Source organism: Pleurotus ostreatus (assembly GCF_014466165.1).
Source record: "Pleurotus ostreatus strain PC9 chromosome Unknown scaffold_14, whole genome shotgun sequence".
In the NCBI taxonomy this organism is placed as follows: domain Eukaryota; kingdom Fungi; phylum Basidiomycota; class Agaricomycetes; order Agaricales; family Pleurotaceae; genus Pleurotus; species Pleurotus ostreatus.
In genome coordinates this window covers 1-62,249 of record NW_023503168.1, presented here as the reverse complement: position 1 = coordinate 62,249, position 62,249 = coordinate 1, and the positions used below count along the sequence as shown (strand labels likewise).

The 62,249-nt window shown below is 51.8% G+C and overlaps 14 protein-coding genes across 14 annotated transcripts; 6 read left to right on the top strand and 8 right to left on the bottom strand.

The window, feature by feature from the left end:
• Window positions 1–4,008: 4,008 nt before the first annotated feature.
• On the top strand, window positions 4,009–4,511 carry PC9H_002787 (uncharacterized protein; the record flags this gene model as incomplete). Its single annotated transcript, XM_036772399.1, has 3 exons — window positions 4,009–4,172; window positions 4,221–4,391; window positions 4,478–4,511. 3 exons carry the CDS (start codon window positions 4,009–4,011, stop codon window positions 4,509–4,511), a joined length of 369 nt encoding a protein of 122 aa, XP_036625591.1.
• A 782-nt stretch (window positions 4,512–5,293) lies between these two features.
• PC9H_002786 (uncharacterized protein) lies at window positions 5,294–6,831 on the bottom strand (the record flags this gene model as incomplete). The annotated part of the gene is made up of 6 exons (XM_036772398.1): window positions 5,294–5,493; window positions 5,542–5,971; window positions 6,031–6,366; window positions 6,413–6,471; window positions 6,535–6,699; window positions 6,756–6,831. The coding sequence occupies 6 exons, from the start codon at window positions 6,829–6,831 to the stop codon at window positions 5,294–5,296; spliced, it is 1,266 nt and encodes a 421-aa protein (XP_036625590.1).
• A 4,011-nt stretch (window positions 6,832–10,842) lies between these two features.
• PC9H_002785 (uncharacterized protein) lies at window positions 10,843–11,095 on the top strand (the record flags this gene model as incomplete). The annotated part of the gene is made up of 2 exons (XM_036772397.1): window positions 10,843–10,945; window positions 10,998–11,095. The coding sequence occupies 2 exons, from the start codon at window positions 10,843–10,845 to the stop codon at window positions 11,093–11,095; spliced, it is 201 nt and encodes a 66-aa protein (XP_036625589.1).
• A 1,236-nt stretch (window positions 11,096–12,331) lies between these two features.
• On the bottom strand, window positions 12,332–13,632 carry PC9H_002784 (uncharacterized protein; the record flags this gene model as incomplete). Its single annotated transcript, XM_036772396.1, has 2 exons — window positions 12,332–12,688; window positions 13,504–13,632. 2 exons carry the CDS (start codon window positions 13,630–13,632, stop codon window positions 12,332–12,334), a joined length of 486 nt encoding a protein of 161 aa, XP_036625588.1.
• Window positions 13,633–14,396: 764 nt separating this feature from the next.
• PC9H_002783 (uncharacterized protein) lies at window positions 14,397–14,998 on the bottom strand (the record flags this gene model as incomplete). Its single annotated transcript, XM_036772395.1, has 2 exons — window positions 14,397–14,857; window positions 14,950–14,998. The coding sequence occupies 2 exons, from the start codon at window positions 14,996–14,998 to the stop codon at window positions 14,397–14,399; spliced, it is 510 nt and encodes a 169-aa protein (XP_036625587.1).
• A 702-nt stretch (window positions 14,999–15,700) lies between these two features.
• Window positions 15,701–16,990, bottom strand: PC9H_002782 (uncharacterized protein; the record flags this gene model as incomplete). Its single annotated transcript, XM_036772394.1, has 4 exons — window positions 15,701–15,788; window positions 15,839–15,887; window positions 16,288–16,550; window positions 16,608–16,990. The coding sequence occupies 4 exons, from the start codon at window positions 16,988–16,990 to the stop codon at window positions 15,701–15,703; spliced, it is 783 nt and encodes a 260-aa protein (XP_036625586.1).
• Window positions 16,991–18,345: 1,355 nt separating this feature from the next.
• Window positions 18,346–18,995, bottom strand: PC9H_002781 (uncharacterized protein; the record flags this gene model as incomplete). Its single annotated transcript, XM_036772393.1, has 3 exons — window positions 18,346–18,698; window positions 18,758–18,815; window positions 18,873–18,995. 3 exons carry the CDS (start codon window positions 18,993–18,995, stop codon window positions 18,346–18,348), a joined length of 534 nt encoding a protein of 177 aa, XP_036625585.1.
• Window positions 18,996–39,702: 20,707 nt separating this feature from the next.
• On the top strand, window positions 39,703–42,612 carry PC9H_002780 (uncharacterized protein; the record flags this gene model as incomplete). The annotated part of the gene is made up of 8 exons (XM_036772392.1): window positions 39,703–39,882; window positions 39,939–40,345; window positions 40,398–40,523; window positions 40,578–40,684; window positions 40,732–40,887; window positions 40,937–41,448; window positions 41,500–41,888; window positions 41,946–42,612. 8 exons carry the CDS (start codon window positions 39,703–39,705, stop codon window positions 42,610–42,612), a joined length of 2,544 nt encoding a protein of 847 aa, XP_036625584.1.
• A 721-nt stretch (window positions 42,613–43,333) lies between these two features.
• Window positions 43,334–45,568, bottom strand: PC9H_002779 (uncharacterized protein; the record flags this gene model as incomplete). Its single annotated transcript, XM_036772391.1, has 9 exons — window positions 43,334–43,338; window positions 43,380–43,746; window positions 43,803–43,933; window positions 43,993–44,068; window positions 44,121–44,365; window positions 44,439–45,018; window positions 45,069–45,199; window positions 45,260–45,335; window positions 45,395–45,568. 9 exons carry the CDS (start codon window positions 45,566–45,568, stop codon window positions 43,334–43,336), a joined length of 1,785 nt encoding a protein of 594 aa, XP_036625583.1.
• A 1,806-nt stretch (window positions 45,569–47,374) lies between these two features.
• On the bottom strand, window positions 47,375–49,076 carry PC9H_002778 (uncharacterized protein; the record flags this gene model as incomplete). The annotated part of the gene is made up of 5 exons (XM_036772390.1): window positions 47,375–47,682; window positions 48,408–48,444; window positions 48,505–48,849; window positions 48,902–48,970; window positions 49,065–49,076. 5 exons carry the CDS (start codon window positions 49,074–49,076, stop codon window positions 47,375–47,377), a joined length of 771 nt encoding a protein of 256 aa, XP_036625582.1.
• A 5,398-nt stretch (window positions 49,077–54,474) lies between these two features.
• PC9H_002777 (uncharacterized protein) lies at window positions 54,475–55,827 on the top strand (the record flags this gene model as incomplete). Its single annotated transcript, XM_036772389.1, is given in 7 exon segments — window positions 54,475–54,707; window positions 55,017–55,109; window positions 55,163–55,248; window positions 55,290–55,419; window positions 55,435–55,487; window positions 55,540–55,576; window positions 55,593–55,827. 7 exon segments carry the CDS (start codon window positions 54,475–54,477, stop codon window positions 55,825–55,827), a joined length of 867 nt encoding a protein of 288 aa, XP_036625581.1.
• Window positions 55,828–57,191: 1,364 nt separating this feature from the next.
• On the bottom strand, window positions 57,192–57,906 carry PC9H_002776 (uncharacterized protein; the record flags this gene model as incomplete). The annotated part of the gene is made up of 2 exons (XM_036772388.1): window positions 57,192–57,677; window positions 57,733–57,906. The coding sequence occupies 2 exons, from the start codon at window positions 57,904–57,906 to the stop codon at window positions 57,192–57,194; spliced, it is 660 nt and encodes a 219-aa protein (XP_036625580.1).
• A 403-nt stretch (window positions 57,907–58,309) lies between these two features.
• On the top strand, window positions 58,310–59,064 carry PC9H_002775 (uncharacterized protein; the record flags this gene model as incomplete). The annotated part of the gene is made up of 3 exons (XM_036772387.1): window positions 58,310–58,643; window positions 58,699–58,769; window positions 58,798–59,064. The coding sequence occupies 3 exons, from the start codon at window positions 58,310–58,312 to the stop codon at window positions 59,062–59,064; spliced, it is 672 nt and encodes a 223-aa protein (XP_036625579.1).
• Window positions 59,065–59,838: 774 nt separating this feature from the next.
• Window positions 59,839–60,094, top strand: PC9H_002774 (uncharacterized protein; the record flags this gene model as incomplete). The annotated part of the gene is made up of 1 exon (XM_036772386.1): window positions 59,839–60,094. A coding segment is annotated over one exon (256 nt), but the record flags the coding sequence as incomplete, so codon positions are not given.
• Between the last annotated feature and the right edge of the window lie 2,155 nt (window positions 60,095–62,249).

Sequence of the window (62,249 nt, the reverse complement as noted above, 5' to 3'; positions counted from 1 at the left end):
CCTAACCCTAACCCTAACCCTAACCCTAACCCTAACCCTAACCCTAACCCTAACCCTAACCCTAACCCTAACCCTAACCCTAACCCTAACCCTAACCCTAACCCTAACCCTAACCCTAACCCTAACCCTAACCCTAACCCTTTCAATACCGAACCTTACATTTAATTCTACGCGTTCACTCTGCTTCTACATCGACCGGATCGGGTTCTAGCCACGTATGATACAATCAGACCGGGTTTCAACACTCCACTACCTCCACGGATCGGGTTGCAGCCATATACAGTGTCCATGGACTGGGTTCCATCCATATATGGAATCTATCACTACCACTACCTTCAATATCTTGCTACTTTCGCATTTTGGACTCTTTACTGACTGTGACAATGTAGCTACTCATCACTTGCACTTCTATTCTATTACAAATTCCAGTTAGAGCGGATTTTGTAGTCTTGTTACACCACCATTGACTGTGAGAATCTGCTTCTGAATTACTTGTAATACACCCCCTTCATCTCGAAGTTTTCACTAGTACAGCCATCAATACTTGAATTATACTCATAATTATGTTCTAGTCATATGTATTCAACTTCTCTGATCAACTCTTGTTCAGACAGCTAAGCTTTCTAGTCATTGGTTCACTTTGTATAATTTGTAGTCACTATTTCGCATTTTTGTAACTGTGTGAATATCTTATGTAGTAGCCTACTAGCTCCGGAGTTGGGGGCTGAGCCAGGGGCTTGAGTGGTAAGTCTGTTGTGTAACTTCGCATTTTTTCTCCTTTGATGAGCCTGGAAGTGCTGGCAATTACTTCGGACCATTTCATCCTTATGTTTTTTGCTATTCTGAACAACTTTCTCCACTCAAGCAAACTATGAAAATCACTTCCTGGCCTTCTACTGCCTTGCCTCCTCCTCAGTTTTCGCTTTTTTGCTTTGTGGGGAGTCAAATAAATTTGTAATTCGCTTCGGATCAGTTCTAACTTATGTTTTTCATCATTCTGAACAAGTTTCACACTGACACTTAAGCTCCATTCTGACATCCTGAGCCTGTACCATCATCAAGATCCATTTTGAGCGGATTTTGTAGTCTTTATAACATGGTACTGACTGTGGGACATCTGAGTCTAAAGTAATGTAATGCTTCGCACTTTTGTGACTGTGAGAAAGACTTCTATAATAGTCCAGGGGCTCAAGGGGTCACATTCTGGTGTTAATTCGCATTTTTGCTCCATTGCTGAGCCTGAATGTACTGAGAATCATTTCGGGCCAATTCATCGTTATGTTATTTGGCATTCTGAACAACTTTCTTCACTCAAGCAAGTCATGAAAATCACTTTCTGGCCTTCTATAGCCATGTCTCCTGCTCAGTTTTCGCTTTTTGGCCCTGTACAGAGTGTAATAATTTTTTTGATAGCTTCGGACCAATCCTCCCTTATGTTTTTGGCTATTCTGAGCAACTCTTACACTCACACCTAAGCTCCATGAGCACAGCTTGACCCTCTACCATCAAAAAACTCCGTTTTGAGGTGATTTTGTAGTCTTTATTAGTTCTTACTGACTGTGGGACATCTGAGTTTGAACGAATGTGATGGTTCGCACTTTTGTAACTGTGGGAAATGCTTCCCAAGTGGGCCAGGGGGCTCAAGGGGTCACATTCTGGTATAAATTCGCATTTCTGCTTCATTGCTGAGCCTGGACTCAGTGGAAATCATTTCAGACCAATTCATCGTTATGTTATTTTCCATTCCGAACAACTTTCCCCACTCAAGCAAGTCATGAAACTCGCTTCCTGGCCTCCTATGGCCATATCTCTTGCTGCATTTTCGCATTCTTGACTTGTACAGAGTGCAATAAATTTTTACATAGCTTCGGACCAGCTTAGCCTCATTTTTTCCATCATTCTGCACAACCTTCACACTCACAACTAAGCTCCATGATCACATCCTGATCCTCTACCAGCAGAAAAAGCGGATTTTGTGATGTTTATTACATGGAACTGACTGTGGGATATCTGAGTTCACATTAATGTAATGGTTCGCACTTTTGTAACTGTGGGAAAAGCGTCCTAAGTGGGCCAGGGGACTCAAGGGGTTACATCCAGGTGCAAGTTCGCATTTTTGCTACTTTGTTGATGCTGCAACAGTGTAACTAATCTCGGACCAATTCAGATTTATGTTTTTCCACATTTGGAGCAACTTCCTTCACTCAAGCAAGTCCTGAGAATCAATTCCTGAGCCAGTATTGCATGATTTCTTGCTAAACTTCGCATTTTTGCCTGTCTAACTTAGCAACAAAGACTGCTAGTGATGTTGGCTCAGTTGTAGCCTATGTAATTTCTCATTCTGAACACTTCTTGTCACTCAAGCAAATGATGAAAATCAATCCTTGGCTCAGTATTCCTGTAGTGAATGGTAAACTTCGCATTTTTGCACCTTTTCCCACTTCAAATTGTCCCCAATAGCTCCGGAGTTTCTGTATTTTATGTATTTTCTCATTCTCAGCAACTTTACTCCATATACCTAAGTAATTGGGACAAGTCCTGCCCTTGTATTCACCAAAAAAAGGCCCTCAGAGCGAATTTTGTTGTTCTTTGCCTGTGGGAATATCCCCTAGCTCTCCTGGGTCATGTGCTTACAGAAAACCTCTGAAGTATTCTGTAAGCACATGACCCAGGGGGCCTAGGAGTCACCTTCTGGCTGTACTTCGCATTTTTGCTCAATTTAAATGGCAATACCTGCTGCTACAAAATGCTCTCCACATTGTACTTATGTTTTTTCATATTCTGAACAACTTTGTCCACTCAAGCAAGTCATGAAAACAACATCCTGAGGAAGTACAGCTCATTCTTCCTGCTAACTTCGCATTTTTGAGCCTGTAGCTTGTCCTTAAAATATGCCAGCTATATACTGTCAACTGTATCCCATGTAATTTCGCATTCTGAACACTTTTCTCCACTCAAGCAAGTCATGAAAATCAAATCCTAAGTCACTAGTCCTGTATTTGCTGTTTAACTTCGCATTTTTGCACCTTTTCACTGCCTTAAAATGGCCCTAACTACTCCGGAGTTTTTGCTTCTTATGTTTTTAATTATTCTGAACAACTTTCCACTATATACCTAAGCAATTGGAGCAGGTTCTGACCATGTTTCATTACAAAAAGTGCCACTAGAGCGGAATTTGAAGTCCCTAATGTGAGCTACTGACTGTGAGAAACTAATTTTGTAATGAGGTCGGAGTTGTGATGTATTGTAACTGTGAGAAAATGCGAAAACTCAGCTTCCTGAATAGGAAGGTCAGGGGAAAAGGGGAACAGGGGCGCATTAAATAAAACACAAAGATAATTCTACAGGTCAGGCCCAAGTGGGCCCAAGTGGACACAACAGGTGCCCAATCCTGAGGGATATATATGGGGAGGTCTGGGAGGTTGTTGTGTCCGCTTGGGCCCATTTGCCATATCCTTGTAGCCAGTATAGTGGTTTTGCAGGTAGTAATCCAGTTGCTGAATGATGAGGAAGTGGCCCAAGCGGACACAACAGGGCTTCCCATATAGCCTTTGGGTATATCTAGAGATGGTAAGTTGTTGTGTCCGCTTGGGCCCACTTTCTGAGACTTGGGCCCCCCTTCTCCTCGTCCCAAAACGGTATTTGGGCTATAGCACAAGGAGGAGGGCAGCTATCTCCGTAGAAACTAGATCAGTATACTCTCCTAACATGCCCGGACATATTTCGTCACCTAACCCTGGCCTGGGGAGCAACGGTTGCTTCGCTACGCTCAGCGACATTCTCGACGAAGAAGGGGGTGTGGAGGGACAACGGGACAAGAAAAGCCGGACACAACAAGCTGATTACCCATCAGTAGACCCTAACGGAGGTGTGTGAAGTTGTTGTGTCCCAAACGGAGGAGGTCGACCGATTACACCCTGTAATCCGTCGGATAATATAGATAGGTGCGATATTTACGCAGACTCGCCAACAAACCAACACTACCAACACTACCATTTGAACACCAGCATGACACGTCTTTCTATGGTCAAATCGCTGCTTTCGAATCAACGAGACGTCCAGCGACAAACGATCAAAGTGACATTGAACTTTCTAACTCGCGATCAAACAAAGCAAGAGATGAGCGAGCGTCTGGGGTATAATGTTGAGCAATTGAGCACATGGGTGATAATGTACGTAGCTTACCTGATGAGAATATTAACTGATTTGAGCATTTGCAGCAATGGACGCCATCAAAGCACGGACGGCGCACACATCACAATCCGGGGATTTCAGGGGAAATGGGCGGCCATCACGGTCCACATCTACGTGGATGAGTGGTACCGTTACGAAGATTACACTGCCTGGTTGAACGGAAAAAAGTTACGGCAAAAGACAACACAACTTCGAAAGTAAGTACAGAAACACGTACGGTATGAATTCGACGCTCATTTTCGCATTTACACGCTAGCCAAATCTATTGATATTCTTTTGATAGAAAGGGACAACATGGTCTTGATTCACGGCTGTAATGTAGTAGTAGTACTTGTGTAAATCAGCAGCAAAAGTATGGGTAGATCTTGGGTAAAGCTACATAGCAATAATAAGTAGATAGATGAACTTGTAGTAATGACTTAGAGAATAACAATGATAATGATTGTCTTTCTTAATATACAACGATGTGCATACTGGTCGTGAGCTCAGGCATGTGGAGTGTCAATTTAATCGTCATTCTCTGATGTCTATTATTTTGGACAGTATGTATTGTTTGCTACATGTGCGTTATGTATATATTCATTATATTCATAGTATCTACAGGAAAGGTGTATGTGGTGGTAAGAAGGAAAGAAGGAAAAAACGGATCACGGAGTCCGCGACGTGACTTGGGGGGCGATCGGGTGCGGAAGATGCCGATGATTCAAGTCACATGAGGTACAGATAAAAAATTGCCTGATATAGATACCTCGGATATTCTAAATACCATCGCCGAGGGTAGCCCGAAGATAAGATAAAAGAAAATTAGAATTCCATCAGGATACCCTCGCCGAGGATGGTAAGATGGCAATTTGATTATCTTCTGCCAATCATCTTGCGTGGTAATCAGAAGATATCCTGATTTCCCTCGACGAGGGAATTCAGAACATAGCCGGATGATATTTAGATTATCTTTCTCGATAACTTCCGGTTGCTATCTCAGGAGGTTTTCTGATTATCTTCCCCGATGGAAGTGTGAATTTATTTTATATGTTAATTACATTTACTTCTCATTTCCGCCGCAGATGTAAATGGGAATTTATTTAATGTAATCACTAAGCTAACATCTCAATTCCCTCTGTGAGGTTATCGGCTTATCCCCGCAGTGGCTGGGGTGCAGGGCTTTCCCTCTTTGTACCGACCAGGCAAACCCGCACTGTCTGCATATGCGTTGACTCTGAGCATTCGTCGGCGGAAACGAAGGTGGGGGAGGGGCCGACTGTACGCCGTTTACGTCGCCCTGGCTTTGGGAGCCATTCGCTGCGAAGGGGTGAGTATTCGATTCTGTCGTCTGAAGAAACTATGCACCTGTTAGATTGCCCGAACTTCCACTGGCGCCGAACTTGCTCTTCTTCACCGGAGCGCCCGTCACCACCGGCGCGAAGACGTGCGTCTGATACGTTTGGACCTGGCCTGGTTGGGGTAAAGGGCCTGGCTCCACCTGCGATTGTCGTCCCGATCGGGTAGCACGGTACTCCATTGGAGGAGGGATAGGCTGAGGTGGTGGTGAATACCGCCTAGACGGCATGGCGACGTTTGAGGGAGGGGGCGGTTGCCTCCATTTTCGGGCTGTAGGGTCGAGATGGATGATGTGGCTGATATGGGGGCACGTTAGGACGATAAGGGATAGTGGGTGGTACGATTGCTTGTCGATGCCGTCGAGCCGGTAGAATTGTTTCGGTGTGGGCCCTTGGTAGACGGAGGCCCTATCGTAGACGAAGATGAGAATAGTGAGCGACTAGCAGCAGGTAAAGCGTTGAGATCCGCCAATACCAACGGCGCACCACCGTCTGCTACGATCCGGGCGAACCCCGCTCTGGCGTCTGAGGCATGGAACTCAAGACCTTGGAGATATCGCTCCAGTTGCTGCCAGTTATCCACCACCATCCTTCTTCGAGCCTCTGCCTCATCTCGTGCCTGCTCCGCTTCGGCGACTCTCTCTTCATACTCAAGAATGAGGGCTCGCGCCGCGTCGGGGTTGTGGACGGCCGCCGATGGTGTCACGTTAGGCGAAGAACCAGCGGTCGAGGAGTTTGAACCTTGACCTGAGACGGCCGACAGCGCGTTTTCGAGTCGACGACAGCTCACAACGAAGATGCTCTGCTTCTTTGCAGGCATCGGCGAGGATGGAGGCTAATTGGGAATGCGTTTGTGAAGTGAGAGTGTCGGGAGAAGGAACATTAGACATGGGCGGGGGAACAAGACGTCGGTCATCGTTACCGTAGTCGTCGTCGTCGGCTGTCACGGTGAATCTTGAGGCGACGACATGGTGGGAAAAAAGAAAGGAGATGTAGGACAAACTAATATGAAAATCGGGGAATCGCACCCATTTATTTGCAATCCTCATCCCAGTGCGGCCAAATCTACTCCACTGCTGTTGCTGTTGCCAACGCTCGTGGTCGCCGTTTGAGGTCGGTATGTGAGGCTGGGAAAGGCGGGCAAGGGTGACATGTGTCTGAGTCGGCGCTGGCAGTGTGCGCAGATGAGTTCAAAACGAATTCAGTGGCAGCGTTGATACTCACCTCTATGGTCACTCTCTCCTTGTATGTCCAGCGCACAAAGTATCGTGTGCTCGCAGAATCCCCACGTCAGAGTCATTAGACGCAGCTAGGGTGGCCTCCCTGCCGTACTTTGAGGGGAGATGGTCATTGGCGGGAGCATCCTGGACTTTGTAGCCACTACGCTAAACTTGGATCTACGCAGGTCAGTAAATTCGCAAGCTCGGAGCTGAAAGGAGCTCACCTCTTCATGCATCAAAGCGCTTTGCCCCGCCATCCCGTTGTCGCCGGTCCCTCTGCGCGACACTGCGCATCACCCTCTCGGTTGCCCCTCCGTTACACCATTCCTCACCATAGTGATCCTGGCGCGTGGTCGCCTCATTTACGCTGAATGCGCAATCCGCTTCTTCGTCTCGCTTGTGCATAGTGTCTGCGATGCCGCGGATGGTGAGTAAGTTACTCTTGCATCGTGACGATCCAACCCACCACTCCGTTCGACGGCTTTCGCGACGCCTCTCAACCGTTCAGCCCGCTCTCGATTCGTGGGGTAGTCCCTGGGTTCTGGGGCTAGCCACTGGGCCCGCGGTTGGAGTCGGTGGGAGGAGAGGGTACCGTAGAAGGCTGGAGCGTCGTAGGCGGTTGAGCGCGTCTAAGAGGGACGTAGGAGGGTCTTGCGAGCGCTTGATGGTGTCACGTTCGAGGAGAGAGAGAGCAGCATGGGTTTGTGGTTGGTCCCGCCCCGTTGTATGATGTACGGTACGTCCCAGGGCCGGGATATACACGGTACACTATACATCAGGGCGGGGCTTTGTGGCTTCCATGGTACCCGGCGTCGATCACCATGGTCACTGGCGGACGGGCGGTATCCTCGTAGGAGGGTCCCGAATCAGTATTGCGGCGGTGATGGGGAGGGAGGCACAGGCGATGAGCCTCATGGCTGCGGTGCGACGTGTTGGACGCGTGATCAAGACATAAGTGGGGTGTGAGCGTACCTCTGGTTATCTGCACCGCCTGACCCGCTTCCTCGCCCTTTCGTTCGCCTGTCTCCTGTCTTGTTCGTCCCGCATGTCTCCTTGGGATTGAGGGAGAGTAAAGGCCGTTGAGAGAGAGAGAGAGGTCTCTCGTCGTTGCCTGGTACCGCTTGACAACGGCGAAAGCTCATGCTCGGCGCCATCTACCCCCGATGCATCCTGCAACTCCCTGCCGTCACCGTCCGGCCCCGTTCGATTTCGTGCCTACGCCGCCGACGCCTCCGCCGCCTCCGATTCTCAATGTCGATTCTCGTGTCCCCTTTCTCGTGTATCGTTTGCCGTTTCTCGTTTCTCCGATTCCCGTGTCTGGTTTCTCGTTTCTCGCCTCTCGTATCTCCGTTTCCCGTTTGCCGTGTCCCATCCCTGGCTTCCCAGCGTGGATTCCTCAGCGCTCGGCTCGGGGTGCAGGGTGGACGCATGGGGTAGCGTAGCTGGATGGAGTAGGATACTGAAGTTCCAGGGTGACGGGGTAGCGGAGTCGACCGGGATATAATGCTGGGATATGATGATGGTGAAGGGTTTCCCTCGCGTCCTATGGGTCGCAGGGTGATGTCCGTGATGGTGGATACCATTCACAACTGGATCGTTCGAGCGTGGCTGCTGATGTGGTGGGTTAGGATGATTTGGATTCCCATGAGGGAATTGCGGCTGATTTTCGTCACCTGTAGCAGCTAGGAGAAGTTCGTCGATGTTTTCCGATTCCGCGCTAACGTGAGCGAGGGTGGTGAAGGTTCGGTGAGGCGCCATATTTATTGTTGATCAAGCCTAGCGGCGTGCGGCATGGACGAGTATGGCACATGGAGGTGATAGATATCGCCTTGGGGCTCGCTACAAGTGTCTTTCGGACACAGTATGCTGGTGAGTGGTATGCTAGGCACGAGCGTAGCAGGGCAACTCACCTGTTCATCCTCCCTTCTCATCGCCGCTTCCAATACACCAGCCGTCCGTTGTGCTCAGCGTCCCCCATGGTCGTGAGTAGCTGCTGTACGTATGGCGCTGGTTCGAGCAGCAACAGCGCAAGGCTGATACCGTCGTCTCGTCTCACTGGTGCGTAGGAAAAAGCTGTAGGTCAAGGTTATTCAGCTGTCCGCGCCCTCGATCGCATAGAGGCCTTGTTCGAAGCGCCAGCGTGGATGCTGCTGGGGTGATAACGTGGTGAGTGGTGAGGTTTCTGGACTTGCTGGGACCCACCTTCGCTGTGTCGTCGTCGTCGTCGTCGTCTACGCCAGCCCATCGCCGTCCTATCCCTTCTTAACTGGCCCCATTCCCTACCGTCCTTATGTCCTCGCTACTCCAGCAGGCTAAGTGTCGTCGCCGTTGTCGGGTGCTGGGCGCGACGCTGCGTGTGCTTCGGGACAATGTTATCGACACTGAGGGTTGCAGATGGAGAAGACGCGGGGGTTGGGGTGTTGTAGCGTTGTCAGGTCGTCGCACGGAGTGGGTGCAAGGTAGTTGGACGGATGCGGGGAAATGTGAGGGGAAGAGCGGCGCTGTGGGGGGATATCGTGGTGAGTGTATCTCCATTAGTTTGAGACGGGTACTCACATTCTTTTCTGCTGTCTGGTCTTCTCATCGTCGACGCCAGTGCCTAGCTGGCTCTCCCTGCCTCCGTCCTTCATCTATCCCCTTCCTACGCCTATTCCAACGACTGATGTTTGTCATTCCCTCGCTCGTTCGTCTCGCGTCGGCGTGCTACTGGCGTCTCAGCGGTCATCTCGCCTCGTCGTCATCGTCGTAGGCCATGTTGGCGGTATTACGGGCTCGGGAAACGTTGGTGGGCTTCTGTCGGGCTGTGGGATAGGGATAGGCAGTACCATGCTATGCCCAGGTGCGTATGCCGTTGATGGTATTGTGTAGTCCCGGTACGCCGTCGTTTGGGTTCGCAGTTGCGGCGCAACGTGTTCAGGTGTAGGGAAGTGGATCCTGCGTCGTAGACGTTGCGGCTGGCGGTGTCGGAGGCTGGGAGCTCTTGCCTCGTGAGCCGGGAGGCAAGTGGGTGGTGCATGGCCGGCAATAGGGTGGACAAGGGCAGCTGGTGTCGAGGTGAGTCTGCACTGAACTGAACTTTGAGGGCCATGGGGTCGTGCTTACCCTGCAGCCGTTGCCTCAGACACGTCCTGGGATTCAAGTTCGCCGGTCTACACCATGGCGCTGTGAGGGTACTAGAGTGAGGATGTGAGGACGAGGGTCAGGAAATGGAATACTTACCTATTGGCTTACCCAACCATGCCAACTTCATTTCCCTGACATGTTTGGTCCACGATGTCGAAGGAGAACGATGGAGGGCGGGAGTTCGCGAGTCAGTCATGCGAGAAGAAGAATATCGAGGGAGGACGATCGAGGGCGGGGCTGCCCCGCATTATTGGCGCTCCAACCAACGCCACGTGTACGATCGAACTCCGACCCGTTCCGAAGGCCGAGCTCGTTCCTCAATTCAACCAAGTCCTCAAACGCACACCACCACCACGACGGAAACTGTGACGACCAGGGTTTCTTTTCATGACCATCCCTTTTCCTCCCCTTCCCCTCCTCGTTCATACCGGCGCTACGGACAGGCTCTATTGAATGATGCGCGACGCAGGGCATGCGTATCCGAGGCCACTCCCTTCCAGACGGCCAGGCGATCGTTCAGGCGGCGTGAGTAGAGGTGATACCGCGGGATGTGGTATCTGCAGCAACTTGTCTAGGCAAACGCTTCGGTAAGTCTGGTTTCGCTTCAAGTAGGAGTTGGCTGACACGCAGTATACTGGGTTCAGGAATGACATCAAACGCCAGGCCATACATGACCTGGGCCAGTTTCCATGATGAAATACGCCAGGTTACTGGTCCTGGCTGCTGTTCAGGTACGTCTGAATCCGTGGTGCCGCATCCTACTTTTATAGATTGATGCGTAGAGTACTCTCAGATGGCGGCCAGTCCCTTTATAACGAGCACACCCGATAGCGCGCGCTTGCACATGGTGGTTTCAACAGGAAGACCATGAGTACACCGTTTCTTGCGCATACACACACACGAAACGCGACGATGACAGGGTTAGGGTGTCGGTTAGCGGTTGATACGGAGCATAATCCGAGACCCAGATGAGGACATTCGGGGACAAGGGGTGCCATGCTGGATTCATTAAATTCAATGGCGGCGCAGGGGAAGTATGGGACGACTCTAGAACAGATGGCGTAAACGCAGGTACGTGGCATCGCATTTTGAAATATATATGCGCTGACATGCGAAAATCTAGAGATGCACTATGGATCTCGGCTTCGTCTCGATACATATTGTCGCCATGAACCTTTCTGGGTCGCGTTTTTGCGCTGCCCATCGCGACTTCAGCGGTGACCGACCTGTCGCCGTAGTGTCCATGGAATCCACGACATGCGAGACAATGACGGAGCCTGTCAGGGTTAGACGCAGGTGCAACAGGTCAGAAGGGGTGATAGGTCGCCAGCGTAGATGTGTAACTAGGACATGTGTATATGGGTAGAGGGTTGGATGGAGTGGGAGGATAGATGTACCAATGGATGGATGTACCAATGGATGGCTATGCGCGAGGGTCACGAACGGTTTCCGTTCGCGAGATCAATCACGCGTGGACGGCGTCGATCGACGAGAAGAGCGGGATCGAATCTGGGTGGCCAGATGCGGCAATATTGCTACAATCGGTTCCCGTTCGCGTGTTTTGTCATGCGAAGATGGAGGCAATGGACGGGAAGAGACACGAACACTGGCTATGTGGGAACTCTGACGAACGGTCCCCGTTCGCGAAGATATCGACGGACGAGAGAACGCCTGACGAACGGTCCCTGTTCGCGAGGGATATCAAGAGCAAGCAAGTATCACGAACAGTTCCCATCCGCAAGGCGTCTACTAGCTGGTATACGAACAGAACTCCTTGGCGAGACTGCGTGTTGATGCCGCATCCCCAAAAGTGGAAGGATTTCTACGGTTTCGGGTCTGCCCACCCGCTATCAAAGCGCAGCCAATGGGGGCATTGGGTGAGGCTTAGATAGATAGGCCGCAGCTCGACGTTCAGATTTGCTGAAGTTCGCTGGTCGGCGACGGAGAGGATATTGTCCAGCTTACTGGTGCTGAATGTGGCAGCCGCGCGGCGGATACGCGACGTAAAGCCTGGCAATACGTAAGCGGAAATGTGAGCATGCAAAACCGTCTGACATACAGAGCATTCCTTGTCGATATGAGCCCAGAAGAGAGTCAATGAGAAAACATGACTGGACTTCGTAGCCTTGTCGTACGCTTCTACTTCGTTCTTACTTTCACCTGACCCCTATAAATCCAGCTTTTGGGCCGAGTTGTGTGTAGGGAATGTACCGTGCTAATTGTGCGGTATGTATCTGACTTTCCAGCTACTCTGAGGGCTGAGCAAAGTTTGAAATTCGTGCCAACTTAATCCCAGATAGAAAGGCAAACTTGTAAGAGCGTAAGAGTTGAAATGGGACATATGGACATACACGATATTCCTACGAGAGCGACGCAAAAACAGATGGAGAGTAAGAGCAAGATCACGAACGAGGGGCCATACAAGAAAGCGAAATGGGGATCATATACTCTCTGACTTCATCCAAGAACCACCGGCACTCGAGTTGCTGCTGTTGGCCTCAGCAGCATCAACCGCCTCCAGTAGATCCGCTTCTGAATCTTCTGCCTCCGCTTCAGCGTCTGCGTCGACTCCTCTTCTCCCGCTTCTGCTTCTTTACTGCCAATATCATCAGCAACGCCTGCGATCTCGGCCAACTCCCTTAGCGCATCTCCGTCTTCTTCTGGTCCATCACTGTCGCCGTCACCAGACCCATCGGCGTCGGCATCGGGTTCTGGATCCCCGCCATCGATGTCCATCTTCGACATCATCCCGACCTTTCTGGCGCCACCTTCGCCAACCAAAGGCGAGAGGAGCCGGCTTTCGGGGGACGTCGACTGGGGTTTCTTGAGTTAGAACGCGAACGAGACGAGAGCGTGCCTTCTGGGAGGGTCGCAATGCTGGGTGGCGATGGGGGGCTTGTCCTTGGTGCGAGTTCGTAATTGCAGAACGCAGGTTCGCGCTAGAGTCGTCTTTGTACTGCTGTATAGGCATAGTATCCGCTCGCGGCGGGGCCTGGATCGTTCGGACCGGGGCAGTCTGTTGTTGGAATGCTGCGTTATGCGTGGCAGCGACGGCGTTTGCAGTCTGCGCGGCTACCTGCTACCCTTCCAGTGTCCCCCGCCGTTCGACCCGTTTCATCTTCGTGCAGCATCTACGATTAACCGTCAGCAACGATCTTACGGCCAACATTATCACCCACCTATCGCATACGGTGCCTGGGCCTTGAGGCCCTGGTCCCCATTTCTCCACACACTTCTAAGCTTGGGTTCTATAGTCTGAGTGCTGGATCTGGCGTTTAGTGTGGGCGTCGTAGTTGAGGACGTCGGAGATGGCAGTGCATTGAAGTGAAATAGGTCCGCTAGTGGTCGAGGTGGACGTGGACGTGGTGGGCGCGCGTTAGTATACTATCTCCCATCTCCCATCTGTATCGTAACCGTCAACTGGCGAGCTGGTTTGACCTCGAGCACGCACACTGAGTTCGCACGTCCCCTTTGACACCAACGTCCAGGTAACTCTTGGTCGTGGGCCCAGGTGTTCTCTCGCTTCTCCCTTGCAACGCTACAACTCCTCCATTCGGTTGACGAGGCTTTGGAGTCTGCGCCGTGGTGAATCTCGTTTGCCTTCTTATCGGGTCAAACGACTGACTGACCGCCATCTCGCTGTAGCTCCTTTCATCGTCGTTGTCGTCGACATTCACTGGCGTTGAAGGTGGCGTTGTGGGGCGGCCTCGAGTGCGTGACACTCGACTTGAGCTCCAAGGTTCGTTGCCCTTCTTCATCGTCTTCGTGTTTCGACTAACCATCTTGCATCCAGGTCCATCCTTATTATCGCCGCCGCCATAATGTTCTCAGAGTTTGACGGCATCGACCACGACCGGGTCTGGCTGTATCTTCACGGTACGTAATCCTCTCTCCTTGTACCTGGTTCCACTTCTACCCCTCCTCGTGGTTCGTGTCCCTCCGGGTTTGGTTCGTGCTATCGAGGGTGATCGACTGCCAACATTATCAGCGCTCGAACGAACTTGACGTGCACATTTAAAGTCCGCTCCGTTCCGTTGACGGATCCCGGACTTCACCTCCACGCGCGAACCGCGACGATGACGACGACGACGATGTGCACGGCAATGACGAACGCAGATCTCAAGTCCCGTTTACACAGCACGCTCGTTGCTCTAGGAGCTCACGCCACCTGCCGACTTTCCCCGTGTCTTGCCTTCATAGCCCACGTCTCCTTCGAGCGAGTCGAGCTCGCCAGCACCTCTCTGCGCCCTGCATTTGTGCAAGTCGTGAACCATCCCCTCTCACCGTAACCTCACTAGCTGCGCTAGCATCAACGGTTGCCGTCAAAGTCGTCGCCAACGCCCAGAGGGGTGTTCAAGTTCGCACAAATAAAATGTGGGAGTTCGGGATGCTGAGGGGGCGCTGAAGGAGGGGGAGAATTGGGCGCAGGAATGTGGCGAAAGGACAGGCGATGCGAGAGGACATGATAGTGAGTCGTGCTGTCGTCATGGAGGACGCACGTGCTTACCTTGCTCGTCGTCGCCTACTCCCTTCGCTCTCGTGCTCCACGACTACCTCCCCCATTCCTTGCGCTGCTCCCCGCAGAGTAGCGCGTCCCATTGTCAATTGTAACCCCAGGGACAGCGCTGGGTACGCTTGCTGGTGTGCGCAGAGGGCCTTCGACGAGTAGTGGAGCGGAGGAGGATGTCGCCCCATCGATGTCGCAGATGTTGGGATGGAGAATGTGGGTGAAGGGGGGGACCCTGATGCTTGGTGCTTGGTGCTTGGTGCTTGGCTCGTCAGCTGGCACGGTTATTTTGGACGGCCTCGCCGCGAGTTCGTGGGACGTCTGAGAGGGTCTCGGTGTAGTTGCGACAGTGACAGAGGCGACGCCCTGCCTCCTGGCGTGCGCGGCAATGGGGAATAGGGAATCCAACGCTGCATCGCAGAGAGCGACGTGCAACACGCCATACGTAATCCGCTGACATTGCGGGTGCCGCAGCTCTGCCTGTGCATCAACTGCTTCCCGACGTCGTCGCCGATTACTCCACGTGTGGCGATCTTGGGATTTGGGCGCCGACACGAGGGGGACCCACCTTCTTCAGCCCTGCGCTGCGATACGTCGTCGTCGTCGTCCCCCACCATGCTTCTGTCCTCGATACTCCAGCAGGCAAAGTGTTGAGGCCGTTGTTGGGTCCTGGGTGCGACGCTCCGTGGGATTTGGGACGATGCGTTCGACGCTGATGGCCACAGACGGAGAAGATATGGGTGGTGTTGTAGGCATTGTCAGGGCGTCGCACGGAGTGGTTGGACGGGTGTGGTCGCGTCGACAGGGCGCGGGGAAAATGTGAGGGCCAGAGGGGGCTCTGTAGGACGAGATATTGCGGTGAGCTCGTTCTCACTAGTGCGAGATGCGAGATGGGTGGTCACTTCTCATTCGCTGTTTGATCTCCTCATCGCCGATGCCAGTGCCTTGCAGCCTCTCCCTCTTGCCATCTGTCGTCTACCCCCTCTGTACGTCTATACGACCTGCTGGTCTTCGTAGCTCCATTGCTTCTCCGTCGCGCTGGCCTGCTAGTGGAGTCGCAGCATCCAGGTGTTCCCCGTCAGCATCTTCCATTGTCTGGTTTCGTCGTCGCCGTCGTCGTAGGCCACGTTGGCGCTGTTGCGGGCTGTGGAGACGTTGAGGGGCTTCTTTCGGGCGATGGTAGACGGCGACGTGGTGCGTAACCCGTTGCTGGCATTGCGTAGCCCCGGTACACTGTCGTTTGGGCTCGCAGTTGCGGTGCAACGTGTTCATGTGCGAGGTAAGTGGACCCTGGGTTGCAGACGTTGCGGCGAGGAGCGTTAGAGGCAGGGGATCCTTGCGTTGTGGACTGGGAGACGAGTGGATGGTGCAAGGCCGACAGTACGAGTTGGAGAGGCGGGAAGTGATCTATGGCTAAGGTAAGCGGGTAGAAGGAGATGTAATAATAGAGTACGCACCCAGTCGAGTTAATATACTCATTCCGATCCGGCTTTTCATTCGTCTCCCCTGGGATCGTAATGGGCGTAAGGCGTAGCGTACGTGAGAGAGTTGGACGCGTTGGCCACGTAGCTTGCGAGTTTGTGAGAGAGGGATGATGGTGTCGGTCGTGGAAGAGTTTGTCACGACTTGGCGTGGATTGAGGCACGTCGGAGTTGTCATCGTGTACCCTGTTGTCAACGTTGAGTTGGTAGTCGCTGCGGAAGAGCGCCGGCGCCTCTTTCTTGTTCGTTTAGGTAGGCGTGTTGAACTTGGTCGATCTCGGCACTCTTGACCACGAACACATCCTCTCTGTCGCTAGGTTAGCACGCAGTTCTTGTTTCATTGAGCAGTGACTCACAGTCCTATCAATCCCTTGCTTTCTTCTCATATCCCACCTTCCGACTTGCCTTCCCACCTTCCGACTTACCTTCCCGCACTCCGCTCCCCTTCTGCTCTCGTGGTTGCTCTTGATGGACATGCTCAGGTCCAGCGCCAGCACCAGCCAGCGCGCTTTCGTCTTCGTCATCGTTATCCTCCAGTTGCCGATGTGTCGATGGATCTGCGGCATATCCCCGACACGCGAGGTACCCAGTTATTCGCTTGCGATCTGGGGACTTTACGCACGTCCCAAGTCGTAGGATCCTGGTGCGCGCGCAAACGAGCATCTGCTGGGGGAGGGGCGTTTGGTAGCTGTGAAACGGCGGGGTTAGTGGGGGGAGGGGAGCGATAGGTTACCTGTTTACCTACTTTTTCCTCCCTCCCATCCATATTCCCCATTCCACTCCCCCGTTGCCACTCTGCGCAGCGCACTCTGGACACGATACTTCGCCAGCGCCAACGCCGTCGCCGTCTATTGAGGCACCTAATCTTCGCAGTCGTTGAGGAAGTGCCTCGAAGGCACCACGTCGTTCCAATGCCCCTATGCCGGGAGTTCGCAGGGAGGTGCAGGGAAAGAGGAGCATGTCTCTCGAACGCAAAGCGTAGGTGAGTGAGTGAGTCAGCCCCGATCCCACTAGCGTGATCACGTCTCGCCGCCGTGCCCCCTCGGCCTGCGTGTCCAGCCCGTTCCTTGTCCTGCGTTCCCCACGTCCTTTGGTGATTTTGTATCCCTGTTTTCGTTTCGCTTTCATTGTCGTTTTCGTTTTCGCATTCTGTCAACCCCAGTTCTCTACGCGACGCTGCTGCTAAACTTGTGTCCCTTCTTCAGTTCTTCGGGTCTTTTCTTCCCATTCCCCATTCCCTGTTCATCTCATAACCCGTCGCCGCACACCCATTAATCAAACCGTCCCAGTACCCCGCCCCGCAACTGAGTCTTGCGCGTTTCAGGGTAACCAATAATCGAAAATAGATCACACAAACGAGGTCCAGTCGCAGGAATGGCGGACGTGGATAGGATAAGCGGTGATCCCCTTGCGTTGCGCGGGTTTGTGCATCTTCGGGCTGTCTGAAGGTCGTGGGGTGAGTCTCGTTTGCGTTCTTCTTTGACTAACCGACTTACCGATGTCCTCTCTGTAGCTCCTCTTCACCGTCGTCGTCGTCATAGCACGTATTGGCTAGCATCTAAACCCAGCAACAAGGCACTACATGGACATCGAGGCACGTCGCCCCAATGCCCAATCCTCCACACAATCGCAATCACAATCGCAGACGTCGCAATCGCAGACCCTGTCGATAACGCCCTCTGCCATGCAGGGTTGGAGGGGCGCCGCGAGCACAGCGCTTTGGCGTCTCGGCGACATTCGTGCGGCGGGGCGCACCCGTGGTTCGTGGTGCGTTCACTACCTTCCTTTTGTTCGTCTCCTTCCCGCCTGGTTTGCGTTCATTCCACCTCATTCGTGTGTTCCCACTCCGTTCCCTCCGTCGCCCTGACTTCTCGTCCTCGTTGTCCTCGTTCGTTCCCCGCGTTCGCATCCCCCCCCTCGTTCTCGTTCTTTTAGTACACTTTCCCTGTGCTGACTATCCACCATATCCAGATCCAACCTCACTGCTCAACCCGCACGCACTCGTCGTCCTCCTCACGAACGAACGCCAGCGCCGCAAGAGCTGGTGTATGTCTCTGTGTGTGGGTGCGTCTGTGCGGGACGCTCGGCGCAGCCGACGTCCCTGTGAAGGGCATACTGCGCGCTCGGGGAATCGGGGAGGAACTCACAGGGAATTAGGGTGGTATTGGTGCAGAATCGGGGTACGTCGTCTCCCTCGTCTGCCCTGCCTCACGCATACTCATGCCTTTGTTTGATTCATCAGCGCGGGCGTGCATATGCAGACGCAGGAACTTGTGCTGTCGGCCGTCTCCGCCTGCGCGCCCGTCTGTCGTCTTTTCGTCATCTGGGCGTAGTGTGGGGGTAGTGTGCATAGCGTGGTTGCGGTGGACGTGCTAGGGAGACGTGGAGACGGGATGCAGGGCGATGCGATGGGATACGATGGGAGGGAGGGAAGGTGGACTACGAGGCGAGGCAATGGGGCAAGCTGCGAGTGCAGGCGGGATTCAATGGGACGGCGGATGGAAGTGAAGGTGGGATGGGAGTGAAGGCGGGGAGTGCGTCCGTGCGTGTGCATGCAGCAGGTGGGTCTCCATTTCTTTTCGTTCCTCTTCGTACCTTCGTTCGTCCATCCGCCGTTTGCGTTTGCATGTGCAACCCGATGTATCCCTTTCGTTCGTGTCCCATTCGTATTCCTCCATCCTGTTGTCTCCTCTTTTCATCCCTCCAACTTCGTCTTCCTCAGGGAGAGGCAGGATGGTGGCAGGTCGCGCACGAGAGGAGTGGGTACTGGGGGCGGGGACATCGCGGAATGGCGGAGGGATGTGGGGGATGAAGGAGAGGCACCGCGGGGAACGCTCTGAGCCAGAACATGTTCGTAAGTCGTTCCTGTTTCGTAGAGAATGCAGGAGTGCTTACCTTGTTCCTTGTTTACTGGTTTGTGGACTTCTTCGCCGCTCTCTCGTATACCCAGTCGCTAGAGGTAGCGCGTATTCATGGTCGGCGCCGTGTCGTCTCCGTACGAGCCCAGCACGCCTCTCTGCTGTGCTAGTCTCCCCTTCGTCTTGTCGTTGCCAGCGGGGGTTTCGAGGGGGCTCTGTGCGGTGTGCGCAAGTAGAAAGTGGCTGAAGAGAACGGTGGTGTCGTGCGCAAGCATGGATGAGCCCTCAAGGGCGGGGATTTCATGGAGAGGGACAGGGATGTATGGAACGGAGCAGAGGCATTGCTGCGCACGTCCTGGGTCACAACATGTCGCCTGTTTTGCAGAGAGCTAGGGTGCTTACCTGGCTACGTGATTCCCAGTTTGGTGAGTCCTCCGCTTGGCTCTCATGCCTCATGACTTCCATTTCAAAGCAGTGTGCCTCAGCGCGTGCGTTCGATGTCTCAAAGATTGAGCGTGGATGGCAGAGGGCATGGAAGGAGTGGGGTGCGAGAGGCTACCCCGCATTATTGACGCCCGAACTGGCGCCACGTGTACGATCAAACCCCGCCGTATTCCGTTGGCCGAGTCCTAACTTCGAATTCACCACTCTCTCATGCTTACCACGACGGCGACGACGACGATAAGGACATCGACGACTGTTGGGAAGGCCACAGCGCCCCCATTTCATTCCAATCCCCCCTCCTCCGTGTCTCCTTAAGCAAGAGGACTCTCGGCGCGTAACAACTAACAGAAAAGGTGTCGCTACCCAATGCCGCGCGTTCTCAAGTCGAACCAGGCGGCGAACGGGGGTCCAGAACGTTGGGTGAAGGAGAGATGGAGTGGAGACGGAGAGATCCTCCCCTGAAGCCGTCAGGTGAGTCTCTGCGCAGTTGGGAAGGCCATCTCATTCTTGTAGCCTGAAGTGGACGCGCGCGACCGCTGCGGGTGCGCGGACGAAAGCGAATACAAGCCCAACCTGATGCCGTCGTCTTCAAGCTCTGCCAGGCGTCGTCGAGTTCCCCACATCAGCATTATGCCTGGCACGTTCCATCCATGACTGGCGCGTCCATAGTCCTCACTCTACCGCCATCTTCAAATTTGCGACCACGTTACGTCCCCCTTGGTGCCCTCACCCACAGTCGTGGTTCGCAGAGGAAGCTCAAGGGGGAATCATACGGGCGCATATATTCACGTCAAACGCGATATCGGCGACGCGCGGGTATTGACTAGTGGGCGTACAGGCGCAGGCGGAGGGTAGAACAGGAGGGCTGTAGGGCGCAGAGGACTAGGCTACAACTGGTAGCACTACCGTGGTACGTCGCTGTTGAGTCCATGCGCATATATGCACTGACACGCGGTAGATTAGCCTGGCGGCTACTGGATGGGTTGCGATGCCGCTGTCTCGCTGACGCGCGCCCTCCTTCGACCGAGATGACCGCAACCACTCCCTCGCCGGGGGAGCCCCTATCTCCCATCGCTCCCTCTGCTGCCTGCTTCCCCCGCAATTACCAAAACCGCCCCCAACTTGAGGGGCCCCTGTCTCTTTCGGTGTGATGACATGCATGTCCGCGCCCTAATGGCAGCCCTGTCCTCTTCCCCTCCCTTCCTCTTCGCCGAGATGGCCGCGACCACCCCCACAATGTGGGGGGCCCCTATCTCCCATCCCTCCCTTCGCCTCTTCGTCGACGCGATTCCTGAGGCCATCCCAACCATGTGGGGCCCCTATGTCATGTGCATGTCACTGCATGATGACGTGCACCCTGCCTCTCCTTCGTTGCCATTCGCAAAGCTATTCCCAACTGGTGTGGGCCCCTGTATCACATCACTCCCTTTGCCTCCCTTCGTCGCAATCCCCTGAAGCCATTCCCTCGTTGAGGAAGCCCCTATCTCCCTCTACCTCCCTTCGCAGCAATTCACTCTCCCTGTCTCATCCCTTCGCTGCAATGTTCCTGCTATGCGGGCCGCAGTCTCATCACATGATGGGGTGTCAAGAGTAGGTGGTGTTGGTGAATGGCTATGAGCTTGTAGATAGTGTATAGCTAAGATTTCCGATGCATATATATGTGCTGATACTTGAATATTCAGTAGTGAGTCCGTGTTAGAGCTCGTAAACGAGCTCTAACACTTCTAGCTTGTAGGCAATGCTTAGTCCATAACTTTGCCCACTCACCTAACCTAACCACCGAGACAATCGCTCGTAAACGAGCTCCAAAATAAACGTTCTGAAACCCGAAGCCTTAAAGTCCTAATAATCCCTAATATCCCTAAAGCTACTCAGTGCTTAGTACGTGTCAGTGCAAATTCAATTGTAAGTCCGCGTTAGAGCTCGCATGCGCGAGGTCTAACGCTTGTAGTTCAGATGCATATAATACTTATTGTGTACCTTATACTTGATTCTGGTCTACATTTCAGTAGAAAAGGGGCCTGAATGGGCCAAAAAGTCATAATATTGGTCCGGCCTAACCCAGCATTAGGCCCGGACTCAGTGGATAGGGGTCAAACAATGTGCCGCCACCACAATTCTCAGCTGTTCCTCATTGAGGCTCGCAATGACTGGCACTCCTCTGCAAACATCGACGAGGGTACGTGCTATTGGGCTGCGCCAGACATTGGAGGCTGACTTCTCTCCAAACTAGGACTTGTCTGCAATGGGGCGGCTCATCAACGTCCCATGGTTCGCAACTGATGAAGCGTACCAGCAAGAACGTGATGATATGAAGACGATCAGACGACTATCTGCCACGAAAAACAGACCTGCGGACCAGGACGGTCTCCAGGAGGCGAGGGTTCAAATTTCAACTCGCATCAAGAATAGATTCAAAGGGAGGATCCTTTGTCGCTCTCCAGGAACAATCGGCCAAGACGGAAAGCCGCTTGTGAACCTACCTCAAAAGCGCCGTATTACCCTTGAGATCGAACCCACCCCCCGAGAGAAGGTGATCTTTGAGAAGAATGCCAATACGACAAGGGCAGAGTACGTGTCATAGCCTATTGATATGTGAGTCTGCGTTGGCACTTATACTGCATGACCAGCTTCTCTGGCAGTGACGCTCAGCTCCTGGTCATGAATCGAGGCTTCTATGTTCCCCACCGACTATGCATTGCCTACCCGCGAATCGGGAAAGAAGAAGAAGATGCCAACGGGAAGTCTCTTCCGTTTTTTGACCCCATCCCGCACTTTAATTCCCTCGAAGAATGGCAACCGATGAAGTCGACGAAGATACAGTCTGCCGTCGATCTTTGCGTTCACTTCCTTGCCAGTGACGAGGCTGGAATGCCTTATGTGTTAGATGGAGTCCTCGTGTTGCCGCCCATGCCGGACGAAGCAACGCCTTCTCGACAGAACAAGATTCTAATTTATCAAGAATACCCTTCCCTTGGACCGCTACTCAGAAATGTACGTTTCCCTTGCTTTAGATCCAATTGATTCTCATGGCCCATCGACATGTAGATTCTCACGTTACATGGAATACAACCGCTATGGATAGATGGGGGAATGAACACGAGGGCTCGTAGCAAGATTGTGAAAAAGTTCCATGCCAGCGACGAGTTCCGTGTCCTCATCATTTCATCGGTTGGATCAACCGGGTTGAATCTCGCCATTGCTAACATTGTGGTCTTTGTGGTATGGATCTACCTCAATTTTAGATGCCTTTTAATTGTTGTACTAGGACCAACCGTGGAGTGCTCTCGAACAACACCAAATCGAGAATCGATGCTATCGACAACCGCAAAAGAAGGACGTCTTGTGCTTCATGCTACTCATACGTGGTACTGCAGATATCATCCTCGCAAGTCACGCTCTCGGAAAACGGGACCTCTCTGAGTCCTTCCTCCCTGGCGGCCCAGATCCCTGTCAGGAGAACTGGGAAGGAACCAATTACATCCAAGGTATTTTGACCCAAAAATCACTTGCGCTCGATGCTGGCGAGGAAATGGAGATCGATGGTGAAGATATTTCGGGTACAGGAAAGACGCCGTCAAGGCGTAAGTCCAAACCAAAGACGGAAAAACCCGTTACTTTGTCTGCGCCTGTCACCTCCACTGGTGAGTATCCGTCGAGGACGGCGACATTGCTTCTCAATGCCTCCACAGCTTTAGAACACATGGACGATGCTATCACGATTGATGTTGAGGAGAAACAAGTTGATGAAAATCGTTCGGGAACAGGAAAGACGTCAAGGCGTAAGTCTAAGTCCAAGAAGGAAAAGCCCGTTACTTTGTCTGCGCCTGTCACCTCCACCGGTGAGTATACACTAAATTCTGCGACATTCTTTTTGAAGGCTCCCATAGCTCTAGAAAACACGGACGATGCTACACTTCCGTACGCATCTGAATTAGGTATCGTGTAATGTGTAATTGTCTGGAAAGTTTACCTCACGACCTCACTTTCAGAGGACGATATCCCTCGTCCCAGCGACGTCAAAGGCAAAAAGGGCAAGCAGAGTTTCCCCGGAGAGAGTAGCAAGAGTACGTTGAGTGCAGGCTGATCAATTTACAGCTGACAAGCCCTGAATCTAATAGACGGTGCTCAACGACTTAGGACGACCGATGTTGATTCCGATACGCCAATGGATACATCAATATCATCCGCCAAACCCAGAAAACATACTAAGACGTTCAGGAAAAGTAAGCAAAGCCGATTAATTTCAGCGCGACGTGACACTCAATATACTGATTAGAAAAACCGATAAGTGCGGAGACTGTCGAAGATTCTGATGGAGAGAATGACAACCGTGATGTCTCCGTTCAATCCAAGCAGACCTTGTCAGACGGCAAGCAAATCTTGGGCACGGTTATTGGCCAAGACGTCGCTGGTACTCACGTTAGCAAGTCTGCGTCCACAAGTGAGTATTATCATTGGGTACCAACGGTGTCAATGATCCAACGCCTACCACAGAGAAACCCTTGACATCCCTAGTCTCTTACAGCTCAGAAGACAGTCAACCCGGTACGTTCTGTCCGATTATCCATTCTTACCACCCGCAGATAATCATGTATCTTCAGACGAGTCCTCTATTCCCGGGATCCCGTCAAATCGTGAGTCATCTATCGGAAACTTTCATGGTCTAATTCATACGCATATCTGAATATTAGCAACAGTCGATGTTGAGGGACTTATTCCTGACCTTCAGCATGTGGACGTCAACAAGGGGAATTCGACAGCGGGGAGCGAGAACGAGAATCAACCGGAGATATTGGTTGGGGATGACCTGTCGAATAATGAGATAACCATCGACTTGGACGAGGACGAGGATATACGTAGCTTTCCCAGTGTCTCAAGGCATCAGAGCGCAGAACCTTCCAATATCCCGTTATTTGTGGACTTGGACTCCGACGATGGTATGACCAGCTTCATCCCTACCGAAGGTGATCTGATTGATAAGCCAGATATGGATGTGGGTGACGAATCAACCTCCAAGAAGCCTACAATCTCTTCGCATCGGCGAAACCGTGACCCATATCCCGACACGCCTCAGAAAAAGCGGGACAAAGATAGCAAGCGTGTCAGGTTCTCGCCGAGGCCTACCTCACCTACGCCTGGAAGTACTCTTGGAAAGACGAAGCTGGGCAGAAAGGCGGAAGGATCTCGTGCTGGGCGACTTGCAAATCTGCAAGCCCTCAGGTCTGGGGCCAATGATCACCTCAATTCTGGGGTAGAGGCAGCGCCACACTCATCACAAGAGACTGTAGACTCAATTGGTCGAGGGATTAACGCTTCACCGCCAATTCCCTCAGAACTGTCGAACGAAGACTCAGATGAGTTTGAACAGCCAAGGCCTCCGTCGTTTCTCCAAAGCCTCACTAGGAACAAAGGTTTGTGTTACTCTAATCTCATGACAATACGGACGGCTCAGTGCACTTTGTTCTACAGCAGTCTTGCATTCACACGCTGAACAGCCGCCACATCGACAACCTACCAGATTCTCTGCTCACAGCACTGACGTCGAGCTCAAAGATCTCCCCGCGCTGACAAAGAAGCCAACAAACCCGTTCAAAGCAAAGAAAAGGCGCTAGTAGTGGTGATATCGTAGTCGTCTCCCCTCCCCTCCCGTCATTAGTTTTACTTTTGTGTACGAAAACGCAGTACTCAATAAGTATTTTCATTATCTCTGAGGTCTCAGCACAATGTGTCAGTCCTGGACGGTCAAGATAGACGTGGACGTACTCACCGTGTATTTGTGTCGTTGGACACGCTGCTTGTATTATTCGTCGCGTAAAACAGCATGCACAAAATGAACATGACACAAATTGTCAGTCCTGGACGGTCAAGATAGACGTGGACGTGCTCACCGTGTATTTGTGTTGTTGAACACGCTGCTTGTATTATTCGTCGCCGTAACACAGCACGCACGAAATGAGTAGGCGTGGACGTACTCACCGTGTATTTGTGTCGTTGGACACGCCTGTGCTTTTATTCGTCGCGTAACGCAGCACGAAATGAGGATGAAACAATATGTCAGTCCTGGACGGTCAATTATGTAGAGCAAGTGAAGAACTTACAGTGATAGAGCTCGTTTATATGAATGAGATCTGCGTCGGGGCTGGCGAGCAGTCGAGGGCGATGGGTGGCCTACATATAACATTGTCAGCATGATTTTTAATTATCTTTGTTAGTACCTTACCTGGGCCAAAACAACATCTACGTAATGGTCGACGTCAGAAGCTACATCGATCGCGAATTTTACAAGCAATTCTGTCGACAAAAAATCGGAAGCTACATAATGCTACTATATATCACTGCGAAAAGGCGTTAGTGATGAATAGAAGGGTATATGTGACATTACTTACCAAACAAAATCCAAGTCGGACGCGGTCAAAGCCAGTCCCCCCCGAAACGTCCTGACTTCTTTTACGTTCCATCGCCGCGAAAATTTGACGTGAATGGTTATGGCGGGGGCGTCGTCGATGTAGCCCCTCACAGTCACGTGTGATTGTGACTCTGAGGGGCTGTTATGCGGGGCCCCGCTAAAACAAGTTAGCGCAGAGCGAACGACAAAGAAATTGACTTACACGATGACGAAGTGAGTCAACGACTCGTAGTTGTGTCTCCCGTCTGCCTCGATCGTCGCCTGATTGGCGATCAACGCCGTCATTACTGCTGTTTGGAGTTGTTGTCGTTGTCCTCGGAAACGACGCGAAGCGAGAGTTGTCGAGATAATGTAGAGGGATGGCATTGTTAAGAGTGATAGTTGTTGTGTTGTATGGTGTGGTTGTTGGTAATGAGGTGAGGGCGAAGATGTGTGGTGACGGGTGTAGTGAGAGAGGCGCCGTTCGCCCAAATAGGAAGGGCGGGATTTGTCAGCGCTTTAGGCGCCCAAGACCAGACGACTACGGTTTTTCCATAGTCTAAGCGCCCGTGACGCGTGACTGATTAGTAATCGTGACGAGTGACAATAAAATAATAATTGTGACGACCCAAATTGGTAAATGTGACGCGTGACAGAAATATTACTTGTGACGACCCAAATTGGTAAATGTGACGCGTGACAAAAATGACAATTGCGACGACCCAAATTTGTACATAATGACGTGTGACATAAATTTGTAATCGTGACGCGTGACATACATTTGTAGTTTTCGACCACCGTTTTGTTTGCCCTGTATTCATTTGAGCTTTGTATTTGTGTGTACACACACGCACACACACACACTCACACATGATGGAATATTATGCTGGTTATTAACGATAATGCACACACAAAGAACGTGCCCACATTTGTCCGTCCGTGACGGCAAGTTCAAGTTGTCACATTCTCATCTCTACTTTCAACTAACCCATAAATGATGCTTTCTTCTCAACTCTTTACTTATTTATTACTTTACCTGTCGCCGCTCTTCGCCGACACGCCAAATAATCGTGATTGCGTGTATCCACTTACTTGACTTGCTTGCTGTGGAGTTGACTGTTGACATGCACTGCGTATAGCCGTCCTGGACGGTCAGAAACATACTCTACAGCATATATGCTGAGTTTTTGTTGGTCCATACTTACTCATGATCCACTTGTGGCCGTCCAGGACGGCCACGCAGCGCGTATAGTGCTCACCCGCTATTGACTGATGTCTACCCGCTTTCCCACGAAATTATGACCGCCCCGAAATTGCTTCCGTTTTCCCACGAAACTGTCAGCGCTCCGATGTGCATTCCGCCTTCCCACGCACTGTCCCATTCCACATCCCACGCACTGACCCACTTCGTCTTCCCACGCACTGACCCATTGACTCCGTCTTGTAATAATATACATCGATGGAATCTGTTACAACATTCCCCACACCACCAATGCATCCCACCACACACCAGGTCGTCCAAGACGGCCACACAACTGTTCTATACATCTTATCAATCCCTATTTTCATCTTTGGCATTTTCAGCACCATTTCTCACTCCATCCCTAATGGTTTCCCCATTCCTTGCTCCTAAGCTTCATGCTAGTGCCTTTGCTACTGTTTTCCCTGTCACTAGTCTTCTAGCAGTGTTCTCTCATGTACCCTATTGTGTCCCTAATGTTTTTTCTACCACCATTCCTCTACATTTTCCCCTAGCATCTGTGTGTTATGCATCCCTGCTATTTTCCCTACCACCAATTCCCTACCATCTCTCTCATATGAACCCTGCTACTTCCCTACCATATTCCCTGCCACCAGCTCCGTATCATTTCCCTATCTCTGTATCCCTATCGTCCTCCCTATCACCATTTCCCTACCATCACTTACCCTACCCTAGGGAAAAAATTCCATCCCTAAAAATTCCCTAGGAAATATGAAAAACAATCCCATAACCCTAGTCAGGCGAACAGGAAACGCAGGTCTCGGGGTCAAGGGAACCGGAAGTACGCGTCGTGGGAATCGCTCTATAAGTGCACCGAGCGGAGCAGGTGTGTGTTCAGTTGGAGCCCCCAGTCTGCCAAGCTCGAATTCGTCGTCGTCCTTTTCTCCACCGGATGGGTTATCGCCGTCCTCGTCCTGGGCTGGTGGAGAGACTATATTATTGAACGGATTGAACCTTCGAGCGCCTTTGAGAAGTTTGCTCAGCTGTTCAGATCGACAGGACCTCTGCGGATGAAAGGGCCTCGTCGGCTTGCATTTCGCGCAGATTGCCATGCTCGTTAGGAGGTTCTGCTCTATCGGAATGACCACAGCAGCTAACAGGGTGGGCGTTAGGGACTTTTGAAGGTTATCAACTAATTCTCGCAAATCTAGGTACTGGGCGATCAAAGCGGGGTAATGGTTTTGAAGATGGGCATGAATGGTTATCCAGTCCACAAGGCTAATTTGGAGATCTCGGAGCATGGTCAATCGAGTTGTATGGCAGCAAAGAAGGGCTGGCCTCTCCCAATAACCATTCGAGTCGAAGACGAGCCGTTCCGTCCACATGTGCGTAATGGCCTGGCATACGATTGGGCCGCAGTCGTAGCCATTTTGCGGTAATCCAACTTCCTTGATATGCATGGTCTCTTCGCCCAATTGCCAGCCATTGAGCAGGCAAACCCTTCTCCAGACATCTTGCGATCCTATCGCAGTCCAGTTTCCCCGCTTGCCCATGAGGTCGCCAGTGCGGCCCAGAATGTGGATTTCACGAGCTTCAGGGCGGAATATGACGCAGCAGTAGTGGTTTCTGTTAACCAAAATAACACCCACGCAGTCCTGCATTATGCAAGGACCCTCCTCGATCAGGGGTAAGTCGTCGTAAATTCTTCGATAACCATCAATCTCGTCGGGTCCCCAAGGTGGCCCATCGCATAGCAGGTACGTCATAGGGATGTATCGAGGCAATGGCTCTTGTAGCTGCTGGTACTGCTTCAGAAGCCACTGATCCATCGCAATCCCGTCGATGTACTGTTCGTGACTCAGAGTCATCAGAGAGTCGCGAATTTGTACCAGCCGAAGAGGATTGATGAGGTATAACTCTGGAACTACTGTTAAAGTGCGATCAGACGTTAACGCAGCACACTTACCAATGGAGTTAGCTCCTGCTGCAGCTCTCATCTCGCCCTCTGGTGATAGCTGCGGAGAACCCATCGGCGCACCTGGAGGCTCCACGTAGTCGTCATCCTTTTGGCCTTTGCTTTCGAAGTCTGAGAATGTAGAACTGGGGTCATCCTCATCGGTATCTACGCTTGATATGCTGTCCTTTCTCCATACAGGGGGCTTCTGTGACTTTTTGGGCTTGTGCTTGTTCCGAAATTCTTGAACCAATTTTAGTCTGTCATCGTCGTTGTCGTTGTCGGACAGAGACAGGGATGGTGAAATAAGCCCAAAGGTGTTCTGAAATGATGCAACTAAGCCCAGGGAATTACCGCCGTCAGAAAAAACAGATGAGGAGGGACTGAGGTCATAAGCATCCTTAAGACGACCACCGAGACTTTGAGAAGAGGCGGGTGAGTCAAGAGGGGAGGAATCATCATCAGAAGAAAGTCCAAAAGAATTGGCCAAGTTTTGCTGAAGGGATAAGATATTCATGGCTTCTTGCAGTGAAAAAAGAGAGCGGGTTTGAACGGATGTTTTATTTACGTCGCTTGTTTTTCAGGGTTATTATGACTAAACTATATGGACTCTTCGCAGCTGGGGCAGAGGTATGCTACTTTTCCTAATGTTAGAAGTGTTTGAAAAAACTCTTCCCCGCCCATTGACGCTGCCCAATTGGGATCTAGACAGCCCCCATGGTTAAGAAAATGGGCAAGGTTTCTCAGCGCCTGCCCAGATCCAGCCATCTCCCAAGAACGCGTGTCCCTTATGGAGCGATTCTCTCCTCCCCGCACAATAGGGCTGGCCAATAGGACATGGCTGAGTCCATTCAATGCGGGATCCACTCCGCTGTCCAAACCAGCAGGAGCCTTCTTCATACACCGTTCATGATACCATGCAGAGCAACTAGAGCAGTATCTCTGTCGATCTTTCTCTGGATCATATACGGACTTGCATAGGCAGTGATATGTAAGTCCCTGGAAAGAATGAGCTACAAAGTAATGGGTGGACTCTATCATACCCTTAGTTTAGGATGCTTGCGAGTCGTCACCAAAGAGAATCGGTAGAAGAGGGCTTTCGGAGAGACCTCAAAAGGAGAACATCCAGGCATGTCATTGTAGTGGAGAATTTCGCATGGCCCTATGCGCAGATGAAGTCCTGGAGAAAGCGGAGCTGCGAACCAACGTACCGAGAAGAGCTTCGCTGCTAACCCAGTCAAAATGATCAGATATGAGATACTCATGCGTCCCAAGGGAGCTGACCGCCTTTTGACTGAATAAAAATGTCATAAATGGTTAGAAAATGAGATAAGGGATATAAGAACGAACTGCGAGTCAGACAACCTGCCGCCTATCCATGAAATATTGCGGGTGTCCCTTGCTGAATATAACCATTGGATCTGAACCCAAGCCTTTTGGGACTCTGACAGCCTGATTTCCATCACTTTACCCCTCCATGTTTCTTCGGAATCCTCCCATGGCGAGATTACGACGCTGCAGGATAAACTCTGTTACGAGTTGTTGGATTGAGGAAGACGTCTTACAATTCATTCTGTTCTATTTGGATCGCAATATCCCTTTGTATAATAAGGCCTGGCGTTGTGGACATTCGTTTTAGAACTGAGGAAGAAGGGGGAATGTACTTTGCGTCCATTTTTTGAGAAGGGGAAAAAAAGGAACGGCGTGCAAATGTCAAGATAGGGGTTCTCGCAGGTGGTGAATTTTGGCATCGTACATCTAGCTATATACCTAATTCTTATTGCCTACAGTCCCACAGCTTCATGATTTTCATCACATACTTTATCCCTCGGAGAAACTTTTCGTCCAGAGATTGGCCCCTTGCCTTCAAGTCGATAAGCTGTCGCGCCAGCTTCTTCACGAGCGGGAGGAGAAGTTCAATACTCTGTCTTAAAATTTAGGAAGATGTCAACAGACGGTTGAAAGAACTCACGTCTGCGGGGATACTACTTAATGTCTTGGAAGAACATTGGTTTTCCCTGTCGCTCAACCACTCCAGAATAATTGTCCAATCAGCGCTGTCTGCCCATTGTCTCAAATGACTTGTAAGATACTCAAGCCATATTGAGGGTTCTTTGGGATCTTGGTGCGTAGACGATGTGCTAGTGCTGGACGTTGAGACCGATGAGACATGACACCTTGTCCGATTAACAGGTAACCCTAGCTCAGAGATTGAGGGGGCCTGACGTCGTACGGACTGAATAACTGGGTAGTTCTTTGCTTGAGATCTCTAAATAAAGGCGGAACTCAGGCATTTTGGACAGCAGAGATGGGATCAGAACGGATACCGCTGCAGTTGCCTGGCTAGCCGTGCTGGTATTTGCCTGAGAAGAAGTAGATACATGGTATTTCAGAACGAGGAAATGATGAACTTACTTTACGTGCGTTTGGTTTGGCCCTGACGGTTGATTTTTGGACTGGAATGTTTGCGTTTCGTCTCACAGTTATCTCTTCCATAATTGTCTTTTTCTCAACCCTTATGTCATCGTTTCCTGGACTTGAATCTTCATGCAAGCCTATTGACGGTACGGAGAGAAACCGTGTCTGCGGGCCATATCTTTGAGGCGTTTTTGGCACTTCTTCTGAGACTTCTTCGTCTATCAGGAAAGGATATGAATTGAAAACAGCGTAACTCACCATGAGGAAGTTGCTCCATTTCCTTTTCAAGAAGCATCCAAGAGTCTGACAAAAAACACGATTGTCAACTTTGGTAGAAGACATTGTCAGGAGCTAACGGCTATCTACTTTTTTCCCCTTCCATTGGCTCATCCTCTTCTTCGGAATCAACCCCTGTACAAATTGACGTGAGAAAAAACAAGTGAAAGCATAAAATGCCCACTTACATGCGGAAGTCCGAAAGAGGGCGCGCTGACGAAGGCCGTTTTCCAGGGGACCTGGGAATGGCTTTGTGAGATCGCTCACCATCATAATCGGGCAGGGTTCTATTACAAAAGACGCTCGGTCAGAATGTTGGAAGCGCTTGAATAAATACTACCTTGAGCCCATGGCCATAGTTGCTCCAGCTCCTCCGTTCCATCAAACTCCGGCTTGTCAGGGGGATCATATATCTCATTGCCTGCCATTTGGGGTGGGATGGCGGCCTGCCTGGTCTGTCGGGAACGTTTGGCAGGTGGGGAATCACGCTTCTTTGACTGGCCTTTCATGAAGCGCGTGGACAGGGGTGGTGTATCGGCGTCTTGTTGTTTAAAGGACTGATCCTCATACTCGTCGTCGTCATCGTCGGAGATGAGATGGGACCAACGCCGTTTGGCGCCAGCCTTTGATGGTTTTATGGGTTTCGACATGGGGACATCGTCATTGTCGCCGGAATGTGGATAAGGGGATGAGATAGGGCTGCTAAACGTCTCTTCTGTCCCACTCATATTGACGCGATGCTCAACTTTGGACTCGAGTCGTGCGACACTTTTTTCGGAGCTTAAAGTTTGAGCTCCGACAGACGCCAATTTGGTATAGACCTCCGGTTTTCCGGTGAGAATAAGCGCCCAAAACGCCGAGATGCCCCGACCTGTAGTCATCTGCTTGGCGCAGGGTTTAGGGTTGATTTTTTCAACTTCCTTTCGTTCATCCCCACTTCTCTCATGCTTGAATGGACATCTTGGATGTGCTCCTTGTTGAGTGCCCCGTGGGCACCTGAGCTTGCCTTCGTTTTTGAGTGCCCCGAGGGCGCCTACGTTGGCCTCATCAGAGATGACCTGAAGCAGAGGAGGTATGCCGTGTTGGCCAGCGCATGTACTATCACTGCGCCACCAATGCAAAGCGGATCCCCTAATGCAAGAACATTTTTTGCTGCCCATCCTCTGTCCCGCAAATCACCAAAAAATCAGTTTGAACGAGTACAGATACTATCAACCTTGGTAAGAGATTTAGAGCTCCTTCGTCAATATCCTCGTGATGTAGGTAGCAAATGGTTGTTTGCATTTGGGTGCAAATCACAGTCCAGCGAGCTGGCAGCATCGTTCAGAGCTGAAATGCGTCGTGCGGATATTGTCATCGTAAGACATTACATCAAGTTTCTACAAGATTGGCTACCTGGAATGCGAGCTACAAAAAGGAATTGGGCGGCGGGCATGGTTGGCATGGACAACAGCGATAAAGTTCAAACTCCATCGACGCGTCCTCAGCCCTCAACTTCTGCGTTAAGTCTGAATACTGCTTATTTTACTAATTCATACTATACCACTATCACCCGCATAATCCTTCATAGCTTTAGTCGTATTAGAGTTTAGTATTCAATTCTTCTCCTTGTCATTCCACCGCTCTTGAGGTCTCCCACGACGCGTCTGACGCGACTTGGACGCGGCTCAGGGAAAGCATAGCAGCATGATGGCGGAGTGCAAATATTGCTGACAGATCGAGACAGAACTGCGTCTTGGCATTTTGCATTAGAGGATCCATTTGCACTGCGCACTCCAGCATGTCTATAACCTCTTGAATTCTGGATAGAGCACCTCTGGATTATTTCTTAAGGTAGATTACAATGTATACTACTTGACCACTCATGCCCAAAGGGATCCAGCGCGAACTTGTGGTCGTAGAATTTCGTTTCTGTGAAAGAGTGCCAAATATTTGCACATCTAGCGCAGTGATAGTACAGGTCCTACTTAGAAGTAAGTTCTCAAGTGCGAAGTGTTCTCAAATTTAGAAGTATATAGTATCTGGATCACTAGCTTTCAATTTGTGAGCGCTGTAGAATCCTTACGCTTCATTTCAAGACTAGCGAATACATTGTTGTGCGAAAACAAAATAGTAGCTACCCTACAACTTTTGATACGTCGCCCACATTCCCATAAGCCGTGTTACGCCCCCAAAACTTGGGTTTATCCTGAAGGAGTTGAAAAGTGGGCTTGGGAAAGAAAAATATGTGGGCAGATCTGCCCGGAGTGAGGCCGCCCTTCTGCATGCCATCTGTAGGTTCCCATCTTGAAACTTGATGATATAGCTTGGACGACAGAAAGATGTTGAGTTGAGAAAGAATATTCAAAGAGTGATTTACCTGAGCTTGGCATGGAGTTGAGGGATGATCATATAACCACCTGTATAGGCACCAAATGGGACGCTGATAGAAAAGCCTGCGTCTGCTTTATCCTTATGCATCCTAAGTTGAAGCTTCCATACTACAGCACGGCCCAGGAAGGGCCCAGGATCTTCATCTGCGAACCAAACTCCCGCTTCAAAAGCCTCCTGGTACTTTTCGTACTGCTCCGGAAGGAGCGTCTTGACAACGAGGCCGAGGAGTCCTGCTATCTCCTTCGTGGCTGCGTAATATGCTCTGGTCGCTGCCACGCCTGAAGAAGACTCGTGGATGTCCGCCGATAGGTAGAGTTTCTGCCGCATGAAATTGGTGAGGATGAGAAAGCCTTGAAAGTGCGGGACGTACATCGTGGTGTCCTTGCATTACCCACCCTTGGACGAGATGGTGTACTCCTCGCCGTTCCTCTCGGATACTTCCATCCTCCATCCTGTATTCCATAACACGGTCATCTCCTCCGTCCCGGCGCTGCAGCCCATGCCGAGTCAGCTCGGGCGGGATTTTGGGCGGCAATTGGGAGCAAAGATCTTGGGTGGCCTGCCAGAGCCGCTCAAGTGCGGCTGGCTGTCAGAGACATCAGAAAGGGACTCTTATATACAACTTACAGACTTACTGGCAGACCATCGTGGACGTAACTGGCCCCTGGGTGATCGAGGCTGGTTCTCTCAGGAACATATTGAGCGTCCAGATCTTCAGCCATCTGTAAACAACATGTGAATATGATATCTGGCCAAAGACAAGTGAAAAGACTTACCGGCTTCTCCGTGTTGTCATTCTTATCTCGCTGTCCAAGATAGAACAGGAGAGGCTCGTCGTCGGCGTCAACCCACTTCCCCGATATGACCTGAGGTAGAACGTCATCTCCAAGGTGTTTCCGCGCATATTCTGCCATGTTGCCTGGCGTTGATGGCTGCAGTTCGTCCAACCGAAACTTTGTTCTGAACGTAGGAGCGTACTTGTTGAAGCTGGCAAGTTTCTTCCCCATTTGCTCATGCAACCTCTGGCGAAGGATTTCTTCGCTGAGTTTCTTCTTTGCGTGCTGAGAAAAAGGAGATGTGAGATTGCCTTCAATGGGGGGTACGGCGCAGCGGGATCTGAGCGGGTCCAACTTTGCTTTCCGCTTTTTCTGGACAGGGTTAGCTCAGGCTGCGCTCTAAGAAGAGATGGAATTACCATTGCATCGTCATCCTCCACATCCAAGAAGTTGGGATCTGCGAGCAGATTCCCTGTCTCAGATTCAGAGCTAGAAGAGTCTGAGCGTTTGCGATTGAACGACATGACGGTTGATGAGATTCAATCTGATAAGCTAAGTGCGACAAAAATGACCCCTATCTGACGGTCACGACCATCACAGGTAATGGTACAAAAAAATGCGATCCTCCTCCACCTACACCATGAAGATCTTAGCCTGCCCCCACACCTGCGTCCACGATAGCAACCATATGTTAAAAACTGCTCGCGCCGTGGGACAAGACTCTGCCTCCAAGACCTGTCTCCTGTTCATAAAAGAAGGAGGCAGCCGTTTTCGAAAGCACCTCCCGAACAACCGGGTCCACCCAAAATGCACAGCTGAATGTCCGATGCACCACCTTCTATGCAAGAAGGATAATCCTTGCGTCAAGGGAAATGAGCCATGCCCCAAGCCTGTCAAACTTCCTGACGAAACTGTTGCACCCACGCGGCAACAGTGGGAAGAGAACGCCTATGGCTTCTACCTTTTCATTACGGAGGGGAAACTGAGCAATCAAAAGGCTCATCTGGACAATTTCAAGGCAGAATGCCCGCCCGATATCTACGAGCAGAAGGTGGCGGCTCGGCTGAATCTCAACACCAGCCGTTCTTCCTCCCCACAGCAGCCACCCGCAGCAGGCCCCTCTCACCTACCGATTTCCCCACCGCGCATCTCACTACCTCCCCAAGATCCCCTACACCTCTTTACCCCTAGGCCATCCCAGCTGCCACGACCCTCTAACGCAGAGACGCCCATCCATGAAACACGTTGGTTGACGCCCCGCAATCCACGCGACTTTGGCCTTGCTCGGGAACCCTCAGCCACGCCAACCCCCTGACACGGCCACGCTCAACCTTCGCTTGTGCTAGAGCATGAAACGACCGCTTGGGCTGTCAGACCGGCATCCAGCCTGCCCAAGGTCCAACAGGTCGTTCCCTTTCCCAAGGCAAAGGACGGGCATAAAATCAGGGGCTTCAGGAGAAAGGTCCTTTGGTTGCCAAACTTTCGAAACCCAGTCTCTCGATTTTTTGAATACGAAGGGGATCTCTTAGGCTTCAAAAGGCTAGAGCATGTGGACGAGGAACTGGCAGAAATCCTTTTGAAGGCGTGGCCAGATCATTTTTCAGTGGACAAGCTGCGTGCGAAGGAGCTTGGAAATGCTTTGGCGAATGTGCCCTATGTGGTGGATGAATTTGTAAGCCTCCTTCCGCTCGTCCTCTCACCCAGACCTGACAAGTCTGCTCCAGTCAGCCTTGGCCATCGAGATGTGGGTTAGAAAGGATGCCTGGGACATTACGTTCATGGACATGGGACAGTGGATGCGTCTCGTGCTCAAAGGATCCAAGACTCCGGGTTGGATTCAACTCCAGTCCTTCGACCTGATTTGCGGGGGAATGGACTTCATTCTCGATCCTCTGTGAGTCGATCTCTTTCCTGCGGTGGTTCCGTGGCTCACGTTCATTCAGAGATCCCACCTACAGCCCGAACGCCATGCCAGCAAAGGACTTGGCTCCTTACTTGAATGGGTTGAGACATTTGAGCCAATCCGTCGTCTTTTTTCCCGACCCATTCCAGCTATGGTGGTTATCAGACAAAAGGAATATTCTTTTGTCTGTCGCCCACTGCTCTGTTGGCCTCATGGACGCCCTTGGAAAATTCCCAGCAGTATTGGGCTTCAATGACATGGAGGAACTGCACCAGATGAACGTCGATCTCAATTCCATTGTGATCAAGCGAACTATGGGGGCAAGCTCAAGCCATGTCTGGAAGGTGGATGATAACAACACGGCAAGGCAAGTCTTGAAAAAGGTGAAGGACGACATGAAGAAGACGAAAAAGATGTGGCAAACAGCGAACTCGACCATTCCAAGACCTCACTATTTCATTCAACCGCTCATCCAGGAGATGCAGCAGAAGGGTGAGGTGAGGTGCTTTTTTGCTGGAGGCGAGTTGATCTACACGGTCGGCACGCGTGCGGGTGGGTCCCAAATGGTGTCCATGGAGCCTGTAAGCATCATCCCATTGGAGAAGCTACGGTGAGTGAGACACCTCTGAGTTGCTATCTTTTGTTCACGCATTATTTTCTCAGTGCTGGTGATGCGGACAATCAACGAACGGCGTCCATGATATCCAATCAGGAGGTGTTCGACATGTTGGATAGCAATGTCCCATTCTGGTTGGGTTCCCATGGCTTTGAGCGACTTCGTAGCTTCGCCACCAATATCCTCTACAAGTTTATCAAGGGGCAGGAAGAAGATTGGAAGAAGATTGGTGCGGGGGAAAGGAACCTTTGGTCCGACCTTCGGCTTTTTGCTAGGCTGGATATTGGTGTCTTCAGGACTGAAAATGGCCAATACTCCTTCTGGGTGAGCGAGATAGAGCCATGGATGGGTGCCTGCTTATTCACAAACACTGTGAACGATAAGAGCGATGTCTTGTATAGTACGGTGACGGCTGTATTAGAAGAACATGTCTTGCTTTGACAATTATAGCTTTATATTTTGTACTTTGTTCTTTATATTCATGCCTCTGAGCAGATTTGGCTGTTTCTTGCCTGTGCCAGGACGCAGTGGATAGGCTCCGGTTTTCCGGAGTCATTAGGCGCCCAGATTGACGGTCAACGGGCGCTTATTTGCTCGGGAATTCCAGTGCAACTGAGCAAGTGATCTCAGGGGTCGGTTCTGGGAAATATGCACAGAACATGTTGCTGAATACATTCATTTTAATGGAGAGGAACCTCAGACAATGGAGAATGCGTGAGAACCTCTGACGGTCATCGGCGCTTACTTGACGGTCAGGCTGACGGTCATGACGGTCATTGGCGCTTACTTGACGGTCAGGCTGACGGTCATCGGCGCTTACTTGACGGTCAGGCTGATGGTCATGACGGTCATGACGGTCAACTTGACGGTCAGGCTGACGGTCATGACGGTCAACTTGATGGTCAACTTGCCGGTCATGGAGAGTCACAACAGTCACTGGAGGAGTACTTACCAGTGTGCAGCGTGGTAGACACAGCCTGCGATGTCCTTCAGATGTCCCTAGCATGGCGTGGGTCATAACTGTCACTGACCGTCAATCAAGCGCCCATGACAGTCATGACGGTCAGACACAATTTGTATGCCTCATTGCTCACAAACGGGACCGCCGAACACCGTCAGACTTTGTAGAGTACATTATTAGTATGTATACATGGGATATATGCAACAAGATTTGAAGAATTCCATACTTGCAAATTAGGTTTAACCTAATAAAGTGGCGTAAGATGTACCACCCACCCACTCCATGCCCACGCCGCCTGTGCCGTCTTCACTCGGTTCGCGCCCCACCCTGTGTTCCGTCCTCCTCCGCTGCCCCAAACTCGGCTTGGGGCGCGGGATCTCACGTTGACGACGATGAAATGAGTGGTACTCGATGTACCACCCACCCACTCCACGCCCACGCCGTCTGCGCTCGATTCACCCCCACCCCGCGTTCCGTCCTCCTCCGCACCCCCAAACTCGGCTTGGGCCGCGGGATTCCTTGTCGACGACAGCGAGACGGGTGGCACACGGTGTACCACCCACCCACTCCACGCCCACACCGTCGGCGCTCGATTCGCCCCCACCCCACGTTCCGTCCTCCTCTGCACCCCCAAACTCGGCTTGGGCCGCGGGATTCCTCGTCGACGACAGCGAGACGGGTGGCACACGGTGTACCACCCACCCACTCCACGCCCACACCGTCGGCGCTCGTTTCGCCCCCATCCCGTGTTCCGTCCTCCTCCGCGCCCCCAAACTCGGCTTGGGGCGCAGGATTCCTCGTCAACAACGATAAAATGGGTGGTACACGGTGTACCACCCGCCCACTCCATGCCCATGCCGTCTGCGCCGTCTGCACTCGGTTCGCGCCCCACCCCGCGTTCCGTCCTCCTCCGCGCCCCCAAACTCGGCTTGGGGCGCAGGATCTCATGTCGACGCCTGGCAAACAGATGGTACTCGATGTACCACCCACCCACACCACATCCCGCCGCTCACCACACCATCTGCGCTCGATTCGCCCCCACCCCGCGTTCCGTCCTCCTCCGTGCCCCCAAACTCGGCTTGGGGCGCAGGATCTCACGTCGACGACAATAAAATGAGTGGTACACGGTGTACCACCCGCCCACTCCATGCCCATGCCGTCTGCGCTCGGTTCGTGCCCCACCCCGCGTTCCGCCCTCCTCCGCTGCCCCAAACTCGGCTTGGGGCGCGGGATCTCACGTCGGCGCCTAGCAAACGGTACACGATGTACCACCCACCCACACCACATCCCGCCGCTTGTCCTGCCATCTGTGCTTGCTTCACGCCCCATCCCATGTTCCATCCTCCTCCGCTACCCAAAACTCAAGTAGGGGTGCTGGATTACGTGTCAATGCCAGAAAGACAGGTCGTACACAAAGCACCACCCACCGACTTCATATCCCAGTGCCTTCCCCGTGGCCTGTGTCCCGCCCCCTTGTCCCATACTCAATGGTCATGTCTGTAGTTTCTTACATAGTCGCCATGTATTTATGTATTTATATATGCACCCCACCTTATATAGAAATTTTGCACAGTACATAAGATTATGAGCTCCGTGTGACAATGAATTGTTTACCGTGGAAACATATTGCCCTACCTTACAGACCACCGCATCCACATCCGAAAATTCAACAATGGCCTGGTCCACCCCGTATGTGGACGATATTCTGAAGCCAGCAATTGTCGAATGGCATAAGAAGAAAAACGAAGGAAGGGAGGAAGTGATCAAACGCACCTGCAAAGAGTTGTATGCAAAGCAGGCGGCAAACACCAGCAAGTTGAACCCTTTGAAAGATGCTGCCAGTCTAGCGGGGGTGAGTTTTGACTTCACAATATTGCAGGAAAGAGAAGAGGACTCATCAACAACTAGCAAGTTGCGTGGTGGTTCAAAAATAACCAGAAGAGATATTGCAAGGATTTGGATGGGGAGGATATGGGGGCTGCAAATGACCGGAGTAAAGCAGGGAAGGGGGGCAAAGGAAAGAATAAGGCGGTAGAGGAGAATGATGAAGAGCAGGATGACGAGGATGATGAACCTGCCCGCAATGTTGATGTTCCATGGCACAAACGTATGACTGGGCCGCTAATGGCGAAGGCATGTGATGAGGAGGCCTTCAAGAAGATTTTAGCGCATCACGAAGATAAGGGATTTGGCCAGCGTTTCAACTTGGCCATCAATGAGTATTGGGGGGGGTTCACCGAAGAGGAAAAAGATGATTTTAGCAAGAAAGCGCGTGAGTGGAATAGGCAAGGCCCACCAAAGAACATGAAACCATCGTAAGAGTGTTTTAGCGCTATCGTCAGATTTTCTGACCGTTGTTATACTTAGCCTGGCAAAGCGAAACATGCAGGAGAGCATGAACAGTGTAGTAGAATACTTTGCTAAATACTACGGAGCATCGGTGATTATGTTCAGCATGGCGCCAGGAGATGATGACTCCCCAATCATTCGTTGGTATGTTGTCTGTGTACATGAGATTGATAACATTCACTTATATAATGTATATAGGCATGAAACTAAGGATGGAAAACGTCCAAGCAAGTTCATCAAGCCAAATGTCTTCCGGGCATTCCAAGAGGAGTGGTTGGAGTCGGTGCCTGCCGGTCTGTATGGAGGTGGGTGTCTGTTCTGGCACCGAGTTGAATACTAAGGATTGCGGTAGATGCAGTGAAGTCTAAGGATACAGACCCAGAGCGGGATTCCTGGGCTATTGTGGAAGAATCAGAAGATGGTATTCCCATGCTCCCAAATCTTCCAGCAGGCGCCAGGAGCGAAGCAATTGTCAGGGTGTTCCGTGAATATGGGAATTTGGTGGCAGGTAGGCACTTGTCATTGGGATAAATTCCAAATACTGACAAACAGTGGAGATATGGACTCTGACGGCAAAGTGAAGAGATTACCGTGGCTTCGTCTCTCACAGGATAACGAGGCATATATTTACCCAAAGTCTTTGATATCTGGGGTACACTTTGGGGAACCAACAAAGATGCCTATTGCCGATGTTCGCCAATATTATATGCACTTTCTGCGCCGCCAGGATAAAGGAACCATGGGTCTACGTCTCCGAGAAGGTTGGGATACTCTGTCCAAGGAAAGCAAGGTGGAGAAAGGTGAAGGGAAAAGGCGAAGGAGTTCAGTGGTGGAAGTCAGAACAAGCAAGCGTATCAAGACTCCATCTGACACAATGATGGATGTGGATGGTGATGTGGATGGTAAAGGAAGCGCAATGGACGTTGACAAGAATGGCGGAGGAAAGGATGTTCCAGTGGGCATGCTAGCGCCAAGCCAGGTCTCCGACGAGGACCGCATCATCTTTCTGAGATCTCTCTCGACAAACGGTGATTATCAAGCCATGATCAGTTGGCTGAGCCAGTGCAAGGTTAGTAGTTCCTAGATGAATCAGTTGGACGGTTGGCTGATTGTATTATAGCAAGGGCAAGTGTCCATGCGGTCTAACCAACGCCCGCCAACATGGGGCAGCTGGTCTTTGAAAACACCACATCTACCAATGGAGTTTTACACGCAGTCCAAGTCCAACAAAGAACGTGAAAGTTTCGCAGCAGCGAAGGCATACCTCCTACAGGACCCACTTCCCCATGTTGGCCTTGGTGATGTAGTTGGGCCATATGGGCGAGTCGAAACCACCGTTCTCATTGTTGGTCTCATGCTGCGTGACATGGCCAAAGTTTGTTTTCTGGAGCCTGGTAGTGATGAGGCCCAAAGTCTTCCTGGATACATGCAAGATTCTTCTTTCGCAATCAAGGAGTGGGAGGAACTGGGCGAAGTTTGCAGCGGAATTAGGAACAGCCTGCGGAAATGGTAAGCCATTAATTTCTTAGTTCAACTTGAATTTGAATTTAATTGGTCCGTACTTAGGGAGGAAGACCAGATAAAGCGCGGGCAGGCCAAGAACGCCGGCCCTAAAGCCAAAGACGCCGGCCCTAAAGCCAAAGACGCTGGCCCTAAAGCCAAAGCCGAGCTGAAAAGGGATTGGATCGGGAAAGCATCAAGGATTCCTAAAGATCTGTTAACTCTGGCTAGTTCATGTGGTTTACTCCGTGAGGATGCTCACATCTTTCAAAGCTTCGGGGCAGATTGGAGGGCAGTGGTTGATAATTATTGGGCACTGGAGAAGGCATTATTAGGGAAGGCTGTTGACGGGGATGGGGTGCCTCATCATGTTGAAGGATTACCAACTGCGGTGGATGTCTGGGTTGATGCTTGGCAAGAAGAAGGTTTGTTTGATGTGGATGGCTTGATAGGTGATGCCAAGTTTGGTGAAGATATGTGGAAATGGTGGAAGAAGCAGAAGGATGCAGATAAAGAGGTTCGTGAAGAAAAGGGGCTGGATGGACTCTTGGAGCAACCACATCTCCAGCGTGGTGGTAGGGGACTGTTGGTGATGTTATGGGCGGTCAATGTGTGGGGAAAGGGTGTGGTGAGGCGTCAAAAGCCTCAAGGAGCAGAGGCCCAACAATGTGTCACCGTCTGCAAGGAGCTCCGCCTGCTTTTTATTGAGCTCTTGAAAGCACCAGCTTTGTGAGTGATATTCATGGGGAATCAAGTCAAGGTAGCTGATATATCTCCTAGAGGTGGACGTACTACCAGAGCCCGGTAATAACACATGGCGATGTAATGTAAATGTCTTGTGCTCAAATATGCTCATTTTCATGGTGTCTCAATTTGCGGGAATGTGTGTATTTTATCTGCGCCGAGAGTCTCAGCACATGGATATTCCATGTTTATCCCCACCGAGAGTCTCAGTGCATGGATATTCCATGTTTATCCCCACCGAGAGTCTCAGTGCATGGATATTCCATGTTTATCCCCACCGAGAGTCTCAGCGCATGGATATTCCATGTTTATCCCCACCGAGAGTCTCAGCGCATGGATATTTCAGATTCACCTGCTGTCCCCTTACCAACTCAAGTCTATCCACCCTGGGAGTACCAGTGGATGGGTATTCTAATTTATCCACAGTGGGAGTGCCACAGGATGGATATTTCAGATTCACTTGCTGTCTCCTTACAAACTCAAGTCTATCCACCCTGGGAGTACCAGTGGATGGATATTCAGCTCCTGTAGTCAGTTTATCCCACCCTGGAATTTTCCGCAGGATAAAGTTTACTGGAACTGGGAGTCTCAGAACAGATATACTCCAGCTCACCTGGGTGCACCAGGGACAGATATATCCCGGCCGGGTCCAGCTTGCCCTGGGAGTACGGGGGGGTGTAGTTTCTATCCGTCTGGGAGTACCAGACAGTTTACACTGAGGTATGTGAATGCTTGAGCCTCTGCGTCGCTTCATACCTTGTGGGGGATATTCATCATCGTCACTGGAGTCACCTTTTGAGTCCGGGATGTCCATCAGCCATTTTGAAATATCCTCTGTCGGGGGCGCGTCCCACGCCCTGTAGATAAGGGCAATTTTGTCAAGAATTGGCCAACGTTCGAAAAGCTCAGCCCGCATCTCAGCGGCGAGCCCGACGAGTTTTGAGCCAAACTCGTAGATTGCAAATTTTGGGTGGATATGGCATTGAAGGGGTGGCAGCTGGTCGAACGGAAATACATGTGTTGTGAAAGTAAGGTTGTCGGGCTCGTGTCCCAGCTGGCGGTGAATGCCAATGGTTTCCATGCCTGGATGAAGCGGGATGAGTCGGTATGAGAAGACCCCGTCCTATAATACGCTATTGAATCAGAGGCAATAAAGCAAAAATACTTGGATGTACTTACGGGGACTTCAACAGACCCCCTTTGATAGTGCTCCTCTTCGTCAATGTTGTTCGCATACTTGTTGATTATATCGTCGGGTGGCAGCAACCCCCAACGGTGATTGTCATGAAGGCCGTGCAGAGAAGATCCAGCTAAATAATCGCATGATGTCATTAATCCTGAGATATCAAGGTGAAAGAGCCTGGGTTACCGAGCAAAATATTACGCCTCGTATCCAGGTCCAGGGTTGAATGTCTCAGCCCCCAGTACCACTCAAGATTTGTCATCTACGATGATTGAGTGAGTTTGCTAGTCGCGATGACTAATCTGGAGACATACATTGTCGGTGAACTTTGTAAAGCTTCGTGGTATAACATGGCAGTATTCAACCTCCCGAAACTTTAGGCAGTTTTCGATGAGGCAGCGGCCTTGATTGGGATCAACAGAGTCAACTCTGATTTTAGTGCCCCGTGAGGGCACCCAAGGCGGGATTCTGGGGTCTTTTGCTGGCTCATGAATGGTTGATACGAGGATGGGTGGGTCAAATCTATCCTCGATGCCAAACGTGTCACACATGCACTGATCTTCTCAAGCCTCAAGGAAAAAGCAAAAACATGACATAAGCATCCAGCCACACTAACTACAAATCGAAAGTACACGCGGACGATGCAGCCCAATCAGATATTCTCTTCCGGGTCCATCCACTTCTGTCACTGCGTCGGTCGTGACATAACAAAGCATGAGCAGAAAGTCGAGCGCGCTTCTGTGAAGACATGGACAGCTCATCAAGGCTGGCAGACCTTTCCCGTTTTGCAGATACCCTTGGACGTGGGCGTATCGGGATAGTACCTTCGCTGATTCCGCCGCCATAGCCTGAGTCTGACGTGCTTCTAGACTCTGAAAGAGACGCGAAGGATTCGTGATCGCAGGCAACCACCGGAACGGATACCATCCAAGCACGATGAACGGACATCAATGTCCAAAGGATGGGCCAATGAAGGAGGAGCTCTTTGCGTCGATTCTGATCGACCAAACCCAGTTTATAACCAAGGGCAGCGATTGCGAACTTGGGATGAAGGTGCGACTCGAGGTTCTGAAGCTCTGAGAATGGATGGACGGATGTGATAAAGCTACTTGGTGTAGGAGGATGAGGGGTCGGATGATCATGCTGGTGTAGAATGCCCATAGACTCAATGGCCTTGGAAAGTGGAAGGAATCTATATGTGAAGACGCCATTCTGGAGAAGAGATCAGCACGGATAAGAGTCGGATAAGCTCAAGTACGCACTTGTACAGTGTCTCCCTTAGGCCGGCTTGCAAAACCAAGACTAAGTCCTCGGGCATAGTGATGAACAATGTCATCTGATGGGAGTAACCCCCACTTATTCTCTTCATATAGACGGAGGAGCGAAGAACTGACTATGAGACCAATCAGTCTCAGGTGAAACGTATGGAAGCTCATGAGGAGGAGAAACTTACTTGGAAAGACGTTGTACCTGGTATCAAGGTTCAGGGAGCCGTGCTTCATCCCCCAGAACCACTCCAGAGACGACATCTACAACATCGGGACATGAGGCCAGTCCAATAAGTCAATTTAGTCAAAGAAGGGATGACTTCTACGATTCGTTCATTCCGCAACAGATATGTTGGAAGGAGGTAACAATGCTCGACAGCGAGATCTTGGCGGTTCTCGATGAGACACCGTTGACTGTTTGGATCAACACGGCCAACAAGTTTCTTGGCATCTTCTGAAGGTTTGTCGTCATGGATATACCGTCTCGACAGCATGGTGCAGGGCGAATCTGAACCTCCAGTCATCAGTGTTGCCAAACTTTGACCAAACTTGCATCAACAGAGCCCAATTCATCCTCGGACTGAAGAACTGTACTGCTCAGAGTTTGGTTTCATGATCTACTATTTCCACCATCCGACTAACTGAATTTACCTACTAACTCAACATCGATACAGTCACTCCCGCATTCTTCGGTGCCGGCATGCTTAGCCGTTTGAACCGTTGCAGCTTCCGTATGTTCTACACTCGCCCTGGACGCCCACAGCAAACTTATCTTGGGCTGCTATAGCCCTTTTCTCACCAGCAACGATTCCCTCAGCTTTCCTAACAGATGTCGACCGCTCATCGCTGCGAGCTGCCGTCGTCTACACTCCCTCTGCCTACACAGTATACGACAAAGGCTCTGCTCTCGCTCGAAAACTCGCCCTCCACCTCACGTCCTTGCGCCGTTGAGCTCAGCCCGCCTCCAAGATGACCTCCACACCACAGCCTCCTCTAACTAACACCCGCCTTGTGCAACTGGATAGCTATCGGTAGGCGATGACTATCGTCACTGACACCGTGAGTCTACCTTACCGATAGTAATACAGGGTGACTCATCTCACCACACTGCCACCATCATCCACTCTGACCTCGTCGCTCAGCTGAGAAGTAATGTGTAAGAAGCATCCGAAAATCTGCAAATGCAAGTTGCTTACCTGTATAGTGGTCCAGGCACAGCTCGCATCTTTACCAACCAACCGCCCTCAATTCTGTTCTGTCCTCGCCAACACAAACAAGTTGCTTCCTCGCACCATCCACTCGGCCACGCAGTGTGCCAAATAACGGTGCTGCGTTCCTGCTTTCCGTCAATGAGCTTTGAGTTTGGTCACTCCATGCTAGCTCCAAAGCCATCTGCGCAGAGCACCAGACTGCGTCCCTGCCCCTCTGATCATCTTCCAGCCACCCATGTCGTCATAGCTTGGCTGTGCTTTTGTGCACTCGTGGATGCAAACGATCGAGCGATGCTTAAGAGGTTTGCATCCCAGCTTGTCGATAAACACCCCACGAATGACGGGTCGCCACCATTGCCCAATAGCCCCACCTTAAATCGTTCACACTGTCACGAGCCCAAACGAGCATTGGGTCCAATTCCTCGTGCGCGAGATCGTCGACCCAGCATGACAATAAGACTCGGCCTGGGACTCGCACTTTGCGAGTGCCGCGTCGTTGTTGTTGACTCTGATTCGAGGTGAAGGGCGTAGGCCACCTTCTGGGCCACGCCAGATACCGCACATCCCGATTACACCACTCGCTTGAGCGCCGCAAGACCTTTTGGATCTTCACTGACAGGCATGCCAATGCCAACCTCCTAGCCCGAGGGCTTACGAGATGCGGGTCCATTGTAATGAGACATGGATTATAAGCAGTGATGGGGATAATTTACGGCCAGAGAGCGCTGGTTGGAATCGCGAGAGGCAGCGGTAACGCGTCGATAGGTGGTTGTAGAGAGGAAACGGGTTGGGAGTGAATGAACAGTGATTGACGCGAGGCGTCGTGCTTCGGAGATCAGGCCTAGACAGAAAGTCGAGAAGGGAAGACATGGCTCTTAGCGTGTCAAGAGGCGTTAGGATCGAACCTCCTTCGGGGCCCAAACCTCTTCCAAGTTAGCCTCATAGGATTCGGCACTCAGCTGGGTGAGGGCCGCATTGAGGAAGGGCGGGCGACTAGGAGGAAAGCTCTGGGAGGAGCAGTGGCGTCAGAGTAAGAAAAAAGGGTATTGGGTTAATCTGACCTGAGAGCGAGGCGAAGCCTCGACCAGATCAAAGCGGGCTGGGGGGCTGGGGGGATGTATCGGACTGATGAGATTCTATCGAGTCCTCGCGGCGTAGACGTGGGTAGAAGAAAAAAGGTGTCATGACAGGGAGACACTTGAACTCCTTCCGCGGGCGGCGGCGGCGGCGTGCCCCATCGTCAGATCCGTCGCTGGAGAGCTCCCGTGCCAACTGTGGTGGTTTAAGCGGTATACGTGTGATTTTCGTGAAAGAGTTCGGCGTTGCGGGGAGCTTTCGTTGAAGTCCCGCCTTCGGCGAAGACGTCGGGTCTGGTAGTGTATTTGGTTGCAGCTGTGCTAGTGGAGGTGGTTAGGATTGCGAATTTGACAATTGTGTTTCCGGCACGTTCCATGTGAGGTCCGGGGCATCTTGTCTACTATAAACACGAGGCTCTGGAGATTGTGGAGTGCGCTTCGCCTAGGATACTTGGGGTTCGTCTAGCACTAACTCCAGCGCAACCATACTTCAGTCCCGTCGTCGGCGGAGTATGGGCTTTGGGATTGATCGGAATCGGAGTGCACAGTCGGCATACGGCCTCAGGCCTCAACGCCAACGGAGCAAAGTTTGACCACAAGTCGACGAGCTACTTAGGAGTGATAGCAGTACTTAATTAGTGGAACAAAGTAAAGGTGTCAGCGCAGTAGAGTAGATACAGGTTAAAAATCGTGGAACGCGGCAACAGATGGTTGGAATCGCAAGTATATTCAGAGAAGAATGCGAGCGATTGAATATCTGGGGATGATACAATATGAAGGTCAACGGGACGCCAGTCATTCCGCCTGGGGGTGAGGTACGGGACTCTGGGAGGTGTGCACCTCCGAGTGCGGCAAGGCAGCGTACCCTGCGCGGGCGGCGCATTGACTCCTCCTGAAAGACGTGGGACGCGTTGCGAGGGGCGGCGCACCATCAAACAACTCGATGCCTCTGTCATGGGAGTTTGTATGACTCTTAAGCGTGGAGAAAGTCAAGATCGACAACTTAGCACATAGAGCGAGCATACATACACTGGAAGGGTACTCACCGCGAATCTCAGGAGCTCCCTCGATCGAAGCAACGACCTACAAAAACGAAAGCTTTCAGCCAGCCACAACCAAATGATACCGAAACGCAGGACATACCGACTTGATAGTATTCCCGACGCCATCGCAGCAAGGTCTTATCCTCATTGAGTCAAACAAGAGCTGCTCCACCTCCGATGTAGACCCAGTGTACTCTCTCATTTCATGAGAGTAAAGGAAGCCGAACCAAAAGATCGATGAGAGGATGCAGAGACATTGGGAAGACGTGGTGTGGATGTCGTCAAAGTGCTGCGTGCGCCGCACACCTCCCAAGCATACACCTAGAGAGAACCACGTCGACAGATAATTCGAAACCAGCCCGATAAAAGTAATTGTAGAGTCCACAAGGAAAGATAGCGTTAATATGAGAGTGGAACTGTGGAAGAGATACGTGACATGTGATGACTACACAGGGAAGAAAAGGTTGAGAGGGTAGAGGTGAAAGTGAATGACCGACGGTAAATCGCAGAGGGGTGAAGGAGACGAGCTGGCACAGCTTTGACATAGAGAATGCCGACTTGAGGTCCTGCGCGGGTAACATCAGCCAAGCTCGCGCTGGATGATCTCCCAAGCGATAACCACGCTCCCTCCGCCCGCACCACCCACATCGCGCAACGAACCCAGGCTTTCATTATCGTCGTAACAAGGACCGTGGCTTTCGCTAGCGGCTAGCCACGCAACACGCGTAGGAGTTAAAGCAGGCAGATTGATCGGTGCGCGACCACATTTTCTTGACATTCCTCTCGTCCAGCAAGACGGCCTCTCGCGTATGTGTAGAGAATCAACTGAGTCCCAGACGCGTTTCGGTGACGGGAGCTCCACCTTTCATTTGGATGGCGAGCGAGATGAAAAACAGGTCGGGGACGGAGTTCAATGGGGGAAGAAGGGGTAACGACATAGGCGTCGTCTATTCCTGAGCTTAAAGCGTAGGGCAGCGCTGCCCTAAGTCAGAGAATGACGCGGGGGTGCGAATGTGTGCAGGGCATGCTTTCCTTGTTACGAGGGCCCTCATCCTGACACGCGCTTGGAGCGAGGTAGACTTGTCGAGGATGGAGGAATTAGAAGCGCGCGCGGGGGCAGCAGCACCACTCGAAGATCGGCTTCATCGCGCGGTGATCGCTCCTGATCCCTATGCAACCCACGGCATTCGAGAACAATAAGCACAGCCGGTCCATCGGGCGCGCAAGTAAATCTGTTCCTCTCAACTCGCCTCTTCGACCCATTTTTCCTCCAGTTGCGGTGTCCTGCGTGGACGAGCAGACGAGCAGGGATGTGCGTGTAGCCTGACGCGCGACGGAAGCCCTTTAGCATTGGCACCTGTGCTGAGCGGCAGGGAGAAGTGTATGACTGTGCTCTGTGGGATGTGCGTCAACTGGGGAAGCGCATACTGCCTATGAGAGAGGAGAGAAGCAAAGAAAACAAGACGGGATTAGACGTTGAACCGAACGATAAGGAAATGAGTTACTCACCTGAGCCTATATCCGCTTTCAATATCAGTATGCCGCCAGGTATGGCAAAATTGTGCGCAGCACGACCTACAGAGGCAAACGGCTCATCCTCGATGACAGGCACAAGGGTGAGCGAGATTGTCTCCGTAATGAACGCGAGCCTGATCCCAAAACGCCCAACTCCCGCGGCAACGCGTCGAAGATGTTCGCTGCTGCGCATGTTGCTGAGCCTGAGAGAGTGTAGGTCGAATCGGCGTGGTGAGGGACTTCGTAGGAGTAGTGGCTTGCGCTATGGCTGGATGTGCCAACCCGAAACTCGGTGGGTGAATCTCGTCTCTCTCCGCTCTAGAGGGGTGATGACAGCGTGGTGGGGACCAATGAGCGCGTCCATTGAGCTGTCCGTAGGTTTGTCGGTGTCGTTGCTGCAGGAATGGACGGAGAACGGAGGGTGGTATTCGTCGTCGAGGGATTGCAAATGCGGATGTATAGTTTACCTTGTAAAAAGCTCAACGAGACGTTTGCCAGGAAATAAAACAGCACCACTTACTTCCGAAGGAACTCTATGCAGAAACCTCGACTCTCTGGACTTGGCGCTGGAGAACACGGCGGAGTATACTTGCTTCCTCGTACTGCCATTTGGGTGGGGTGGCGGGCTGGAGCTTTCAGTGCACAAGGGCACATCCTACAACATTCGAGGTGCCGATGTGCATACCCAACTACGTGCCGGGTTGTTATCGAGGCTGCCGGTATTGAGGGGAGACTTTGGACGCCACAGCTGGGCTCGCTGCATGGCTCAGAAAAATCACGACGACGACGAAGCAGCGAGCGGACGATGGACCACGAAATGCGCGACAAAACTCAAAGAGACTCGCGACCAGCCAGGAGAGGAATCGCATGCCTGTAGTTGTCGGGTGAGCTCTGTAGTTCGGAAAGGATTCTAATTGACAAAAGTTAACCTTCTTAGTGGAAAGGTCCCAAAATCGGGCGAGGGACTCGACGAAGAGCGCAAGGAACCTAGGTAAATAAGACTGAGGCTCCAGGTCGAACCCAAAACAATGGGACTCGACATACCTGAGTACAACCCGTACAGTCTCGAGCGAAGCGAAGGCACTTGGTTTCGATAGATGTGCTCCGATAGTAGATCGCGGTACCGGTGCTGAAATAAATAAGGAACATTGGCGCGAAGATGATACCAAGATATGGGAACGCGACCACAGCGCACCGATTTCTTGAAAGCCAAAGAAGAAAAGGTTGGGTACACGCGCAAACTCGAGATAGGGGCTGTCAAAGTTTCATGTACGGTCTTGTTTAGCACTGTACAGGAAACTGGGACACCCATGACGTCCTTTATTTGATGACTTTCCTTTTGTAGATGTCCGGGTAATCAAGACCCGGATCGACTTGCATCGAAATCCAACGTACCCGGTCAACTGGGAGACTGATGATGAACAAAGGAGGTAATCCGCGAGGGAAGTTGAAAGATCGATGGAGCGATCTACAAGATTTCTCTGTCGGAACAGGTTGCGGTATTGCGGTTAATATATTGTAGCCCTTATTCACGATGATGTTTGCCAAACTAGTAGCAGTAGTTAATTCACGCATAACTATTTAAACAAAAGGCAAGCTAATGGAAAGGGGAAACAAAGTAAACGAGTCAGGATGTACGGGGCACTGTCAAGGCTTACAATATACTCGAGTCATGGACTGCGTAGAGGCTAAGAGAGGAGTCGTCAACCCATGTTGCGGGATAGCCTATGCGGTGATGTGGGGGTGGACAGGGCGGCACCGTCGTCGAACCGTCATCGTCAAGCCGTACGCGCATGGCAAGTCAGCGGTTTTAACGTGGTGACGAGGAGACGGGACGACGTTCCCGTGGGTTCAGCGAGCGAGGAGTGGGCGTGAAGGAGTGATACTGTTACGCGTGTCGAACACTCAGCTCAGAGAGCGACGAGGTCTGATTGACGCGTGGACAATCCGTCGTACGCACGCGTGAAGCGGCGCACAAGGCGAAGTACAGAATGCGTGGGATTGGCCTATATGTGTTGGTAAAGCCGTCCGCACGCGTTGAGCGGCGCAGAGGGAGGGTTGGAGGTGGTGGACACCTGAGACGCGCCATACACAGCGTTCGTTGCAACGACACGTCTATGCGGCGTTTGGATTGTCGACGCGAGTTGCCCTACGCGTTAGTCGAGGGGTCGAGGGCGGTGGCGGCGATGTTATGACATCGGTCAGGCATGTGCACGCTGACGGCGGTGGTGGTGGTGCGGCGGCGGCGGCGTAGCGCTCGAGTGGGTCGCGCAGAGGGAAGCACAGGTGTGGCTCGAACCTATCAAGGTGTTATCATCTGTGAGTAAGAATACCGAAACGTAAAATGCTGGCAAGCACCTAAGTTCGCCCAGATACAGTGGGGCGGCAATGTTCGATACGGTTACAATGCGGTGGCAAAGCCCGCTACGTGTACGCATATGTGCAGCGTGTGTGAAAGCGGATGGTGGTGGTATCGTACTTGAGCTGGCGGTGTGGACGGTGTGGACGTGGCCGCTGGCGGCTACTTGTCGTTGAGGCGTCTGCGTATGCCTTGTTGAGCGCTAGTGGCTCGGCAGCTGGTCAGCCTGTCAAGCTGATAACTATAGGTAGTTGTGAGCAATTAAGAACGAAAAAAGGAGCTGGAACGTACCTAAGGACGCCCAGACATGCAGGCGGCCATGTTGTGCGATGAGATTAGAGGAAAGACACGACGCGTGGCAGTGGTGCGTCACGCGTCACGCATCAATGCATCTGATCACGACTCACCTGTCCTGACTCCTGTGCCAAGACCAGCGCTTGTCCAGATTTTCTCGGTCTCTGGTCATTCCAAATGTTCATCACGGCATGCAACCTCCCTCGTCGCATCACCCACTTGATCCAAAGTTTCAAACCTCCTTATCCGCAGAAATGGTTCGATCGCGCTCTTTCTCCGAAGCTATAAAACGAATCTCCGTGCACCCACAATGAACCTGAAGCTCGACAACCTAACATCCATGAACGCAGCTTAAGTTGAGCACTCAGAAGACTGGGATTTGCTTGCTGCTACGTGGAGACTGCGAAGGGTTTTGGATTGGATCCAGATGGCCAAGTCTAGCTAGGAGAGCCTGGAGAGGGGAGGCAGGCGACAGAGCGGGAGCATGATGCGAGTGTGTGATACGGGGTTGCCACAGCCATGGGTATGGACGGGTTTTCTCATTTCAACCCTCCCATTCTCATCTACCTGATTTTTCTAGACACCCACTCCGGCGTCGACCTTAAGACCAGCAGATACCATCTCACGTTTCAAGCCAGTCGACACGCGCGTCCCGCAGCTCGGCCAGGTTGATGCTTCTCCACGCTAGCTACGTTGCCTGGACCACCAAGGATTTATGCTGGCATTCCAGCTTCTTCACAACCTCGTCGTCGCGTTCGCATCTTGCGGACTGTTCGCGGATTATGAACAGATGGGCTCTGCGCTCGAGGGGTGGCGGCTTGGCCGATTGGCAGGCTAGCATGCTATGATGAGAGGAAGAGAGCAGTGGTCGGAAGACGACGAGATGTCCTTGATACAGGGACTACTCAGGCGTCATGTCTACTGTGCAGAATATCGCTGCCCCGTCCAACTCAAGGCACCCCGGCCTGTTCTGCGTCGTCCATCAACCTCGACGCTCGTCCCGCCGACTACGAGACGACACTCACGTTGCAGCTCCCGCGCCAAGGTGATCATCAATGTTACGGGCTGTTCACAAAGGCGATACCTCTACGTCACCAGCGACCTTTCGTCAACTTCAACGTGGGATTAGTGCTGCAAAGGGCGATGATAACTCATGCGCTCGTCAACTTCAAACGCCTTCCGATGTCGCGATAACTCAGCATCTGAAGCGCAGAGTCAAGGCGGACTTGTACCTTAAAACTGCCTCCAACGCCATCCCGCGCGTGTTTTGAAGCGAGGCCCGGTAGAATCGGCGGTATCAAGCCCACCGGCTTCACCTTTGCACGCCGGTCGGACGGACGGAGACAATACCCATGGGAGCGGCTCAGTTAGGGAGGAGTAGGGATATGAGGGTGATCGGGAGTTGGTCCTCGATGTAGAAGATATGAAGGTACGTGTCGCCCTCAAAGTACTTTATGGGACTAACAATGCCCTTCAACAACAGTGCTCGACGTTCAATAGTGCTAGTACCTCATCCTCCCTGTCATCGGCGGACTCGTCGCCGTTCCACGCCCTTCACCAATTCGTCACGCTTGTACCAAGAACGTGGAAGCCTTGACCTGGAGCTTGAGATCAGCGCAAAAGGTGCGTTATTTGGTTTCTGCGCCTTCTATGAATGCTCACTCGAAGAGCTGAAGCGGAGCGCAATGCATGCGCAACGGAAGGGCGAGGGCGGGACAGACACTCGAAGAACCAGCACGAGGGTGGGGCATCGGAGCACGGCGCATACACACCCCGAAGAACGAGGGCGTCTGTCTGTATTCACCACCTCTCCTGGACCTCATCGATGTCTACGCACGTACGCCCGTGGCCACCTTGCCTCATAGTCTTTTGAGGACATACACTACGTTTTCACTGTCACCAATGGCTCCAATATACGTCTGTCATCAAGTCTCGCCAATCGTCTTGCCACGCGGTGGAGGACGTGCCGACGAAGTGCGAGGGGCGCGACGACCGATGTTTATGCTGACGCGCGTAGGGTGGATGAAGCGGCCAGATTTGAGGCTGGCGTGGCAGGGGAAGCTTGCCATCGCCATCCTCATTTTCATCCTCAACGCCATCATCATCTTCTACATCATTGAGTTCCGCCGGCTACTGTGCCGCGTTGCATACCACGGACGATGACTTTGGGTCACCATCCAGGGTCAGGTGTATGACGTCTCGAAGTTCGTGCGCAGAGACCACAGCGACGTCCAGGGTTTGATCAGCGGCGGGATGGATACCCTTGAGTAGGTCGTCGGTCAGGATCTCCCTCCCCCTCTTGTGCTTGCGTGCCAGGACCTTGTCACAGACTTGCAGATGATGCTCACCGTGAAGAACGCAACCCTCGGCCTCCCTCCCACAGGGTCGCATGCGTCAGGCTCTTTCACTTCAAGGCGTGCCCAGCCTGACTAATATACGTCAAGATTCTCGCTTAGGATCAACCAGTACAAGAAGGGACCCCTCGTCTCCGAGAAGAAGGATATCTTGGCGCAGGCTCGTGACCAGGACATCCAAAGGTATGTCTTACAGGAAAATGTTCATATTTCTTATGTTTATGTGCGCTTTATAGGGTGTGGGATACTGGGGCGACACCGTCCACGGCCTTAACGACTACCTCAATACGCTTGGCATCCATTGGGACGACGGCGATCACAAGTTCCTCGATGAGAACCTCGTGGATGTCTTCAAGCAGCAAGCCGGCCAGGACTCCACCAAGTCGATTGAGGCGGTGATGACCAAGATGAATCCGGCTGTGCGCGCGCGGAATAAGAATTACCTGCGCAACGCTGTCTTTGTCGGGAAGACGGATTTCAGGAAGACGCCGAGGTGTTTCGTGTAGAGCTACCTGCTACTCGCGATTTCGGGTGTCCTCGTGGCATCCACGGTCCTCAGGCGTAAGTCTATCCTGTACTACAGATATTCCTGCTTCATTAACCCTTTTTGTAGTCCTTACTGCAACTCGCACGCCTGAGATGAAAGACAAGTTCGTTCTGTGCCAGGTTCCTTGCTACACTTTGCTACACTGAAGGCGAAGAGTCGCTGCGTCGAAGAAATGATTCACTCGCTGCCTGGCACTGTGACAACAAGCGCAAGTTGATCTTCGTCATCTGCGACGATAACATCATCGGTAGCGGTAAGGACCGGACGACCCTACGGATTGTGTCGGACACTCTTGGTGTACCCGAAGGTCGACCCAACGTGTTTTGGCAGAAGCTTCGGCGGATCGCCGGCTAATTCGGGTGGACTTGATGGACCGGTACTGACGTTGCCGCCTGTTGGAATGGGAATGACGGAGCAGCGTTCAGCCTCAACGTTCTCGACGGCGACGGCGGCCAATCCGTTCGCGGGCCCTGCATGAATGCCAACCCTACCGACGATGAGCTCGTCAATACCTTGCGCACTTATCCAAGCGGGCAGGACCTGACGACCGTTACAAAGGATGACGACCGTTACAAAGGAGTAAGCCTTTCTTCTTATCATTAGATGTGCTTAGACTGACGTACGACGCGCAGAACCGCTTGCGAGGCGAACGTGGTGGAGTTCCCGAAAGCTGACGTGACCCGCACGCAAGGACTTCCAAAATAAATATCTAGACTCGAAACATAGACGTTCCTTCCGCATCCTCACGCGACTTTTCTATATAGTACCCTTATAAATACATTCGTTTAACCCATCATTTGCTACTTTGCATTACACTATTGGCATCACGGACATTCAGACATGTTCCTGTAGTAGGTAGTTATCGGACTATGGCCTACTTAAATAATACGGGTTCGTTGGTACTTGCATTGCGGTCGGGCCACCCTCCATAGACGCAATACGTCCTCCGCGATCGTGCTGCAGGAATGTGTAGATGAATGCTTTAAATACGGATGGAGTACCTTAAAAAATAGAGGGCGAACATTGAAACGTGAAGGGTTCCAGAGGAGGAATACAATTGCTGAGACGGCAATGAATCATTTGTCAAGAACGATCCCTTCAAGACAGAAGACAACGGTCGGACGTTCGGAGTAATAACGCAGTAGAATAACGCATTCATCAGCACAGAAGTAGGTGGAGATCGTCGATAGCCGGAATCTAGATTGCTAAACGCGAGTACTTCATAGCAAATCAGGAAATGCCAGAACGTGATGCCGGCGCAGACAGGCTCAACGGCGGTGCGCCTGGAGTGTCGGTGGAGGTAGTAGCTCTGTAGGCGGTGGGTAGCTTGTACGCCCAGGCGGTCGCCATAAAGGGTCACCATCCAGATAGAACGACTACTAATTATTTGGCCTTGCGCGAAACCCTTGTAGCTAGGATCGCAAACGACGAAAGTCACTCATTAGCACTGCGGGAGTGACTCACCCATGTTTCTAAGCTAAAGCTAGATCAGAAAATATATTTTCACGGCTTTCAGTTCGAGCAGTGTCCGACGCGCTGCCAGATAGATAGTGAATATGTTGGGACTCTAATCCTCGAGCACGACACGCCTTTCAACGCGAGACGACTTATGAACGACCCATCACATTGCGACGCGATACTATGATGAAAATAGGTTGGGCAAAGAATCTCCACAAGGTGAACAGGCGAGGCGTAAGGAGTCCATTGCCCATGACTGGCTAATACTTCGCCCCCCAGAAACAATCGAACGCATCCACATACCACATGGGCTCCACGTATTTACCAAACATCAACTCGCTGATTGCAGCGACTTGATCGGCACCCGGCGCTTCTCCAAGACGCCATGTGTCCCTAAAACTGAGCACCAGAATCCTCTCGCCATTCTCCCAGGCGTGGCACCATTGCGCTTCTTGGTCACCCTCCATAATAACATTCACGCGGGTTTCAAGCCATGAACCCGCAACACGAGCGCGCTCGGCGACGGGGTCAGCATCGTCGTCACAGCACTCCCGGAACCAGCTCAGTGGCGATAATTGCTGGTCGGGGGGTAGACGCTGCTCATTGACCGCAAGAGCCTGTTCAAAAGTGAACTTGTACCCATAGCGCCAGCGGGGAGGCTGAAATCGGCTTTTCTTGTCAGGTACCGTGTTCAGGGGGAGGTATTCGTATGCTCGAGCACGCGATACGAATTTGATGAAGGCATTCTGGAGGAGGAGAATTATTTCCCTGGTGGTCGAAGTAAGAATCTGAGCTGCTCACCCTCAAAGATGGGCGACCGTGCAGATCGTTGGTCGATTTCGGAGGGCACGTAAGTAGTAAGAAAATACGCCTGTCCGCGCCCGTCATTTGGGAAACGACATCAGCCATGGTGGGCTGGGCAGGCTCATGCTGAGATGCGTTCGGAGAGGACATGGATAAGGCCAAGTCGGGCATGGCTTCGGTGGCAACTTGAGAGGAGTCGAGAATATAAAGGCAAGTTGGTTTTTGTCACGTGGGCGCCACGGGTCCGACTCGGAGTTACTTGTGGTGGCACCATCCTTTTTTGGATGACAGTATTGTCTCAAATTTAGACGCTTTGTTCGATGTCGAGATTGTTCTCGTATTGTTCTATGAGATCCTTGCTTCACGCCTGTTGTTCCTACAGTGGCATGCCTTTTGTCTCGACCAGCTTTCCTTGTTCGACGTTCAAACGTTCATTATCTGAGCTAAATTTGGGGATTTACTTGAACGGGAAACACCTTCAGGCTGGCCTGGTCCTTGCTTATAAAAATCAGGACAAACGCTTTGTGCACCGCATCCCCCACGCCTGGCATAATCCGCTGCTCTTCTACCCAGCATGGTCATCGCCTCTCAGCAACCCCATATCGCTCGGACTACCGACCGCAAGATATCTTTCCTGTCTGAGGTCCTCGTCCAAATCGGCAAGGCAAAACTTGCTCTCGATATTATCCCGGATGACGCACAAGAGCATAAATACTATGCCTTCACGACCAGATTTCTTTCCTGGATCGCTCAGACTACCACTGGGCTTCCGCGGCCCCGCGTTACGAGCCATGTCGGGCAGTCGACTGTGTCGACGCCAGCCACAGCCACGGTGGAGCCCCCTTGGCTTGACGTTAACCCCCAAGGAAAGTTAACCAGGGGCGATTATCGATGGGCAGTGCATAGAGGTCTGTCGCCCAACTTTATTCACACCCAAACGCGAACTGATTTCTCCTATCATAGGAATTGCGGAGCAGGACAGTATCATTAATTACCCTGGAGAACGGGGCGAGCAATCGCTTTCCACGCCCGACGTCAGCGCCGTGTTTTCTGACTGTCCAGAAACCGGACGCGGAACCGGAACCAGAACAGCAGCCAACTATCAGCAATGTTCGGCGAGCTCGGCTCCCTCTTCCTCCCTCTTTCCGCGATCAGGAGCCTTTCGTGCCGCTTCAACAGAAACCAGTGATGAAGCGGGATCCCTCAACGGCTCCTGATAAACCGCGTGAAATGGAAACCACCTCTCAATCGCCTGACTTCATCATTTTTCTGTACACCATGGACCCGGTGCTCGGCATCTGGAATACCCAGCCCATTTTCCGCCGTTGAAAACAAGCGGAAGATCACAACCGAGGGCGAATATGAGCTGCTAGCCGGCCAGGTTAGGAAGCAAGCCAAGTTTATGTTTGCTGAATACCCGGCGCTGCAAGGCACGACGCTCTCAACGCTCTCTCTTGTTGGTGGCGAATACAGGTGGTGTGATTGGAGGTGGAATAGCGGGTCGAAGGAGCCAGTGCTTCAAAATCCACAGGTCGAGCCATTTCGGCCATTATTCGTGCAGGAAAAGGTAGACGGCCTGATGGCATTGTTATCACGTATGATGACGTGGCAGAGGATTTCAAGAGGCGCTGGAAAAAGCTTGCTTGCAGGCACTATTTACAATGCAATAGCTTCTACCATGCCTAAGGAGCGTATTCCAGTACTTTCAACTGTAGTTACCGTTCAATAGTCGACCGTACTTTGCCCGTTTCATAGTATATTCTGATCAACGCTACAGGATCTGCGATACCCGAGGCCTGTTGATGTCGGCGGATACCCTGAGGAATACACAATGCTTCTTCGTATAGGTAAAATTCGATGCGCGGGGAAGTCCTAGTAGCCTATCACAACAAAGAGCGGCTTCACGGACGACGACAGACCCGTCGATGCGTGGTATAAAGGACCGTCACAGCTCATCTGCCTCACCACCTCACGCGCCTCATCTCTCTCTCGCCTAACCCAACTCCGCCGCGCACACTCGACTCGCGCAGTTGGCCTTCGTCTCTGCCAAGGTGAGGTTCGTAGCCAGGCACGGAGATTCGTTGGGGAATGAGACCGGATTGCATGTCCGATCGAAAACCCGGCTGTGTTAGAAAAGGGCCGGAGAGGGGGTCCAATGCTGGGACCGGCACAGGAGCCACCCAGCTTTTTATTGAACTTCAAGTGCTCGGCTGCCCATGGCGATTCACGTTCGAAACGGGACTTGAAAATGGCGGATCGGCAAGCGACCACGGTGAGAGCAGCGGCGCCAGGTCCATCGGGCTCGTTTGCGGAATTGACGGCCACGGCCAGGGAGGCAACGTCGATGACGACGAGGAGTGTGCTCGATCTCGCACACTTAACATCTCAACACACTTATCTCTACTGCAACACTTCTCCCCGCTCTCAAGTTGCCTTCACCCTCGCTCGACGCGCCGTGTCCACTAACGAAACATCCCGCCGCTCCACGAGCGAAATAGCCGAACCACGCCTGAATGGCGAATGCTCATTGACATACGCCAACCCCGTCGCGGGCGAGCGGACCACGGCATCAGGTCTGGGCGAGTGCGTGCCCTCGTCAAAATTGGTCCCGACTAAAGCCCTCACGCTGGATACGTATCGTTGCCGCCTCTGGACGGGAATCAGCCTCCATCCGTCCTGGCGTTGTAAAACCTCGGAAGCTGGAGTCCCCCTTCCATGCCGATGTGCAGTGCGGATGATCGTCGCCGTACTTATACACCGACCCGTCCTAACCTGCCAGCTCAACTTGGAACTACAGCGTAGGCGACGGGGAGAGCATGACGTGGAGCAGTCGTTCGTCGACTAGGACTAGAAGAAACAAGGGTATCGTTGGCTCGGGCAAGCAAAGACAAAGGAGGCGTAAAATGAGGAGGATGGATAGCGGAGCAGGGGCGATGGCAACGGCTGTAACAACAAAAGAGAAACAGGGGAAAGGGTTAAGGAGGAAGAAAACTATGAAAGCAAGGAAAGAAGAGGCACGTACCTTCAATCTCGAAGTACTGCCCACCCAGCACTGGAATGGGCAAGAAGGTTGCGGTCAGTGGCGGCTGGTTGAGCCTATCAACTCGTAAATAGCTTGTTTGTAGCGAAACAAGATGGAAACAGGCACGCACCTTACCACATGCGGACATGATAGAGCGGAACGCCGGCGTGTTGACATGTGGAGGTCGGCGGGCAGTGTGTCTCAGCGCGAGGTATTTCTTGAGCGGTTCTGGCGCATGTGTTGAAGTAAACAAGAGCACATAGAAGTTGAAGTAGCATTAATCATTGCCTGCTGTATGCCGCGGTGTATTTAGGGCTGTTCCCCGTCACCGTAATGAGCGTAATTACGGGGTCGTAATACGGGAGCCGTCCCCGTACCGTTCTCAGTGTCGGATGCCTCTTTGCGGGTACGGTATACGGTACGGTATTTGACCGTCAGACATCCGTTGTTACGTTCCCTGTACGGTACGGCGGAGATGCGCGCGTGTGTGTGCCTGGCCACTAAAGCCTAACCCTGCAGCCATGTGATATCCGCGCGTGAGCGATGTGAGCGAGCGCTGACACTGGGGCACCCAACCAACTATTTTTTCCACCCGAAAAACCCCGTGAGAAAGAGTGTTTGTAGTTTCCGGCAGGTTTTCCTGCCAGGAGGGCTTAGAGTTTTCCCGCTAGCAAAATTGTGAAAATACTATGAGTTTTCCCTAGGTTTTGCTGAGAGAAAGATATTGAGTTTTTCCTTGCATTTTGCGAGTGTCAAAATCTTGGGCAAATGATTTGTTTTCCGGTTGAGAAAAACCTAATATTTTCCGGGTGGGTTTTTCCACTGGAAAAATGCTAAGTCTTTCGAAAGGTTTTTCTTTCGGAAATTGTCAAGGTTTTGACAGAAAATCAAGGATCCCTGCTAGTCTCTCACAGAAAGCCAGAAAAATGGAGGAAACTTGCTGAAAACCTTTAAGAATTCCGACGAAAAAACCTTTCGAAAGACTTAGCATTTTTTCAGAAGAAAAAACCACCCGGAAAAATATTAGGTTTTTCTCACCCGGAAAACAAATCATTTCCCAAGATTTTTGACACTCGCAAAATGCAAGGAAAAATTCAATATCTTTCTCTCAGCAAAACCTAGGGAAAACTCATAGTATTGTAAGGGCAACCTCCGCGCGCTCTAGCACTCAGCCCGAGATCTAGCAGAGGGGGATCCAAAGATAATATATAAGACGATAGGGAATACATCCAGCGACTATACTACGCACCTAGCAGAGGGGGATCCAAAGATAACAAGTCTAAGGAACCCCTCTGCCGAGGCGAGGGCTAATACTACTGGAGCGTGCGAACGAAACGAAAAGAACTGTACAGTACACGAAGGGGAGGAATCACAGGGGGCGGGCGTAACCCGAATGGGCCAATGCGACGTGTTACAGCCACCCGATAACCCGATGCCCGATATCGGGGTCCGAGAATCCCGATATCGGAATCCGAGGGTCCCGACGACGAGT